Genomic DNA, 72089 nt, shown 5'->3' on the forward strand with positions numbered 1-72089 from the left:
CAATTTGGCTTTTTAAGGGGGTCTCTCCAGGGTAAGAGGAAAAATCTTCAGAAGCTGGGTAAGACTAGTCTGCATGTGACTCCTAGTATGCAAATCATATATATACAGTATAGTCATGTGATCAGAATACAGGGGAATCGTTGCAGCATGTGCACATAGTGACTGCAGACTTTTCTCCTGAGTTTGGATAACCCCTTTAGTTAATCTGATCCCTGCACTTGGCCATTTAATTTGTCTCCTCATTTTTAGGCGCCACTGTCATAAGATTATCAATAGTATTCCCTTTACCTGTCAAGGGTTTTATTGTAAGGGCTGATCAGTATGGAGAATAAAACAATAAGGGCTCATTCAGACATCCGTCTTTTGCGTACGAGTGCTATCCTTGATTTTCACGGATGGCACTCATGCCTGTGATAACCTATGGGGCCATTCACATGTCCGTGATTTTTCAAAGACTGAGAGGTCCGCGGAAAAGCATGAAGACATGTCCGAATTTGCTCTGAGGGTTGGATCAAAATTAGCAATGTGAGTCTAAGGGTCCGGGAAAAAATTAGACTGCACTCGGATAACATCTGAGTGCAGTCCGATCTTGACGGACTGTCACAATTGAGAAGGTGGAGAATATTATTCTTTTTTTATTTCTCTACGTACAAGAAAATCGGATCACACTCTGATCAGAATAATCGGTACATTTTTCTCGCAGATGTCTGATTGAGGCCTATATAGGAGAAAGGGAGGAGGGAGATGCAGCTGCAGCAATAGCAGTATCTTTCACTCCTGTATGTCTGCATGAGATTGCATAGAAAAAAAGGAACTGCATTTAATATAAATCTACATTTTTTTTGTATGGTTTGTTTTTTTGTCTGGTCTCTACAAAGTTCCCTTTTTTCCCAATTTTTCATGCTTTCCCCATATTGAGGTAATACATTGTCAGTGCAGAATGGAGTTAGTGCCCACATGTTCCTATTGTCCTGCTGATCACTGACAATATGAGTGGGTGACGTGAAGCAGGAAAATTCCATAATAAACACAAGAGGAAATGCCACAGAAATATCCTCCAGGTGGGATCTGCACCCACAAGCAAAATAAGTGTGCGCGCTTTAATAATTGTCCCCTTGCAGCTGTCCTGGGATTCCCATAGGACGCTTGTACTGAAATGGCCTCTTGGTTTGCAAGTCCCTATTGTTCCAGCGAGAGAGTGACGTAACACAACATAACAACTCACTGTCCTCAATGACCCAGGAAGTCTGACCCGGCTCGGATGACAGGGTTGTGAGTGACGCCAGCAGCCACGTTACATTGTGTGTTCGTCTCTGGTGCTGCGGTGTAAACAGGGTCCAGGTCTGAAAAGTGTAAAGTGCTACAGATTTATAACAGATATACAAGTCCTGTTTTGGAAAATTTTTGTTTTTGCATTAAAAAGTCAAAAATGTTGGCACTCGCCTTTTGCATGTTGCACTGTGATCATCACTTGAGAAAAAAAAGTGGAAGAAATCTGGGAGTGTTTAGGAATTCATTAAGGTTAAAGCCAGACTTATGAATAGCAACTTTTTAAAAAGGCGCAAAAAGTTTGCAATCCCACTCTAGTAGAGGGTCCAAAATCAGCTGTGTAGAGCTTGCTTCAGGTAGGTCATTACCAAACTTCTTCCCTTACCAGAAAATGTGTTGTTACCTTTCCCACAACTTTTCCAACTCCTGGTCTGGGTGGTAACGCTTTAGTTGACTGGCCCTTTAAATCTCCCATCTCAGTAATGGGAAAATCTGTCTTCACTGAATACAGATTTTAGTCACGAATTGAGAGTGAAAAGACCAATCGAGAAGATAAAAAAGCAGATTTCTCTTAAAAGAAATATATTTCAAAGTTGCTTATGTTTATGAGTATTATTGATTACTCTTTAAGAAAATAGGTCATACTTGGAAAATACACAGAAATATCCCATCACCATTACACACTAAATAGGAAATCACTGGGAAGTGACTTGCCATAATGGACAACAAACTGAGCTGTGCTAACCAGTGTCAGGCAGCTGCTGCCAAGCCAATTAAAATTATGGGATGTATTAAAGGGAATCTGTCAGCAGATTTTTGATATCTAATCTGAGAGCAGCAAGATGTAGGGGCAGAGAGCCTGATTCCGGCGATGTGTCACTTATTGAGCTGCTTGGTGCAGTTTTGATATAATCCATGTTTTATTTGTTGTAGTTGTAGCAGTCAGAATGCTGAGCTGTGTATAACCCCACCCACACCACTGATTGGCAGTTTAACAATATAGACAGAAATCTGCCAATCAGTGGTGGGGGTGGGGTTACACAGATTAGCTGGACTGGCCTGCAGGTAACACCTAGTCTGGCAGTGATAATCCCCTGCTGATAAAACACTGATTATAGTGAAACTACAGCACACAGCCTAATAAGTGACAGATCCCTGGAATCAGTCTCTCTTGCTCTATATTATGCTGCTCTCCGATTAAATACAAAAAACCTGCTGGCAGAATCTCTTTAAAAGAAGCGCTCGTCCCCATCTATCCTAAAAGAGTTTGATAGATTTGGTAAACTAAGAAATTTTAAAGTGAATCCCCAATATTCAGTTACTCAACATCACCCTACCCACAAGGGAGATGAGTCTCCTCAAATCCACTTTCCCCTTCCCTTAGAGCAAACAATGCATTAAGTACTTAGGGATTTGTATCTCAGCTGATGGCCAACAAATATTTGGTTTGCCAGACGCTTCCATATCGCTAATATCTAGGACCGCTTACCCCCTTAGCCGGTAATCCTCAGTTGTCCAACACACCGCATGACCCTGCTTCTATACTACTTTCCTCTCCACAGGGTTTTATACCCTCCGTTAAAGATGTAATTAACCAATCAGGTTTTAAAACTATGGAGACCATCTTGGAGGGTAGGAGGAGAGCACCTGGACATTGGCTGAAATATTTTCAACTTCTTTGCTACATCAAGTCGCTGACTCCTGGATCTGAGCCACCCCACTCTCTTACCTCCTTTGAACAATTTTGCCATTCATCAGAAACGCCAGAACATGCCATATCTCTGATATATAATATAATGGGGTCGGAGAGGCAGAGGAACTCCTGAACTGTATGAGTCAATGGCATAAAGAACTGGGACCTGACATTCCAATCGAAAGGTGGACTAAGTCCTTCATCCTTGCCCACAAGCTGTGTCCTGTAGACTCCATAAACTGAATTTTGACCCAGTGGTATAGGACACCTGTTAACTTCCACATATTATACCCAGAGGTTTCAGATGTCTGCTGGAGATGTTCCGGTACAACTGGGTCAATGTTACAATATTTGGTGGAGACCTCTCTGGAATGATGTATTCTCGCTCTACAATTGCCTTCACAACACCCGGATTGAGCCATCTCCAGAAATAGCTCTACTGACTACTTTTCCAGGAAACTAAAATTAAGAAAGACCTATTGCCATATTTTGTAATAGCCCCCCGACAAATCATTCCTAGACTCTGGAGATCTCCTTCCTCACCAAAAAGGATATATTGGGTGGAGGCGGTGAATGTGCTTCAAGGAGTAGAGGAACTCGGGTCGGATTCGGTGTGGTTTGCTACATGGTATCCCTGGATTCAGTTCAAAGAATCCCAGCATTTTCAGACTTGGCTGACACAGGGTGATTTTACTAATTAGCTATTTAATAAATGTATTTAGATTATCAAGATGTGAAAACTAGTGACATCTCAATCCTTTTCTTCTCTTTCCCTTCTATATATGTTACTTATGCAAGGTTATTGATTGATATGTCTTTTGAACAAAAGGTAAAAGGGGTAAGGTTTCTCCTTGTGGAGAGTGACAAGCCAAACCTGGCATGTCAGAGTGAAGAGACTTATAAGTCAAATATGCTCCTTTGGGAAATTAAATACGCAAATTGTCTCTTCAGAGAGGAAGAGGACAAGAACTCTAGTGTTACCTATTGTAAGCAGCATCCTAAAAGTCAATATTGACTCTTTAAAGCACACCTGTCAGCAGTAAACCACATACACTGTCAGGTGGGCATCATTACACTGATTAAAATGATACCTTAGTTGATGAAATCCATCCTGTTGTTGTTATGTAATCTTTACTTTCAGTTTAGAGATGATATGCTCATGCTTCGGGGCGGCCTGTGGAGGGCGCTCTATCTGGTGCTCTGCTTACATATTCATCTGTATGCTCTTATGACAGCTCACTGTGCCTTCACTGACCTGCCTCCTATTTTACCTAGCCCCGCACTACTAGATGCATTATGTAAAATAGGAGGCAGGTCAGTGAAGGATCAGTGAGCTGTCACAAGAGCATACAGATGAATATGTAAGCAGAGCACCATATAGAGCGCCCCCCACAGGCCGCCCCGAAGCTCGAGCATATCATCTCCAAACTGAAAGCAAAAATTACACAAGAACCACAGGACGGATTTCATCAACCAAGGTATCATTTTAATCAGTGTAATGGCGCCCACCTGACAGTATATGTAGTTTACGGAGCACAATCCTGCTGATAGGTGCGCTTTAATGAGCCTTGCCAAATGACTTAGGATAAAAGCCAAACCAAAATCTTAATTTGCAGAAACGGTGTTTCGGGGTGTTGCCCCTCATCAGTGCAAAGTATGAGATCTGATTTGGCTAAGTGAGAGGCTCTGGACTGGGGCCTAAGGGGTAACGTTTCTCCTTGTGAAAAGTGTCAAGCCAAACCTGGAATGTCAGTGTGAGGAGACTTATACGCCATGTATGTTCCTCTGGGAAATTAAATATGCAAATTGTCTCTTCAGAGAGGAAGAGGACTAGACCTCTAGTGCCACCTATTGGAAGCAGTGAGTCCATATTGACTTTTAGAACTCTCAGTGGCTCTAGAGTTCTAGTCCTCTTCCTCTCTGAAGAGACAATTTGCATGAACAAAATGTAACAATGTTATTAGTACAGACATACCATCATCCTGAATTTGTATTGGGCAGGGGGGTTCCTTGAGCCTTATGTTTGTTATCAGACCTTATTTATTTGTATTGCTACATATGATTAATAAAAATATACTGAACATTAAAAGAAGTTCTGAATTCCTGTTTTGCAGTCGCTGCTACTGGGAACAAGACTGTTTGAGCTCAGAGGACGATGACATGTCCTTCCTGTTTGTGACTATCCTCAGACTTATCAGCAATAGTTTCCCTATAGAAGCAGTACGGTAAGGCATGGGGTAATGTATTCTGTGGGTTTTCCAAGATGCTTCTGAAAATAAAATGTCTTGTAGAAATCCTGCAGAGAAGAAAGCTTTGTTTTCCATTTTCCATGAACCAGGGATTTCAATAAATAAAATACAAGTTATACTGAATTTTTTACTACCGTCTTATACAGTCATGGCTGAAAGTGTTGGCACCCTTGAAATTGGTCCAGAAAATGAAGTATTTCTCCCAGAAAATTATTGCAGTTACACATGTTTTGTTATATATGTTTATTTCCTTTGTGTGTATTGGAACAACACAAAAAAACAGAAAAAAAGGCAATTTGGACATAATTTCACACAAAACCCCCAAAATGGGCCGGACAAAATTGCTGGCACCTTACAAAACTGTGGATAAACAACTTTGTTTCAAGCATGTGATGCTCGTTCAAACTCACCTGTGGCAAGTAACAGGTGTGGGCAATATGAAAATCACACCTGAAACCAGATAAAAATGAGAGAAGTTGACTCAATCTTTGCATTGTGTGTCTGTGTGTGCCACACTAAGCATGGAGAACAGAACGAGGAGAAGAGAACTGTCTGAGGACTTGATATTTTTCAACAATTTTGGTTCTCAACCAAAATAGTTGAAAAGTATCTCAAAGTTACAAGTCCATCTCCAGAGATCTTGATGTTGCTTTGTCCACGGTGCGCAACATAATCAAGAAGTTTACAACCCATGGCACTGTAGCTAATCTCCCTGGATGTGGATGGCAGCAAAAAATTGATGAAAGGTTGCAACGCAGGCTAGACCGGATGGAGGATAAGTAGCCCCAATCAAGTGCCAAAGAAATTCAAGCTGTCCTGCAGGCTCAGGGTGCATCAGTGTTAGCACGAACTATCAGTCGACATTTGAATGAAATGAAACACTATGGCAGGAGACCCAAGAGGACCCCACTGCTGACAGACATAAAAAAGCTAGACTGCAGTTTACCGAAATGTACAAGAGTAAGCCAAAATCCTTCTGGGAAAGCGTCTTGTGGACAGATGAAACCAAGATAGAGCTTTTTGGTAAAGCACATTATTCTACTGTATACCAAAAATGGAATGAGGCCTACAGAGAAAAGAACACAGTACCTACAGTCAAATATGGTGGAGGTTCAAAGATGTTTTGGTGTTGTTTTGCTGTCTCTGGCACTGGGTGCCGTGACTGTGTGCAAGGCATCATGAAATCTGAAGATTACCAAAAGATTTTGGGTGGCAATGTAGTGCCCAGTGTCAGAAAGCTGGGTTTACGTCCTAGTTCATGGGTCTTCCAGCAGGACTGTGACCTCAAACATACTTCAAGAAGCACCCAGAAATGGATGGAAACAAAGAGCTGGAGAGTTGTGAAGTGGCAGCAATGAGTCTGGATCTAAATCTCCTTGAATACCTGTGGAGAGATCTTAAAATTGCTGTAGGGAGAAGGAGCCCATCAAACATGAGAGACCTGGAGCAGTTTGCAAAAGAAGAATCCAAGATTCCAGCTGAGAGGTGTAAGAAGCTGATGGTTATAGGAAGCGATTGATTGCAGTTATTTATTCCAAAGGGTGTGCAGCCAAATATTAAGTTGAGGGGGACAACAATTTTTTCAGGGCCATTTTTGGGGTTTTGTGTGAAATTATGTCCAATTTTCCTTTTTTTCCCGTTTTTTTGTGTTTTCCAATAAACATAAAGGAAATAAACATATATAACAAAACATGTGTAAATGCAATAATTTTCTGGGAGAAATACTTCATTTTCTGGAACAATTTCAAGGGTGCCAACACTTTCAGCCAGGACTGTATATCATTCTGCTCAGCTGCTCATTCTCTGTACAGTCTGGTCCACAGATCGGATTACATGTACAATGTGAATAGGTTTCTATGAATTCCAGCTTTTTTTTCATATATATTTTCAAACAGGTCACATCTCATGTATCAGCCCTGTGTACATACAGGTTGGAGGAAATCACGGTATTGCCAGATATCGGGCCCAGCAGTTAAACTCAAATATGGAGAGTTCTGTCTAAGTATTTTCTTTTCTTTTTAAATAGCAAAATTCCATTTCCATTGTAGCTTTATCAGTAGCCTCAAAATTTGATTCCTCTAATTCCCCCATTTACAGCAAATATTACATCCCACAAGACTCAAGAAATCTCAAGTAAACTCAAAGTATGGGCTGGAGTGGGGAGTTCTGCTTTTTTTTAAATATACAGTACAAACAGCGCCACACTTGGTCATGTCTGGTATTGCAACTTAGTTTCTGTTGAGGCAAAAGTGCAATACCACACACCGGCATGGCACAAATGTGGCGCTGTTTTGGAGGGGAAAAAAAAATAAACATCCTTTTTTGTTTTGATTAAACTTGAGCAACTCATGTTCTAGAAAAAAGCTTTCTGGTTGGATTCTTCTCTGCTGGGACGATGCCGACCATTCAGAAGAATAGGGAAATGAGTAATTAATGACTGATCCAGTTCTGGCTAATACAGTCCCTGGTGAAACGCTTACTCCAACACCCATTTTCTTCACACACTTTTTCAACATTAGTTAAATTAGTTTAAATGCTTGTAAAAAAAAATTATAATAAGAATAAAACAGGAATTTAAAGAAAATTATTATTTTTTTTTTTACCCAGAGCATTTCTGCTCTTTGTAAAAAGAATAACACAAACTTCCAAAGTGTCAAAAAAGTAAACTTTTTAACAATTTGCTATAAACTTTACAAACAGTGTTAAAATGCTGCATATGAACTCATCCCAATAGGGGAGCTAGAAAGGGGTTTCTATATTAGAAAGCAGGGGAGCTCGATAAATATATCCGCCCCACCTCCGTATCTGTTTTTCAAAGTCATGAATTGGGTAAAGTTACAGGTTTTTATGCGCCGGCATTGGCAAACAGGTAACATATTAGTTTAAAATGGGGGGGCCAAAAGTAGAAAAACATGGCTAGTTTCTTCCAAAACAAAAACAGCGCCACATCTGTCTACAGGTTGCATGTGGTATTGCAGCTCCACCCCAGATGAGGTGCAAAACAAGACAACTCATTAAAATGCATGGTGCAAATTTTGGAAGAAAGCAGTCAAGAATTTCTTTGGAGAACAGGGCACAGGACTCATCTAAGAAACATATAAAGATAACTTGAACTTTTTGTGATACAATTTCCCATTTTTTTCCAATTCTTAATGCTAATACATAGTTACCCAAAGTTTTCATACATCATTTTCTGCCATGATAATATGGCTGCAAGAACAAAGAAAAGGAGTATCAGTCCCAGCCGCCAGCCTCAATTGCCGCCATTGGCGGTGGAGCGCGGCGCTCAGCACACGACCCATACAGCTAAACAATATGAAAATTACCAGGCGAGGCATAATGTTCCCGCGGCAGACAGCCCGCCTACGTCTTTGCAACTAAACGAGGGAGCAGAATTAACCTGTCTTTCGAGAGAACAGTGAGTCACACATAGAAGACATAAGGATTGTTTAACCTTACATAGCCTGACTCCATTACATACGGCTGGGGGATTCGGAGCAGCCATGATGAGGAAGGAATGACGACGGCGGCGGCAATAAGGAGGCGAGGAATCAAAACGGTAAATCTGATGGCGATAGTGAATGTGAGGAACCTCTACAACTCTCCATGGATGATCAAGGGGTGCAGGCTGCATAGTCTAATGCTGGCTGCAGAATGAGATAACCGAGAATCCATCAGTGAGCTCCCACTGACAGGGTACGTGCACATTGTCTTTTTTTTTTTTTAGCAAAAAAAGAAAAAAATGTTAAAAAGAATAAAACATATGCCCTGCACTGTCAAAACGATTGGCTGTGCTTATGTTCCTCTGTATGATCTTCCTCTAACTGCTTCGAGAGCCTTTAAGCGGCTATGAGAAGTCTCCTGACCATTCTTTAGGCGACTTCCGCCTGGAACCTGCTCACTAGTAAAAATACAATAGTGTTCAAAATACTAGCAGTCCAATATGACTAACCAGATTAATCAGTGTTTTTGTTATAAATTATATCACCACATGTCAAACAATTTACCAGTTGGTGCAGTAGATTCTAAGAAAACCACCAGACTCCGCATTCATGATCTGCAGGTTTTTGAGTCTGTATATTTGAATAATTCATAGAATCACAGAATGGTAGAGTTGGAAGGGACCTCCTGGGTCATCTGGTCCAACCCCCTGCTCAAAGCAGGATTCACTAGATCATCTCAGACAGATGTCTGTCCAGCCTCTGTTTGAAGACGTCCATTGAAGGGGAACTCACCACCTCTCATGGCAGCCTGTTCCACTCATTAATCACCCTAACTGTCAAAAAGTTTTTTCTAATATCTAATCTGTGTCTCCTCCCATTTAGTTTCATCCCATTGCTTCTAGTCTTTACTTGTGCAAATGAGAATAAAGATGATCCTTCTACAATGTGACAGCCTTTGACATATTTGTAGACAGCTATTAAGTCTCCTCTCAGTCTTCTTTTTTGCAAGCTAAACATTCCCAAATCCTGCAACCGTTCCTCATAGGACATGGTTTGCAGACCAGTCACCATTCTGGTCGCTCTTCTCTGAACTTGCTCCAGTTTGTCTATGTCTTTTTTTAAATGTGGTGCCCAAAACTGTACACAGTATTCCAGATGAGGTCTGACCAAAGAGGAGTAAAGACCGATAATGACTTCACGTGATCTAGACTGTATGCTTCTGTTAATACATCCCAGAATTGTATTTGCCTTTTTTGCTGCTGCATCACACTGTCGACTCCTGTTCAGTCTATGATGTATTAGTATACCCAAGTCTTTTTCACATGTACTGTTGCTTAGCTCTATTCCTCCCATTCTGTATATGCTTTTTTCATTTTTATTGCCCAGATGTAGTACTTTGCATTTTTCCCTGTTAAAAACCATTGTTGGTTGCTGCCCACTGCTCCAGTTTATTTAGGTCTTTTTGAATCCTCTCTCTCTCTTCTCTAGTATTAGCTATCCCTCCTAGCTTTGTGTCATCAGCAAATTTAATCAGTTTACCCTCAATTCCTTCATCTAAATTATTGATAAAGATGTTGATCAATGTAATTAATTAATTGTACGGGGATGTTTTAAAATAATAGCAGTGTGGAGTTCAATTAGTGAGGTCAATCATTCTGTGAAGAAACAGGTGTGAATCAGGTGGCCCTTATTTAAGGGTGAAGCCAGCACAAGTTGTACATGCATTTCTCCTTGAAAGTCTGGGAAATATGGGTCGTTCGAGACATTGTTCAGAAGAACAGTGTACTTTGATTAAAAAGTTGATTGGAGAGGGTAAAACTTATAAAGAAGTGCAGACAATGATAGGCTGCTCAGCTAAAATGATCTCCAATGCTTTAAAATGGAAAGCAAAACCAGAGAGACGGTGGAAGAAAACGTAAGACAACCATTCGAATGGATCGAAGAATAGCCAGAATGGCAAAGGCTCAGGGAATGATCAGCTCCAGGATGATCAGAGACAGTCTCCAGTTACCTGTCAGGACTGTGACAGTTAGAAGACACCTGTGTGAAGATAATCTCTTAGCAAGAAGTCTCCGCAAAGTCCCATGGTTAACAAAAAAAAAGACATGTACTGAAGCAGATACAATTTGCCAAAGAACACATCAACTGGCCTAAAGAGAAATGGAGAAACATTTTGTGGACTGATGAAAGTAAAATTGTTCTTTGGGTCCAAGAGCGGCAAACAGTTCATCAGACGACCCCCAAACACTGCATTCAAGCCACAATACACTCTGAAGACAGTGAAGCATGGTGGTGCAAGCATCATGATATGGGCATGTTCCTCTTAATATGGTGCCGGACCTATTTACCGCATACCTGGGATCATAGACCAGTTTCCATATATTAAAATACTTGAAGAGGTCATGCTGCCTTACGCTGAAGAGGAGATGCCCTTGAAATGGGTGTTTCAACAAGACAACCCTAAACACACCAGTAAACAAGCAAAATCTTGGTTCCAGTCCAACAAAATTGAGGTTATGGAGCGACCAGCCCAATCCCCGGACCTTAATCCGATAGAACACTTATGGGGTGACATTAAAAATGAGGTTTCTGAGGCAAAGCCAACAAATGCCAAAAAATTGTGGGATGAAGTCAAAGCCTCCTGGGCTGGAATAGCTGTTGACAGGTGCCAGGAGTTGGTTGACTCTATGCAACATAGATGTGAAGCAGTTCTAAAAAACTGTGGGTATACAACTAAATATTAGGTTAGTGATTCACACGAATGCTAAATCCTCAAAAAAAAGAAGAGGACATATTGTTTATAAAGACAAATGAAGACACTGCTATTTTTAACAGCCCAATGTTCATTTTTTGTTATTTTCTGTAAAGAAGTTAAAAATGATATACATTTCTCTTCATGTTTTGAATTAGAAAACAGTGTGCAATGTTCCCAATGCTGGAAATAAAAACTAGTGTAAAGATTTTGTGCTTAACTCATGTTTTTGTACACACTGCTATTATTTTGAATACTACTGTATAAAGTTAAAAAAGTAAAAAAAAGCAGCTGCAAAAAAAAAACCAACCAGGATACCAAAGACAATGCTGCAGGAAAAACACTGCCAAGAAGACATTGTAAAAACCTGAAAAAACCTGAAGGTCTGAACAAAAACGTAAGTAGATGTGCATGCAAAATGTAAATGCATGTTCACACAAGGCCATTAAACAGAGAGAAACCAAAGACAAGAAAAATACCCAAATAACTGAAAGTAAATGTATAAATCGCACAGTGCAAAAATAATGATAAATAATAAAGGGTATTTAGTTAACATAATTTTAATCAAAATAATGTGAAAGCCATCCCGCCACTTCACGGCAACCCTTATGGGACTGTCCTAACTCGAATATTAAAAACCTTACCATTTGTCAAGTGACATACATATGGACAAGGGCAGAGAGACTGGATCCCTAGTGTGAGCATAAGACCGGGGCAGAATGAGCGTCTCGGCCCAGACAAAGGGCGGCCACACCCTTTTATATGCACAAAGCATATTGACTGCAAAGAAAAAACCTGAAGGTCTGAACTGAAACGTAAGTAGATGTGCATGCAAAATGTAAATGCATGTTCACACAAGGCCATTAAACAGAGAGAAACCAAAGACAAGAAAAATACCCAAATAACTGAAAGTAAATGTATAAATTGCACAGTGCAAAAATAATGATAAATAATAAAGGGCATTTAGTTGTCTATTTTTCTTGTCTTTGGTTTCTCCAAGAAGACATTGTGTGTGTATGTCAGGAGTACGTGCACACATCGTTTTCTGCTCCGAAATCCTCCTGAAAAAAGCATTGGCGAAACTCAAAACAATGAACACATCTGTATGTAATAACCGCTTGCCTTTCATATGTTCAGGCTTTTGAGCGACTTTTAATCTCTTCAGATTTCTAAAGATGCAAAGTGGTTTAAAGAAGTGACCCGACTATCCCTCAGGCATTTTCTACTATGAAGACATTCCTAATGGGAAGACTACAAAAAAAGCCACATAGACGCTCAGGTGTTTTTGTAATTCTTTGAGACTTTTTCATCTGATATTATGTTAAAAGTTTTATTCACAAATTAATGGATTTCCAAAAAAGTAGGAAATTTGCCCAATGTTCAAAAAAAAAAAAAATCCTAAAAAAAATAAAATGTTAGGTTTCCGCTTGAAAAACTCATTTTTCACCTCCTCCAAAAAGTTTTATTTTTTGAGTCTGCCAAACAACGAGTAGTCAAGTGCAAGCCACCTTAGGAAACATGGCGTTTCTTTGGGGGGGGGGTTTAATTTCCTGAAGCAGTTTTGAAGGTTTTTTTTTCCCCCTGAAATGATTTTTTTGCAGCTTTTGATAGGACAATGCCTAACTTGCAGCAGATCGGGAAACACTTGAGATGTGACAAGCACTTTAGTTTTTCTTTCCAGTCATTTTTCAAAACCTTTAGCAGAAAAAAAAGCCCTTAAAACACTGAACATCTGAACACTGAAGTTCACAATATAATAGGAAGAGTCGTGTTTTGGTTTTTTTTTTTTAGCGATTTTTCAAGTAATTTTTGGAACAGATCTGCTTCAAAAGACTGTGTGCACATACCTTCATCTTCCTTCTCTAAGCTGATAAATGACAACATTCAGCTACTCTTTCATGTGGTCAAAAATCCACCGAGAGCAGCTCAGAAGAAGGAAGATGAGTTATAAAATTTCAGTCAGAAGGAGCTCGCTGACAGATTCTCAGTTAACTCATTCTGCAGCCAGTAATAGATCATGGAATACAGGAGCTATAGAAGGCCAAGACGATGCACACTTTTTAATGAAATCCAAATTGCAAAAATTATTTTTTTGGGCAAAAAAAAAAAAATTGTCCCTGAAGGTGCTCATATCTTTTAAAAGGTAGCCTGTCTGACGCTTTAGGGCCACCAAGCTAAATATATTGTTGGGAAGGGAAATACAAGGCAAAATCAGACATAACTGCCATAAATTGATGTTCTATTACTAAGAAAACAATTTTTTTTAAAAGTGGGCAGTTTTTGGTAATTCCTGGTACAACTCCCAATTTTTTATTTTTAATCCGCCATACGGTTCCGGACATATGAGCCCATCTAGTGCATCCAATGTGCTAATTTTTGTTGACTTTGCCAAGGAGGCGTTGTTTACAGGGTAATTATGCAAAGCAGCCTAAAAACTTGCCCCTCAGAGAATCCTATGAGCAACGCCCCCCCCTTGGTAAAGGCCACCAATATCTGGATATTGGGTGCACTAAATAAAAAGGACCAGAACTCGCTCGAACTGTATGGCTGCTGTTGAACAGATTTCTCGGTGTCGGACCCCTGCGATTCTCACATCAAACAAACAATGGTTGCAAAGCCCCCCTGTAAGAATATAGGAGTGCGAGAATCTGTCACCAAGGGAGATCGAGAGAGGCCCAGAGGTCGAGAGAGAGAGAGATCGAGAGAGGCCCAGAGATCGAGAGAGGCCCAGAGATCGAGAGAGGCCCAGAGATCGAGAGAGGCCCAGAGATCGAGAGAGGCCCAGAGATCGAGAGAGGTAGAGAGAGAGAGGTAGAGAGAGAGAGAGGTAGAGAGAGAGAGAGGTAGAGAGAGAGAGAGGTAGAGAGAGAGAGAGGTAGAGAGAGAGGTCGAGAGAGAGAGAGGTCGAGAGAGAGAGAGGTCGAGAGAGAGAGAGGTCGAGAGAGAGAGAGGTCGAGAGAGAGAGAGGTCGAGAGAGAGAGAGGTCGAGAGAGAGAGAGGTCGAGAGAGAGAGAGGTCGAGAGAGAGAGAGGTCGAGAGAGAGGTCGAGAGAGAGGTCGAGAGAGAGAGGTCGAGAGAGAGAGGTCGAGAGAGAGAGAGGTCGAGAGAGAGAGAGGTCGAGAGAGAGAGAGAGGTCGAGAGAGAGAGAGGTCGAGAGAGAGGGAGGTCGAGAGAGAGGGAGAGGTCGAGAGAGAGGGAGAGGTCGAGAGAGAGAGAGAGGTCGAGAGTGGCCCAGAGGTCGAGAGTGGCCCAGAGGTCGAGAGTGGCCCAGAGGTCGAGAGTGGCCCAGAGGTCGAGAGTGGCCCAGAGGTCGAGAGTGGCCCAGAGGTCGAGAGTGGCCCAGAGGTCGAGAGTGGCCCAGAGGTCGAGAGTGGCCCAGAGGTCGAGAGTGGCCCAGAGGTCGAGAGTGGCCCAGAGGTCGAGAGTGGCCCAGAGGTCGAGAGTGGCCCAGAGGTCGAGAGTGGCCCAGAGGTCGAGAGTGGCCCAGAGGTCGAGAGAGGCCCAGAGGCCGAGAGAGGCCCAGAGGTCGAGAGTGGCCCAGAGGTCGAGAGAGAGAGAGACCCAGAGGTCAAGAGAGATCGAGAGAGGCCCAGAGGTCGAGAGAGAGATCGAGAGAGAGATCGAGAGAGGCCCAGAGGTCGGGGGAGAGATCGAGAGAGGCCCAGAGGTCGAGAGAGGCCCAGAGGTCGAGCGAGAGAACAAGAGAGGCCCAGAGGTCGAGCGAGAGAACGAGAGAGCCCCAGAGGTCGAGCGAGAGAACGAGAGACCCAGAGGTCAAGAGAGAGATCGAGAGAGGCCCAGAGGTCGAGCGAGAGATCGAGAGAGGCCCAGAGGTCGAGCGAGAGAACGAGAGAGGCCCAGAGGTCAAGAGAGAGATCGAGAGACCCAGAGGTCAAGAGAGATCGAGAGACCCAGAGGTCAAGAGAGAGATCGAGAGAGGCCTAGAGGTCGAGCGAGAGAGGCCCAGAGGTCGAGCGAGAGAACGAGAGAGGCCCTGAGGTCGAGCGAGAGAACGAGAGACCCAGAGGTCAAGAGAGAGATCGAGAGAGGCCCAGAGGTCGAGCGAGAGATCGAGAGAGGCCCAGAGGTCGAGCGAGAGAGAGAGATCGAGAGAGGCCCAGAGGTCGAGCGAGAGAGAGAGATCGAGAGAGGCCCAGAGGTCGAGCGAGAGAGAGAGATCGAGAGAGGCCCAGAGGTCGAGCGAGAGAGAGAGATCGAGAGAGGCCCAGAGGTCGAGCGAGAGAGAGAGATCGAGAGAGGCCCAGAGGTCGAGCGAGAGGGAGAGATCGAGAGAGGCCCAGAGGTCGAGCGAGAGAGAGATCGAGAGAGGCCCAGAGGTCGAGCGAGAGAGAGAGATCGAGAGAGGCCCAGAGGTCGAGCGAGAGAGAGAGAGATCGAGAGAGGCCCAGAGGTCGAGCGAGAGATCGAGAGAGGCCCAGAGGTCGAGCGAGAGAGAGAGAGATCGAGAGAGGCCCAGAGGTCGAGCGAGAGATCGAGAGAGGCCCAGAGGTCGAGCGAGAGAGATCGAGAGAGGCCCAGAGGTCGAGCGAGAGAGAGAGATCGAGAGAGGCCCAGAGGTCGAGCGAGAGAGATCGAGAGAGGCCCAGAGGTCAAGAGAGAGATCGAGAGACCCAGAGGTCAAGAGAGAGATCGAGAAAGGCCCAGAGGTCAAGAGAGAGATCGAGAGAGGCCCAGAGGTCAAGCGAGAGATCGAGAAAGGCCCAGAGGTCGAGCGAGAGATCGAGAGGCCCAGAGGTCGAGCGAGAGAGGCCCAGAGAGAGAGAGATCGAGAGAGGCCCAGAGAGAGAGATCGAGAGAGGCCCAGAGGTCGAGCGAGAGATCGAGAGAGGCCCAGAGGTCGAGCGAGAGAGTGAGATCGAGAGAGGCCCAGAGGTCGAGCGAGAGATCGAGAGAGATCGAGAGAGGCCCAGAGGTCAAGCGAGAGAGATCGAGAGAGGCCCAGAGGTCAAGCGAGAGAGATAAAGAGAGGCCCAGAGGTCGAGCGAGAGAGGCCCAGAGGTCGAGCGAGAGATCGAGAGAGGCCCAGAGGTCGAGCGAGAGAGATCGAGAGAGGCCCAGAGGTCGAGCGAGAGAGATCGAGAGTAGCCCAGAGGTCGAGCGAGAGATCGAGAGAGGCCCAGAGGTCGAGCGAGAGATCGAGAGAGGCCCAGAGGTCAAGAGAGAGATCGAGAGACCCAGAGGTCAAGAGAGATCGAGAGACCCAGAGGTCAAGAGAGATCGAGAGACCCAGAGGTCAAGAGAGAGATCGAGAGACCCAGAGGTCAAGAGAGAGATCGAGAGACCCAGAGGTCAAGAGAGAGATCGAGAGACCCAGAGGTCAAGAGAGAGATCGAGAGACCCAGAGGTCAAGAGAGAGATCGAGAGAGGCCCAGAGGTCAAGAGAGAGATCGAGAGAGGCCCAGAGGTCAAGAGAGAGATCGAGAGAGGCCCAGAGGTCAAGAGAGAGATCGAGAGAGGCCCAGAGGTCAAGAGAGAGATCGAGAGAGGCCCAGAGGTCAAGAGAGAGATCGAGAGAGGCCCAGAGGTCGAGCGAGAGAGGCCCAGAGGTCGAGCGAGAGATCGAGAGAGGCCCAGAGGTCGAGCGAGAGAGGCCCAGAGGTCGAGCGAGAGATCGAGAGAGGCCCAGAGGTCGAGCGAGAGAGGCCCAGAGGTCGAGCGATCGAGAGAGGCCCAGAGAGAGAGAGATCGAGAGAGGCCCAGAGAGAGAGAGATCGAGAGAGGCCCAGAGAGAGAGAGATCGAGAGAGGCCCAGAGAGAGAGAGATCGAGAGAGGCCCAGAGGTCGAGCGAGAGATCGAGAGAGGCCCAGAGGTCGAGCGAGAGAGTGAGATCGAGAGAGGCCCAGAGGTCGAGCGAGAGATCGAGAGAGACCCAGAGGTCAAGCGAGAGAGAGAGATCGAGAGAGGCCCAGAGGTCAAGCGAGAGAGAGAGATCGAGAGAGGCCCAGAGGTCAAGCGAGAGATCGAGAGAGGGCCAGAGGTCGAGCGAGAGAGATAAAGAGAGGCCCAGAGGTCGAGCGAGAGAGAGAGATGGAGAGAGGCCCAGAGGTCGAGCGAGAGAGATCGAGAGAGGCCCAGAGGTCGAGCGAGAGAGAGAGAGATCGAGAGAGGCCCAGAGGTCGAGCGAGAGATCGAGAGAGGCCCAGAGGTCGAGCGAGAGAGAGAGATCGAGCGAGAGATCGAGCGAGGCCCAGAGGTCGAGCGAGAGATCGAGAGAGGCCCAGAGGTCGAGCGAGAGAGAGAGATCGAGAGAGGCCCAGAGGTCGAGCGAGAGAGAGAGATCGAGAGAGGCCCAGAGGTCGAGCGAGAGAGAGAGATCGAGCGAGAGATCGAGCGAGAGATCGAGCGAGAGATCGAGCGAGAGATTCAGTTAAAAAAATGCCTTACCCATGCAGAACATCTTATCCATAAAATCCTAATCCGGAGTCTAAGGCTATGCACACACATTTAGTATTTGTAGCAGATTTCTCTGCTGCAAAAAAACTGAGTGTTTGCAGGAAAAACGCTGCATAAAAAAAAAACAAGAAAAAAAAAACATTTTTGCCTGCCTTTTATTCCCATTCATATGAATAGGTGAATAATGCTGCAAAAATGCTGAAAGAATCGACAGGCTGCAGAAGTGAAACGGAAAAAATAAGCAGCGTGTGCACGAGGAATCTTATTCTCTTTGCCAATACTGTAAAATGCTGCATTATTTCAGTGCCAAAAAAAAAAAGCTTCAAAAACACAATTTGTGAATAAGCCCCTAAAGTGTCCTTCCCTTCTGGCCTGCACTGGGATGGTATACATTGGTGTGATTTTTTTTTAGTCTTTTACCTGAATTAACATTCGGTCCTACTTTCTGACGCTTTGTCTCTACGGACAACAGATCATCATGTAATTTTGGGGCAACCTGAGCACTGGCAATGTATTATAAATGTAAGAATAAAGACTCATTGCAATTTTTTTAATTTTTTTTTTATTGAAAATGAAAAAAATAAAAATCAGAACAGCAAAAATACAGCCAGTTATATAAAAAACATTGAAACAAAACCATCGTGGATCATGTGACATTTCTATCGTGGTTTCCCAGAGGGCAGAACACATTTCACTTTCAGTTTTCTTGGAGCTAGTTTTCAACAAAACCTTCATTCAGCATCTTCAGATTGGAAAATCCGGAGAACCGGAGGGAGCGTCACGTCACAGCATCATATTCGCTCATCACGGCAGCTTTTTATTTGACCATTCCTGTATGTGGTGACCTGGAGGGTACCCGAGCTAAAAAGTGCCGTTATATTGGTCAGAGTGTCACTGATCTGCCGATTCTCCAATACATAACCTTAGCGATCAACACTTGGCGCCCAAACAGTCCACGATGCCGCTGCTCTTCAGCCCATCGAAGAAGAAGAAGTTATTATGTGGGGGGTCCCGTTGGGAAAGAGCCTGTGGACGAGAAAAAAAAGGAAACATAGTAAGTGAGCCGCCACGATGCTGGAGGGTCCGCGTCTATATACAAGGTGTGTGCTCAATACCTTGACTACCTCTTGGCCGAGAACACCTCCTACCACCGCACAGACAGGAGCCATTTCCGAAAAACAATAGCTGTGGGAAAAGGAAAAAAACAAAGACAAAATTAAAAGGGCTATAAATCCCCATAAATGTCTGATAGTTGCTGGTCACACCTACCTTTACAGATAAAGAAATAGCCACGTGTCCATGACTATTAACTGCTATGGGAGTCCCAATAAGAACTGAGTGTGATCGGTAGAGTTGAGCAAAGTGGACACTATCAGTAGACCATGGCAGCTGGAGCAGCGCCCTGTGAACCGCCTCCTACCTGCTGCCATCCCGGCTCCTTTTCTAAATAGTACAATCAAATGGCGCCGTGCCCGGTCGATGTAGAGGCGCCTGGGATGGAGGAGGTTCGCAGAGCTCTGGACCTGGCCAGCCACGGTCTACCGACATGGCCACTGGTGGTAAAACGGTCTGCAAATCCATCAATATTACGATTGGCTTTTGCTGTAGATTTTCCTGGTTCTGTGTAGAGTTATGGAAGAGACAAGTCTTAAAGTGACCCCAGAAAGACTGTTACTGCTCCCTCTGGACAGCCTCCATTGACCCTGTGGGAAGCAGGAACTTTTCTTCATGCTACCACCTCCTCACCGATCAGACTGTCACATTTGGATTAAGGCATTATTTTTGAAAAATTTGGTAAAGGTGTACAGAATTGTAAAGTGATGGGTGCAGTTTTCACAATGCATCGAGTATCCACCTTCAGACAATATATGGTTATCAGGGATGAATGGGGTCTCTTATTGGTGAAAACTGCCCCAACAGTGAAAAATCTCACTACCACCAAACGCCCCAATACTGACCCCTTTTTACCTCTCTCCGCTCACAAATAGACATTGGACTTGTCACTATGTTGGGCCCTTGTTCCTGTGGATATTACACGCACGGCTGGACACAATTGCTGCTATTGTAGTTGTGAGTGATGCCGTACGAGCCCCACATGTGGCCTTGTGCTCACAGCTGGGATGATGAGACCTTACATGACGCTGTACGGTATTATTACCATCAGGCGATATTACAGTGTGTAATGCTGCACAGCGGAGCAGGACATTGTTAATATAGAGCTTTCAGAATCAGAACGGAGGAGAAATGATTGCATTGTGTGTTATGATTAGTTGGTTCATTTAATTTCTTGCCGTGTTTAAAGGGGATCGGTCAACATTAACCCATTACATATAATACATCAGGACTGTAAAGGATACTTTTATTGGCAATATTCAAGAAGCAGCAATGGTTTAGAGTAGGGACCAGGAGGAAAAAGTTATTCTGCCTGACTGTGTAGGGGCAGAAAGACCTGCAAGCGAGAGCAGTAAGAAAGTAGTCTCCCTACTACGATCAGTCCTCCTTTATGGCTTTTTAGTGACCCCCACAGAGGGCAGGAATGACATTTTGGTCATTCTATCACCCTATAAACAAATTTTTATTTCTATTTTGTTATTAAAACTTCACGCTATTATACACAATTGCATGAGTATGTACAGGATTGCAAAGTGCTGGGTGACAATGTGACAATGGCTACTTTTGGACAATTTGAAGGGTATGGGCGAATATTATCTTTCTTGGGGGCCTGTCAAAAAAAAATATATATATATATATATTATATATATATATATATATATACATACACACACATTCTATGTATATTAAAATAGAGAATAAAGGTAGATATTATAAAAAAGGAAAAAATATAATAATTATGCAGAAAGAATTTGCACCAAAATGAATCTGCACACAGGCATCCTTCTCCTTTATTGAGGGGCTTTGTGTAGCTGCTCCCGACAGTCTTTTTGGGGTGGTATACAGTAGGTAAATTACCTTGCAAAGTCTTCTTGCAGCAGGTCGGGGTTAACCCCCATAGAGTCCAGCAGGTCGTTGCGGATCTGCAGCAGCACTTCGCAGTCCTCCTGGAAGCGGCCGGGCTGGGGGTCTCTCCCCTTGTCTGTGCGGAACTTCATTATGACTGTAGAGACAGTAAGGACGGGATCACTGTATATCATAAGTGTGGGGCCATTATGTTTTACCTTTTCCTACTGGAATAAAATCAGATTGTAGAGATTTTAGGATCCAGAACGACGGGCCTCCTTCTAATAACTCCGAATTCGCTAATAGGGTATGTGGAAGAGACATTTCTCTAACCAAGAACCCCTTTAGTAGAGTGTCCCAGCCAGTCGCATTCAGCTAGATCAATGTGGACCCCCCCCCCCCCCCCGTGTCCCACCAGGCCGGAAGACTACAGCTAGAAGTTAGAGCGGAGCTGTGCTCTTGTGGCTGAGGGATGTGGCGCTCCTTGTTCTCAAGATCAGAGATCGGACATCCCATTCATCTATCCAGTAGGTTTCTGGCTGGAATCTCCCTTTAAAGGATTCTTCTCACCTCCATAAATGGATAGATGGTAAATACAAGCACTTGTTCAATTTACTGCTTATTAAAACTTATTCAGCCGTTCTTGAGCTGTTAACACTTTTCTTTATGGCCCGTTGCCTAAGCGACCGACCACTGCTGCTGTCTCGCTTGAAAGCACCAGCTGAAGCTGGCCAGGATTAAGATGTAACATCACGGTCCAGGGATCCTGGCCGGCTTCAAAACAGCGCTTACAAGCTCAAAAGAAAACAGGTTGTAAGCACTGCACACATTTTGCGGTCTAGCAGCAGTGGTCGGTCTCCTAAGTAATGGGCTGTCATCAAAAGAAAAATGTTAATATCTCAAAAACGGCTGAAAATTTTAATAACCAGTAAATGGCAAAATTGCTAGTATTTACAAGCACAATCCGAAAATATCCACCTATGAAGATGGAAATGCCCCTTTTAAGGTTTTTGGCCCATTTCATTTCCTAAATCCAGCGAGTAATGAGCCTCATGGGTTGGCATGCTGACTTGATCAGTCCTTTGGACGTATCCATCCTAGACCATTGTCTGGTTAGTGCCTACCCCCTCCTCCCCTGCAGACAGATTCTAAACACCAGCGTCTGACTAATGCAAATTTTACATATTCAGATTGAAAATCGGAGCCGTTTTTAGCAGATGAGAGATGGTGGAGATAAAGCCCCCTCTGACGTGGGAGACCACCGTTTCATTATAGCTGCACGGCCGCTGGATCCAAACACAAGGCAGAAGCGGGGTTTTCTCATGACTGCACTGCCCCCTACTGGTAACAGAAGACGCCAAATCTTGTGATTATTTTCGTGTAATGCAGCTGTATAACGTAACAAAATGTATTAAAAAGGGAAGAAAATTTACACAATTCCAATCATTACTTTAAATTAAGAACTTTTTTTTTTTTTTTTTTTTATAAAAGACAATGTGGTCGTTAGGGAAATCTGAAATCTCATAAATAATCCAGATTTTCATAATGGCCCCACGCAGCACACAAGATGGGCCGGCATCTTCTGTTCTCTGCAGCTCACTTGTCAGCTTCGCTGTACAGACATGGACAGATTGTGCAGAGTCATCACAGAGTATTGTACCGTTAGTGTATGCAGCTCCCCTGTCACACCCGGGTTTCAGGACAAAGGGGCTAAACACAATCAATTTCTAAAGACTATATACGACTAGGATATTTTTTTTGTAAATTGATAGCCATTTAGGCTTTCCGTCAAATATGGCTTCTCTTCCAAACCCTACCCTCCATATGCACGTGTGCATGGCTGATTGAGCCTGCATGTGTCTTCAATGGGGGAAACCAAAGGGTAAAGTGGAATCTGCTCCTGTGGGAAGTATTGGGGTTCCCTGTACCCCTACATAACCCTCCAGAGAGGAGAAGGCTGTGGGACACGTGGCTCTACCTTGTGGACTCAGCAAACACTGATGGCCGTCTGTAACTCATACACACTTTTCTGGGGAGGGTGGGGGGCAAAGTGTATAGTTATGGGGGACACAGATGGCCTCTTTATTTCTGGTATGTAAACTACATTTATATAGCCACACACAGGCAACAATGTCTGTGACCCGATGGATGGGGGTGTAAGGGGCACACAGGATGGTATTGTGGGCGACAGGTCTATACAGGAAAGAAGTGGGGGTCTCCAACACAGCTGCCCTTTTGAAGATAAAAATGGTTATATGTAGAAAAAAATAATCCACTATATTTATTAGAAAAAGTAAAAAATTCATTAAGAAAACGTTCAGGTTTTTTTATGTTTTTGGAGCAGTAACTCTCCAAAAACTCTTGAAAAAAAAACCCTCTTAAAGGAAATCTGTCAGAAGGATCACCCCTCCTCAGCGTCTATATGGACATGGAAAGCTGTATAAAATGATACCATGATATCTGCAATACAATGTTTTATTTCAGAGAAATCCACATTTTACTTAAATGTAAATGAGCTGTTAGGGAGATCTATGTTTGGCCCAGAGATCCTAAGACTCCGCCTCCAGAGCCTATTGTGAATGAAAAGGGGCGTTACCAGTGTGAGACATGTAATGACCCACAGTCTGCTCTCCTGATCTACATGTCTCACACTGATAACTCCTCCTTTCATTTACAATAACTCTGGGGGCAGATTTTCAGAGAGATCTATGTCTGGCCCATAGATCTTAACAGCTCATTTACATATTAAGAAAAACGTTGATTTTTCTGGAAAAAGACAGATGGTAGATATCAAGGTATCATTTTATTCAACTTCCTATGAACATGTCCATATAGACGTCTAAGGAGGGCTGAGCCCACTGACAGATTCCCTTTAAGACTTTCCCTTGTCTATGGAACTAACAGCAACCAGAGGAAAGGTAAACCGATTATTGTTTTTTCCAGGAGTTGGTTTTTTTTTTTTGTTTTTTTTTTTTATTAATTGCAGGAGAAGAGCAGCAGCGTCCCAGGACCATACATCCACCCTCCGCCTTCTGCTCAGGTTTCTCATCCCTCTGGTTTATGCTCGTCTTTACTGTGACCAGGATATTATTCATTGTTCAAGTGAGAATTCAGGACACATGCCCAAAGCAAATAAAGTAATAGAGTCTGCTGGGAGGGAGTGGTGGCATCTGTCTTATCACTTCCCCTAAGGCTGAGACGACAGCAGCGCGAGGGCATCCAAAAATAACAGCAGCTTCTCCGGCTCATCTTCCACAAAGGGCAGGTCCCGACCCTCCGAGCACGTGCCATCCCCACCTCGCACGCTGCACATCCATCCTGCAAAAACAACGCAGGCGACGTCTGCCTGCAGAGGCGAGGGCAGGCAGCGGGCATGCACAGTGCCAGGCAGCATGGCACCATCCTTCTAGAATGAAGCTTGTCTGGTTCAGAACTCTGCTCACTGTCAGTTCTTCCCATTCTACAGACGCTAATCCCCATCCATTGACTTCTATGGGGTGTTCCAGCACTTGTTCTATGGATGTATCTGAACATCCGGAGCAGCAGGGACTCAGCACCTGGCACTTATCTGGACATCTCTTAAAGTGCCCACTTTGCAGCATCTTTTCTTCTATCTCTGCAATGCCTCGGTTATTCCTCCTGGAAATGTATTAGGAGAATAGGAGCTGGTCATTCGGTCATGTCTCTACACGCTTCCTCACTATCCAATCAGAACTACGGGTATAGGGACTCAGCCTGCCCACAATGAGAATGGGATCACCCAGCTAATTTATTCATGCATTTCCAGGAGGAATAACAGAGTGATGCAAGAACGCAAAGAGGAGCTGACAGTTAAAGGGGTATTCACATCTCCAAGATCTTATCCTAATATGTAGAAGGTGTAATAGTAATATTAGCAAATACCTCCAATTAGAAATGTAATATATTTCTTCTGATTCACTGTTTCTTTTCCCACGTGGAGGGCATTGCAGTAGCTTAGGTATCTCCATGGTTACGACCACTAGCAACTAACTGTCACTACATGAGAGGTCGTATCCATGGAGACTTAAGCTGCTGCAATGCCCTGCACATGAGGTAAGTGACGTAGCTAATCAGAAGAACTATACTACATTTCTAATTGGAGGAATTTGCTAATATTAATACACCTACTACATATTGGGATAGGATCTTGGAGATGGGAATACCCCATTAAGTCTGCTCTAAGGGTTCTTTACAAATCGGACGAACATCCCCATAAACTAGGAGAGATGTGCGGCCGACAACAATCCAAAGATGCACTCAGCTGAGGAATGAGCTTGTCGGCTGATCACTGCCATGTGTACGCTGACCAATGATCGGCCTTGCTGCTTGCAGGATGAAGGCTCTGCATGACTTGGTGTAATATTCAGAACGTGGCTCGGAAAAGGCTGGAAAAAACAGAAATAGGCCAAATATTCACATACATTTGGAGAGTGACCCCCCACAATCAATGGAATAAGGTCCCGAGCCCCCAGTACCTCCTGACTGCACGACCGAGGCAAAACCAAGCTCGGATGCAGCAGCCGCTGAGCATGAGCCCCACGTCTATGGAGCGGCACTGCGCGTGCTCAACCTCTGCTCCATCCCATCTCCTGCGGTAATATGGTTAGGATCGTGGGGGGTCCTTTATGAATAAAGCCCTTTACAAAAAAAAAAGCTGCCGGTGAAGCTGTAAGAGTAGCAGTTACATAGACCTGTCAAATCTGTTGTACTTTCCTAGAATCGCTGGTACTCCCTCGTCCTGCCTGGGCTTGCTGGGCGACAAAAAGGCCCCAAGGAATCCATTAATATAGACACCAGTGGACCACAGGGGATGGGTGTGAAATAGTACTCAAACCTGAACCTGGAATTACCCTGTAAGAGGTTGCGGAGCGAGCAGGGCTGAGGCTCGGAGGAATGTACATCCAGCCCGGACCCCTCCTGCAGGTCACAGCGCAGGAAACCCAGAATAGCGGAGCAGGTGCACGCCACGCCCGGGACAGCAGAGCACAAGGACGCCCTTCAGCTCCGTTTCGGAGTCCAGTTGCCACGTGGGGGTGGAGTGGGCCTGGCAGACGGCGGCAGGAAGGAAGTCTTATGAGCATGGACAAACATGACGAGAGAAAGAAAATACCCTTGTATGTCAGAGCTTCAGGAATCACAAAGCGCAGCTCTGCCATGTGCCCGTCCTATAGAGATGGTAGGAGAAGGCCCCGCAGATGCCCCGCGCCGACACCACATCACCGCAGCTCATCTGGGGAGTGCGGGATTTCATTTAACGTGGGAACCTATGGGTGACGCTACAGTATACAGCAGATGTATACGTCATACATCCGTGAGGACGCACCCACTGGCTTATATGGGATATCAGGGTCTGTTCTGACATTTGCGTTGGGTGGAGGGGGGGAACCTGTTAAAAGTCACATGAGGACCACCAGGCTTGTGCCACCATAAGTGTACGGGCTGTCCTCATTTATTACTTTCCATAAAAGCTTTGAAGCGCAGACGCCAAAAGTATCCATAGACCCCACATTTGGCACTCGCCAAGAGCCCCGTTACAGAGTATGCTGGGCTGGTATGAAGACATGATTGTTTTCCCATAATTTACTACATAGTCCCATATATCATGCAACCTATACACTATATGGGGAAAAGTACATGCCCCCTTCATGTTACACCTATATGATCTTTTATGGCCTCGTCTACACCGATAAAACACTGATATGGAGTTGGCCCCTCTCCAGCTATAACAGACCCCGCTCTTCTGGGATGGCTTCCTACAAGATTTTGTAGTAATCTATGAGACTTTTTGCCCCATCATCCAGAAGAGCATTTGTGAGGTCAGACCCAGATGTTGGGGAGAGGCCGGGGTCACAATCTTTGTTCTAGTTCATCCTCGTGGTGTTGGATGGGTTGAGGTCCGGACTCTGTGCGGCCGCTCATGTTCTCCCCCCTCCATGTCTGTATTGAGTTGTGCACTGGGCACAGTCATGGGGGGCAGAGAAGGGTCTTCCCTAAACTGCTCCCACAAAGCTGGAAGCTACAATTGTCCACAATGTCTTGTGCTAAAGGTTTAAGATTACCCTTCACTGGAGCTAAGGGGAAGAAGCCAATCTCTGAAAAACATCCCCATAGTATTATTATTCCTCCTCCACCAAACTGTACAGCAGGTTCAATGCAGTCAGGGGGTAATGTTCTCCTGGAATCACCAAACCCAGACTCCTCCATCAGACGCCAGGTAGAGAAGTGTGATCCGTCACTGCACAGGACATGTTTCCTCCAGAGTCCAGTGGTGTCGGCTCTACACCACTCCATCCGATGCTCGGCATTGTGCTTGGTGATGTAAGGCTGCATCCAGCTGCTCGGCCATGAAGCTCCCGGCGGGGATGCAGTGTTTGTGCTGATGTTCATACCAGAGGAGGTCTGGACTCTGCAGTTACTGAGTCATCCCGCTAAATTTACGTGGTAATTATTAACCCCTTAACCAGTTCAACACTGAGACATTTTGCCCCTCCCCGACCAGGCACATTTTTGGGGGATTTTTTGTACATGCGCTTTTAACGGCTTTAACTTTTTTTTTTCCCTCATTCAGATATTTAAATACTTTTTGCCTCTTCCTACTATTGTTCTTGCAATTTTTTTCTTACCCCATTAACCATGCAGTAGTACTAGATTAACAAAAAAAGGGTATTTTTGTGTCACTGAATCCCGAAGGCGGGCGTCCAATGGACTGACACAGGGAGTTTCCTTCACTTATAAAACATTTTAAATGCCATGATGGCTGCCGGCATCGATGGAGACTCTGCCCCCAGCAGTTGCGGCTGGAGCCATCTCTTGGTCAATAGTCAGTGCTCACAAGCTCATTGTGGCTAGTAAAGCCGTCATGGTGCGGGAAACAGCAGCAACTCAGGGTGGGTATAGCCGTCATTAAGGGGTTAAGAGATGTACTCCAATACTTTTCATCCATATAGTTTATCAGAACGTAAAAAAACTCACCCAAAGTGTAATCTGACTCTAGCAAGTAGTCAAAGCCCCATGAACACTACTCTATACTTTCCAGATGATAGGTGCACCCAATGTGCCGCGGTCTTGGCAATAACTCCATTTGGCATAAAAGTGCTGTGACCACCTCTAATCTGACCAAGAAAAACCTTAATTTGCAAACTGAGTCCTAGTCAGTTTTGCAGGATGAAAAATGTAGTATTAGATAGCAGCCATTAAATGCATGGACATCCACCACACTGAGGACCGCTCGCTCTACGTTTGGGACCTTCTACTGACTCAAAAAGCTTGAACCCCCTAAAAAAAAAAAAACATTATAAAAAAACAAGTTTTACTTCTAGAAACTCGGTATCACCTAGTTTTTACCTTGCAGGAGGAAATAGTCGGCAGGCGTCTTCTTCAGCGCAGCTTTGGCTTTCTCGCTGTTCCAGTCGATTTCCAGAGCGTCCTTCAACCGGCAGAACTCTACTTTCTGACAAGGACAAAAAGAAAAAAAAAACAAGCTGAGAAGTTTTTGAGTCGCGCTGGGAATGTTTTCTCGGGAAAACTTTAGCTGACTGTCATTTTTAAGCAGAGGCCTCCCCTCCCCTTCGTGCCCCCCTCTCAGCTCTTTAAAACATTTAGACAGCCAGAGGAACATTGATTGGGGCCGCTGCAATGTCACTGGTGGATAATGAGACTGAGCGTTCCTGCGGCTGAGGACATCGTGCTCTACTTTCTCTTATACTTTGTTTTTTTTTGCAAACTTTATACAGTTACAATTATTTTTTGACAACTGTGACAGATTTTTGGGGTCTGAAGCTGGACACCGGCATGATGATCAATATTAATGTGATTAAAAAGGGGGGCTATGGACAATCCCTTTTTATTAGAAGGGTCTTCGGACTATAAATTGATCACGGGGTGTCTTCTTGGTAAGACACTAGAGATCAGCGGCAATCAGGCAGCAAGTGTTCGTTATCCCTGCAGCGCCTCCGCGGGGAAAGTGAAGCACTGCACCGTTTTTAATCTAAGCTAACCATGTGATGCGTGGCTGGTCCTCCACAACTGGTCGTTGTGTGGCCACCGATCTCAGGATCGGTGGGGGTCCCAGCACTCAGACCCTCATCTCGTACAAGACCTCTGTGGGAAAACCCCGATAGCTGCATAAATCAGCAGAATTATCTGTGCATCTTTCACAGAAGAAAAAAAAAATCCAAGTCACTTTTTCAGTTCAATTCAACTTTCCTTTCATATTTGACGAGCTCCTCTCGACCCGCGCTGACATAATCCCCCCAGATACAACAAAGCCGCCTCTGTTCCCCGCCCGGCTCGGCCCCCAGGTGGATTGACCTTTTGACTTGAAACCTGTTGGTTTAATAGTGAGGATCGGGGCCGTCTGAGCGTCTTAGGAGTGCGCACGTCGTAAAACAACAGGTCTACTAGAAGCTAAATGAAGCCCCATTGTGGATGACAGTAGCCCGGAGGAGAACTCGTCCAGACTTCACCGGCCCGGTGACACTGAATCCGCCTCACTGGGAAAGGTGAATCTGTGTCAGCGGTAATGACGATCCCAAGATGAAGGTCAAGATTACCAATGAATGAAGCTTTTTTTTTTTTACCAGGAGACGGGGGGGGACATAATTATCGCTATACTGTCTCATTAAGCTATGAAATGACAACACAATTAACTACATTATTTTTGCAAACTAAATTATAATTTTTTTTTTTTTTTACAAGTTAAAGGGATTGTCCTCTACTAAGTTTCATTCTACAGAAGGTCCCATGATTGTCTTAAAATTATATATAAAAACAATAAAAGTTAAACAAAATAAATCACACTGGACCCCCGATGTACCTCTGCAGATCCCCGGCGGTCTACTCGCTTCCACTCCAGGCAGGGAACTTCACATGACTGCTGCAGCCAATCAAGGACCACTGATTGCCTGCAGTGGTCAACTTCCAAACTCAGAAGGGAGCGCTAAGATTTATTTCTGGCTTTGATGGAATGGTAAAGCGTCACCAATCAGTGGGTGCCGATTGGCTGCTGCAGCAATCATGTGATGCAATGAAGCAAGCAGACTGGCGGGGGGGACACAGGCAGGAGTGGAGAGGGTCACCGAGGGTACAAAAGGGGAGTTTGGGATGTTTATATTAAAGTACCATTGTATATTTTTTTATTTCAACTCCACAGTTTGTATCTATAACTGCAGTAAAATACTGAGCGGTCGCTGTCATCTGCTGTTCCTGATGCCGCTCCGTTGTGATCTGCCGGATCATTCCAGCGTTTGATGGTTGGACCAGAAGTCACTTCTCAATGTACCGTAAGTCATAGAGAGACAGCACGTTAATCTCATAGACTTACACTGAGCTTGTGACTGTTACCCTTGACTTCCGGTCAGGGGCTGCAGTTACAGTTATATGAAAAAGTTTGGGCACCCCTATTAATCTTAAGCTTAATGTTTTTTAAAAATTGGTGTTTTTGCAACAGCTATTTCAGTTTGATATATGTAATAACTGTTGGACACAGTAATGTTTCTGCCTTGAAATGAGGTTTATTGTACTAACAGAAAATGTGCAATCTGCATTCAAACAAAATTTGACAGGTGCATAAGTATGGGCACCCTTATCATTTTCTTGTTTTAAATACTCCTACCTACTTTTTACTGACGTACTTTTTTTGGTTTTGTAACCTCATTGAGCTTTGAACTTCATAGCCAGGTGTATGCAATCATGAGCAAAGCTACTTAAAGTGGCCACTTGCAAGTTGTTCTCCTGTTTGAATCTCCTCTGAAGAGTGGCATCATGGGCTCCTCAAAACAACTGTCAAATGATCTGAAAACAAAGATTATTCAACATAGTTGTTCAGGGGAAGGATACAAAAAGCTGTCTCAGAAATATAACCTGTCAGTTTCCACTGTGAGGAACATAGTAAGGAAATGGAAGAACACAGGGACAGTTCTTGTTAAGGCCAGAAGTGGCAGGCCAAGAAAAACATCAGAAAGGCAGAGAAGAAGAATGGTGAGATCAGTCAAGGACAATCCTCAGACCACCTCCAGAGAGCTGCAGCATCAACTTGCTGCAGATGGTGTCACTGTGCATCGGTCAACTATACAACGCACTTTGCACAAGGAGAAGCTGTATGGGAGAGTGATGCGAAAGAAGCCGTTTCTGCAAGCACGCCACAAACAGAGTTGGCTGAGGTATGCAAAAGCACATTTGGAGAAGCCAATTTCTTTTTGGAAGAAGGTCCTGTGGACTGATGAAACCAAGATGGAGTTGTTTGGTCATACAAAAAGGCGTTATGCATGGCGGCAAAAAAACACAGCATTCCAAGAAAAACACTTGCTACCCACAGTAAAATTTAGTGGAGGTTCCATCATGCTTTGGGGCTGTGTGGCCAATGCCGGCACCGGGAATCTTGTTAAAGTTGAGGGACGCATGGATTCCACTCAGTATCAGCAGATTCTTGACAATAATGTTCAAGAATCAGTGATAAAGTTGAAGTTACTCAGGGGATGGATCTTTCAGAAAGACAATGATCCAAAACACCGCTCCAAATCTACTCAGGCATTCATGCAGAGGAACAATTACAATGTTCTGGAATGGCCATCCCAGTCCCCAGACCTGAATATCATTGAACATCTGTGGGATCATTTGAAGAGGGCTGTCCATGCTCGGCGACCATCAAACTTAACTGAACTGGAATTGTTTTGTAAAGAGGAATGGTCAAAAATACCTTCATCCAGGATCCAGGAACTCATTAAAAGCTACAGGAAGCGACTAGAGGCTGTTATTTTTGCAAAAGGAGGATCTACTAAATATTAATGTCACTTTTCTGGTGAGGTGCCCATACTTATGCACCTGTCGAATTTTGTTTGAATGCAGATTGCACATTTTCTGTTAGTACAATAAACCTCATTTCAAGGCAGAAACATTACTGTGTCCAACAGTTATTACATATATCAAACTGAAATAGCTGTTGCAAGAACACCAATTTTTAAAAAACATTAAGCTTAAGATTAATAGGGGTGCCCAAACTTTTTCAAATAACTGTACAAGATGGTGGAATGGGGCCGGAGCAGCACTGGGAAGAGCAGAAGACGGCGGCTGGTAAGTATAATACTAAGGGCAGGGAACAGACAGTGATACCACTCCGGTGGTGAAATAAAAAAAATACGCTGGGGTGGTGCTTTAAGACCGCCATTGGCCCTTTTACAGAATAACATTTTATTAGTGGTGAACCCCTTGTCGGTCATTCTTCTTAAAGGGGCATTTAGGCTACAAGCGAGGAATCGCTTCCAGCATCACATTTGCATTTTTCTGCAGACTATGTTGTATATTTGCTTCTGATTTTTCACCGTCAATTTCAAAGTGTGAAATATAGATATATTCTGCTGCAGATTTCTCACATAGAAACCCACAGCAAATACAATGTCTTCGGTGCAGACACTTCTTCAACTGTCCTTCATCTGAACATGGCTTGCAGAAGTCCATGCGCCTGCTGCAAAATCACATCAAGATGTAGGATAAGGAATTTCAATCGCTAAAATTTCTGCAACAAATCGGCCGCATCTGAATATTCCCATAAGGTCGCCCTGATTTTTTTTCTCCTAATTTTAAACAGGCATTTTAAAAAAAAATGGTAAAAGATGGAAACTCTTGGCATTTTTAAGTGCACTATTAATAACTTATTCATTTTGTTACATTAATAATATTTATTGATTATATTTGTCATGTTTTCAAGACTAGAGAACCCAATTGTGAAATAATATAGCAAAAAAAATAAATAAATAAATTGTAATACCAGAGCTGCGTGTCATACAAAGATTGTAAAAAGACAATTCCCCACCTCTCCATCCCCCCCAAAAAAAACCCACCATATAAAATATAAATCCAGTGTTAAAGGGGTTCTCAGGACTATATTAATTTGTTACTATGGGTATAAGAACTAACAGATAGGTGGTTACTACCTACCTGCCTGTTCTGCCCTGGCGCCGATCTCTGCCGGCACAGAGCGGTCACACGCGGCTCCTGCCGGCGACTCTGCGACTTCCACTACAGAACAGTGGCTTCTCTTCTGTTTCTGGGGCGTGACTGCTGCAGTTATGCTGATTGATAGCTGGCTCCCCACTGCCTAACTGCGGGGAGCCAGCAGTCAATGAGCATGACGTCTGCAATCAAGCCCCCGTTGACAGCAGCCTGGAAGAAGAAGAGCTGCTGAATTCTGCCAGTGACTGCTCTGAGCCGGCACCGGGTAGGACAGGCAGGGAGAGTTAGCAGATATCTGCCTGTTCATTTTTTAACTCATGGTAAAAATAAATAATTTAGTCCTGGACAACCCCTTTAAGAGCCTGATCAGAAAAAGGGTTAGGTCTGATACTGCAGCACTGGTGAAGTGAAAACTACTGATAGTTGTGCTGCCGATATGCAAAATAAGATTGGTGGGGTCCAGTTCCCAGCACGGTCACCAAACAGTTATCTGACGGAGCCAACGAGAGCTACGTCCCCTTTATTGTCCACCCTTTTGGTGCCCGGAATATAGTGGGAATGGAAAGTATTCAGACCCCTTTAAATTGTTCACTCTTTGTTTCATTGCAGCCATTTGGTAAATTCTAAAAAGTTCATTTTTTTTCTCATTAAAGTACACTGTGCACCCCATCGTGACTGAAAAAAAAACAGAAATGTAGAAATTTTTGCAAGTTTATTAAAAAAGATAAACTGAAATATCACATGGTCATAAGTATTCAGACCCTTTGCTCAGTATTGAGTAGAAGCAGCCTTTTGAGCTAGTACAGCCATGAGTCTTCTTGGGAATGATGCAACAAGTTTTCCACACCTGGATTTGGGGATCCTCAGCCATTCTTCCTTGCAGATCCTCTCCAGTTCCGTCAGGTTGGATGGTGAACATTGGTGGACAGCCATTTTCAGGTCTCTCCAGAAATGCTCAATTGGGTTTAGGTCAGGGCTCTGGCTGGGCTAGTCAAGAATGGTCACAGAGTTGTTCTGAAGTCACTCCTTTGTTATTTTAGCTGTGTGCTTAGGGTCATTGTCTTGTTGGAAGGTGAACCTTCAGTCAAATCTGAGGTCCAGAGCACTCTGGAAGAGGTTTTCATCCAGGATATCTCTGTACTTGGCCGCATTCATGTTTCCTTCAATTGCAACCAGTCGTCCTGTCCCTGCAGCTGAAAAACACTCCCATAGCATTATGCTGCCACCACCATGTTTCACTGTTGGGATTGTATTAGGCAGCTGATGAGCAGTGCCTGGTTTTCTCCACACATACCGCTTAGAATTATCAACAAAAAGTTCTATCTTCGTCTCATCAGACCAGAGAATCTTATTTCTCATAGTCTGGGAGTCTTTCATATGTTTTTTTTTTAGCAAACTATGTGGGCTTTCATATGTCTTGCACTGAGGATAGGCTTCCGTCGGACCACTCTGCCATAAAGGCCAGACTGGTGGAGGGCTGCAGTGATAGTTGACTTTGTGGAACTTTCTCCCATCTCCCTACTGCATCTCTGGAGCTCAGCCACAGTGATCTTGGGGTTCTTCTTTACCTCTCTCACCAAGGCTCTTCTCCCACGATTGCTCAGTTTGGCTGGACGGCCAGGTCTAGGAAGACTTCTGGTGGTCCCAAACTTCTTCCATTTAAGGATTATGGAGGCCACTGTGCTCTTAGGAACCTTGAGTAAAGAAGACATTCTTTTGTACCCTTGGCCAGATCTGTGCCTTGCCACAATTCTGTCTCTGAGCTCCTTGGGCAGTTCTTTTGCGCTCATGATTCTCATTTGCTCTGACATGCACTGTGAGCTGTGAGGTCTTATATAGACAGGTGTGTGCTTTTCCAAATTAAGTCCTATCAGTTTAATTAAACACAGCTGGACTCCAATGAAGGAGTAGAACCATCTCAAGGAGGATCACAAGGAAATGGACAGCATGTGACTTAAATATGAGTATCTGAGCAAAGGGTCTGAATACTTATGACCATGTGATATTTCAGTTTTTCTTTAATAAATTTGCAAAAATTTCTACATTTCTGTTTTTTTCGGTCAAGATGGGGTGCAGAGTGTACTTTAATGGGAAAAAAATGAACTTTTTAGAATTTACCAAATGGCTGCAATGAAACAAAGAGTGAAAATTTTAAAGGGGTCTGAATACTTTCCGTACCCACTGTAACTACTGCTGGGGCCTTATCTCCTTGAGAACAAAGGATTGAGCATGTTGAAATACAATATGTCCCATCCTATCCCTTTTCATATCTACAACCAGGAGCGCGTCAGGGGACACCTGCATGCAGAAGGTGGTCCCACCGAAATCAGTGGGTTTGGTGAGATTCATCTGATATGTATGGCCACATTTAGCCTTTTATTATTGACCAGATAAGATCCCGAGCGGCCATCCTCACTTGCATGTAAACATCTGATTGGCATTAGTAAGTAAATAGTATTAATTATCTTGGCTATAAAATAAGAAAAAAAAATTCCATTACAAGCTCCATCAACAGCAACAAACTTATTTTCTATAGAGCACAGAAAAGCAAAAAATAAATGAAAAAGACTAATGTATAAACTGTAGATTTGCCAACTACACAATGAAAAGTTTGTGGGTTCTGATTCTTAAAGCCGATCTCCGCGCACTTACTCGTCCTCTAATATATTACTAGCGTGTAATAAGCATTACGTTACCGCCAGTCCTGAGCCTCTAAATTTAATAATGATGTCACCCCTGAAAATCCCCAAGATGGACTCCCAGCAATAACACAGGTGAGTGTGCGGCGCTCCACGAGACTGTCAGTCTTTTCAAGCGCGCGAGCATCCAGGGAGTTACGGCCCCGCTGAGACAAGCAGCTAAATTGCAAAATGTTCTGCCGCCATTGTATTCTTGCAGGCGGCGCGTTCACTCATCGGTGGGGAATAAAACACACATCCCCCAAGCGTTTCTCTAATTTAAATATGTCACTTTGTGAAATCTGTCAAGTAAAAATGAGCTCCCGTTTGCAACACATAAGCATTCGGCAGCACCTAAGGCGTCCTAATTGATGTCGGAGAGGAAGAAATTAATGAGGGGGGCGGCTCTGTCCTTAGCTGCGGAGGAGATTACATAATCGTACCACCAGATAAAACTTTCAAGGAGTCTACAGAAGAAGCCGACGGCCTCTCCTGGTGACCGCAGACCCCACTATCAGTCATCTGTGAGCAGGTCGGGCCGCCAAGGAATTTTGCCTTCGGGTTTCTCAAGTCCTCATTCACTGACCACAATACCGTTCCGCTCATTAGAGAAAATCAATACAAATACTAGAACCTTAACCCCTTAACGTTACGGTGGTTAGCCATTTTTTTTTGTTGGGAGGGCAGGAAGGGGTGATTTACCATAGATGGAGAGAAGGTGAGAACTTAAGGAGCAGGTGGAAAAGATTTTACAAAATGCAAAATAAAAAAAAGACTTGTGGAGCAAATTATAAATCGGCAAAATATCAATCATGTCGCAGGTTTCCCCCCTAAGATCAATGTTCACGTACAGATCTCCGGCCTCTCTCCCCACTGGCCGCCTGTCAGTGATGGACTGGCGACTTAAGTGACCTGCTCCCCCAAAATGGCGTGCAGGCGCTGTAATTCCCAGAGGCAGCACATGCGCAGATCCATCCTCCACCTTCCCCCCAGATCTCACGCAGGCGCTGTAATTTCCAGAGGCAGCACATGCGCAGATCCATCCTCCACCTTCGCCTGAGATCTCACGCAGGCGCTGTAATTTCCAGAGGCAACGCATAAGCAGATCCATCCTCCACCTTCCCCCGAGATCTCAAGCAGGCGCCGTAATTCCCTGATGCGATGCATGAGCAGATCCATCCTCCACCTTCCCCTGAGATCTCACGCAAGCTCTAATTCCCAGAGGCTATGCATGCGCAGATTCATCCTCCACCTTCCCCCAAAATCTCGCGCAGGTGCTTTAATTGCCAGAGGCAGCACATGCGCAGATCCATCCTCCACCTTCCCCCCAGATCTCACGCAGGCGCTGTAATTTCCAGAGGCAGCACATGCGCAGATCCATCCTCCACCTTCGCCTGAGATCTCACGCAGGCGCTGTAATTCCCAGAGGCAACGCATAAGCAGATCCATCCTCCACCTTCCCCCGAGATCTCAAGCAGGCGCCGTAATTCCCTGAGGCGATGCATGAGCAGATCCATCCTCCACCTTCCCCTGAGATCTCACGCAAGCTCTAATTCCCAGAGGCTATGCATGCGCAGATTCATCCTCCACCTTCCCCCAAAATCTCGCGCAGGTGCTTTAATTGCCAGAGGCAGCACATGCGCAGATCCATCCTCCACCTTCCCCCCAGATCTCACGCAGGCGCTGTAATTTCCAGAGGCAGCACATGCGCAGATCCATCCTCCACCTTCACCTGAGATCTCACGCAGGCGCTGCAATTCCCAGAGGCAGCACATGCGCAGATCCATCCTCCACCTTCGCCTGAGATCTCACACAAGCTCTGTAATTCCCAGAGGCAGCACATGCGCAGATCCATCCTCCACCTTCCCCCGAGATCTCACGCAGGCGCTGTAATTCCCAGAGGCGATGCATGCGCAGATCCATCCTCCACCTTCGCCTGAGATCTCACGCAGGCGCTGTAATTCCCAGAGGCAACGCATAAGCAGATCCATCCTCCACCTTCCCCCGAGATCTCAAGCAGGCGCCGTAATTCCCTGATGCGATGCATGAGCAGATCCATCCTCCACCTTCCCCCGAGATCTCACGCAGGCGCTGTAATTCCCAGAGGCAGCACATGCGCAGATCCATCCTCCACCTTCCCCCGAGATCTCACGCAGGCGCTGTAATTCCCAGAGGCAACGCATGCGCAGATCCATCCTCCACCTTCCCCCGAGATCTCAAGCAGGCGCTGTAATTCCCAGAGGCGATGCATGCGCAGATCCATCCTCCACCTTCCCCTGAGATCTCACGCAAGCTCTAATTCCCAGAGGCTATGCATGCGCAGATTCATCCTCCACCTTCCCCCAAAATCTCGCGCAGGTGCTTTAATTGCCAGAGGCAGCACATGCGCAGATCCATCCTCCACCTTCCCCCCAGATCTCACGCAGGCGCTGTAATTTCCAGAGGCAGCACATGCGCAGATCCATCCTCCACCTTCGCCTGAGATCTCACGCAGGCGCTGTAATTCCCAGAGGCAACGCATGCGCGGATCCATCCTCCACCTTCCCCCGAGATCTCAAGCAGGCGCTGTAATTCCCAGAGGCTATGCATGCGCAGATTCATCCTCCACCTTCCCCCAAAATCTCGCGCAGGCGCTGTAATTCCCAGAGGCAGCACATGCTCAGATCCATCCTCCACCTTCCCGTGAGATCTCACGCAGCCACTGTAATTCCCAGAGGCAGCACATGCGCAGATCCATCCTCCACCTTCCCCTGAGATCTCACGCAAGCTCTAATTCCCAGAGGCTATGCATGCGCAGATTCATCCTCCACCTTCCCCTGAGATCTGACGCAGGCACTGTAATTCCCAGAGGCAGCACATGCGGAGATCCATCCTCCACCTTCCCCTGAGATCTCACGCAGGCGCTGTAATTGCCAGAGGCAGCACATGCGCAGATCCATACTCCAGCTCCCCCCCAAGATCTCACACAAGCTCTGTAATTCCCAGAGGCGATGCATGCGCAATCGATCCTCCACCTTCCCCCGAGATCTCGCGCAGGCGCTTTAATTGCCAGAGGCAGCACATGCTCAGATCCATCCTCCACCTTCCCCCGAAATCTCGCACAGGCGCTTTAATTGCCAGAGGCAGCACATGTGCAGATGCATCCTCCACCTTACCCCAAGATCTCGCGCAGGCACTGTAATTCCCAGAGGCAGCACATGCGCAGATCTATACTCCACCTTTCCCCGAGATCTCGCGCAGGCGCTGTAATTCCCAGAGGCAGCACATGCTGAGATCCATACTCCACCTTCCCCTGAGATGTCGCACAGGCGTTGTAATTCCCAGAGGCAGCACATACGCAGATCCATACTCCAGCTCTCACAAAGTCATCGGCACCTTAGAACGCATGCCCTGGCCCAAGGAATGAAGGCTCTTGTGCGAGATCTTGGGGTGAGCAAGTGACAGAGAAGAGACTTGTCAGTCACTGACAAGAGGCCGGCAGTGGGCAGGGAAAGAGGGCGAGAGGCCGGAGTGCTGTAAGTGCATGCCAAGCTCCCTACACTTGCGGCTCATTTGCACAAAAATTAAACAAACATACGGGTTTCTAAAAAATGGAAATATGGACTTCTAAAACAAATGTATGGGCGGCATCAACATTTCAGAGACTTTACATAGATGATGTTAGTTTGGGGGTCTAAAAACTGGCTGACAGGTTCTCCTTTAATAATACAATGTGATTTTACATGTGGTTTACATAAAAGTCTACAGGGAAAATGCAGCGTCTAAACTCACAGTGGGCACGAGCCTTCATTAAAGCTCATTCAGTTTCATTGAACTCTTAAAGGCAGCAGATTTTCTATACAAAAAAATGCAGCTTTGGAAATAAGTCCTTAAAGGGGTTCATCTCCTTTCAGAAAATCTTCATTTGTTCTAACAAACTACCTTTTAGGCCGAGTCTCTGCCGCTGCTCCTGGTATGGTCTGCCATAACATCACATCGACAGCCAATCGGCAGCCAATCAGTGAGCTCAGCGGCTTAGGCTGTGTAGATGGAACGCCCCCTTTAGAGCCGCTGAGCTCACTGACTGGCATCCGTGCTGTCGAGGCAATGTCAGCGGGCACCGGGAGCCGCGCCAGAGACTCATCGCTGGACCTGGGGACAGTAAATAAAGAGCAGTTGATTATTTTATAACAAACTGTAGCCGGGGAACAAAGATTTTCCGAAACCCCTATAATGAGAAGTGCTGATTGATGCATTTTTAAAGACCAATTTTTTAAGCAGGAAAAAAAGCCACTCGTTACAATAACGGCTAAAAATCTTCACACATTGCATATTGTCTTTGTGTTTACTTGACCTACAGGGAAGTTTTTTTTATAAAAAAAATACATTACAGCATGTGAATTCTTTCAGCTTTTTTACTGTATTCTTTTCCCTCATTGATATCAATAAAATTGAAGCTATAAAAAAGCACATTTTAATGCAGAATTGTCAGTGATTTTAGGGAGATTGTCATATTATTATAAGGAGGGGGTACACAGCAAACACTAGTGTGAACATAACCCCATCCTAATGGAAAAGGAAAGCTACAAAAATCCTCTTGTATTACAAAGTTGACAAGTAGCAAATCGGCTTGTGTGCTCCCTGCAGCGCCCCTACAGGTTATATTAAGTATTACACATCAATAGGCTGTCTATCTAATGCAGGAATAGACAGGCTCAACTAAACCACTATTCTCTCTCAAAGAGGACCCTGATTAGAAGACCCCCCACTCCTCCATTAAAATACATTTATCTAATAGAATACATTAAAATTGGTTTTCTGAACAGAAGAATGATCATAAAGCCAACCAGATCCACAACAATCATCATCATCATCACATCTATGGGCGGAACAACCGGAAGGTATGCTAGAGGGGCTTCATAAAAGAAAGAAGGAGCCACCTGGACAATGTGAGGTGGGCCGGCTCTGGCACTTCTTACCTTTTTGATCATTGTGCTTTCCGCAGCATCGATCTTAGGCTTTTTAGCTTCTGGGCCGTCTTCAGAGTCCTGATTAGGTTTTGTAACTTTCATCTTCTCCCTGAAATATTAGGATTTTTTGTTTTAGGCTCCATATCATTTGGGAGGTTTTAGAAAATCAAAATTAAACGTTTCTAACCAAATAAATTACAACCCCAGTTACAAAAAAGTTTTGTAAAATGTAGAGAAAACAAAAATACAATGACTAAGAAATCTATTATCACTATCTCTTAGTCACAGCAGAACACTGAACAGTTCAGAAGGTGAACGATGGACATTTTTCCATTTCAGCTGAAAAAATTAACATATATAGAAAGTGATAGCAGCAACAAGTCTCAAAAGTTCCCCCGAGGCCGTGTCCATCCTTGTGGAGCCTCTACTCTGCTTTTTCACAACAGTCTGAAAACATCTGAGTAGTAAGGAGACAATTGCTGGGGTTTTGGGAGAGGAACATTGTTCGGTTCTGGTCGGATGTTGGATTCTCGCTGCTCCACAATTCGGGGTCTTTGCCAAATTTGTTTCATAATGCGCCAAGGTTTTTCAGTTTGTGAAAGGTCCAGACTGAAGGCGGCCGGTTGATCACCTGAACTCCTCTTCTGCAGAGCTTTACTGCTGTGATGGTTGCTGTATGTGGTTTACCGTTGTCTTGCTGAAATATGCGAGTCCTTCCCTGAATGAGACATTGTCTGGTTGCGCATATTGTTCTAACACCTCTATATAGAGCTCCGCATCGATGGCGCCTTTCATATGTAATCTACCCATGCCATAGGTCCCCTCTCTTCGATAACAAGCCGGACGGTCCCATCTCCTCGATAACAAGCCGGACGGTCCCCTCTCTTCAATAACAAGCCGGACGGTCCCCTCTCCTTGATAACAAGCTGGACGGTCCCATCTCCTCGATAACAAGCTGGACGGTCCCATCTCCTCGATAACAAGCTGGATGGTCCCATCTCCTCGATGTCAAACTCAACGGTCTCGCTCCTTGATAACAAGCAGGATGGTCCCTCTCATCTTGAGTCCGCAGGACATGACATCTGTGCTTTCCATACACAATTTCATACTTTGATTCATCCAACCACAGAACAATTTTCCATTCTGCCTCTGTCTATTATAAATGAGCTTTTCGCCTAGAGAAGACTGCAGAGTTTCTGGATTGTGTTGAAATACGGATTCTTCTTTGCATGATACAGGTTTAATTTTCATTTGTGGATTACACAGGGAACTGGCTTCCCCAACAATGATTCCTGGAAGCATTCCTGAGCCCACGCAGTGATTCGCCTGTGTTTAATGCAGAGCAGCCTGAGGGCCTGAGAATCACGAGCATCTAATACTGACAGACGGCGTTTTCCCTTGTGCACATGGATTTCCCCAGAATCTCTGAATCTTTTTAGATTATGTACTGTAGATGTGGGATATCCATAGTAATCACAATTTTAACATTTTAAATCGGTTCACAATTTTTAGACGCAGTAGTTCACAGATTGGTGACCTCTGACCATCTTTGCTCAGAGAGACTCTGCCTCTCTAACATGCTCTTTCTATACACAGTTGTGTGACTTAGTTGAGAATTCATCCTCCAGCGGTTTTTCATTACTTTTCCAGCTTCTTGTTAACCCTATCCCAAAGTTTTTGACATGTGTTGCTGCCACCAATTTCTAAATTACTTCATTTTTTCAAATGAAATGGAAAATTGTCCAACGTTCACCTTCTGATCTGTGGGAATTGGGAATAAAATATGGCGACGAGAGATTTTCTAAATTGTTGCATTCATGTTTCTTTACATTTTACTCAGCATCCCAACATTTTTGTAGTTGGGGATCATACATGACCGTATCTTCAGCTGTGATCATATACTGTGTCCCGCTTATTGGAAGCACAGCATGAAGACAGTGCAAATACTCCATAGGCTATGGCATGTACCTAGGATAGATACACAATTGGGTAACCCTTTCCTATCCGTACAATATACTGCTGTCCCTTCCCTGCTGTGCTGGGTGGCTCCAAGGATGGGTAGATGCATTAGTGACATGGAGGTATCTAGCTGTATAAGGCCATAACTCTTACACGGCCGCTATTCAGCTTGGTATAGCATTGATAATCCTTTCACTTGAAGGTGATAAGTGGCTCGATGCCGAATATCATAAGAGCGGAAATAGAAAACCTCTAATGTAGACTGTCCAATCCTGCACCCATAGCCGCAGACATGGAGCGAGGGTCTGGCAGCCTCCCCTACACGTCACAGACCACATGCACCCCCCGAAAGAAATCAACTCCGGGGTCACGAAGCCGGGAATACATCATTGGGACCTTATTGGTGTCAGGGGAAGGTAAGAACAGGACACCGACCATCACATCATGGGACCCGGCACGCCGGGGGTTTATGTTCACAGACACAAGATATCAGGTGCTTCACCCACTAAAATATTTAGGGAGTTGAAGGAGTTTAACCCCTTAAGATCGTGGCTAGTTTTGGACTGAAAAAGTTCATTCTAACCATTAGAAGTGATCACCTATTCCCAGAATTGATGATGGCTTGCAGAGGGGTGTGAGGGTCCATCCACTGGGACCCCTTACCAATCCTAAAGAATGGGATAGGAAGTGTCCAGTGGAAAAGGAGCAGACGCTACATTAATTCTTTACGGGACTGTCCAGAGAGGGCTGCGCTTCGCTTTTTCCAGCGGTCCCATAGAGAATAAATGCCACCTCCCATTCTCTGGATTGGTGGGGGGTCCTGCCGCTCTGACCCTTCCCGATCTACAAATTATTGATCCTTTTAATAATGTGAATAGCACTTTAAGCATACCTTCTTTGGTTTATTTTAGTCTTTCCTGGTACGGATTTTTGCAGGCTTTTTTTTTATTTATTTATTTTACTTTTTGAGAAAAAGTAATAAAAGAAAAAAATATTTAAAAAAAACCTGACTTTTTTATATAAACTAATTGTGGACTTGTGAGCTCTTCCTCCTTATCTTGCATTGGAATATCTATGGCGGCAGAGTGTTTGCCCACCCTTTGCTGCAAGGTGGAAGCCGTCAGAGATTAACTCCAACCTCTCAGGGAGTGATTGTGAGATCACATAAATCAGGTGCTTTTACTTCAGTACCAGCAGAAAGTATATAAAACCCCCCAGAAAACAAAAACATGGCGGCTGTTTTCTCGTAAAAACAGCTCCACTCTTGTCCACTGACTGTGTCTGGTATGGCACCACTGACTCATTCAGGTGAGCAAGGTTGAAAACAAGGACTGGCTGCAGTACCAGTCACAGCCCGTTGACAACAGTGGAGCCATTTCTGCAATAAAGAGAGCTTTTAAACAGCATGGATTAATTATTTATCTCCATCAATGCAATTGGAATAATACAGGGCAGTGGTTGAGCATGCTCACTACTGCTCCATCTACACAAGTGACTCAGATCTCAGACCTCATGAGGCTGGTGTACCTACTGTGAAAATCAATGTCAGAATGGCTGTATAATCCTTTCTGAAAGTTTTAACTAATTCTCCACCAACCCCAGTGTGATTGACAGTTCCTCAGTGTCCCTCCTCCCTGCTGAGATCTCACACTGCTCAGTACAAGCTGCTGCTGTCAGTCCTGCTGGGTGACTGGAAACTGACTCCACTTGGACTTGAGCTCTCCCACACTTTAGCTGGACTCAATATCCTCATTTTAATATTAGGATTATACACCTATGCTGACATTGATTTTCACAGTAAGTACACCAGTCTCATTAGGTCTAAGACATACATTTAATGGTGTATGTGGTTTTTATTGCAAATTCTGTTCACAGATCTGCATTGGGGGCAAGAAAATGTCAGTCTAGCCCTGTACATTACAAAGTGGGAATATTAAAGAAAAGCGACAATAAGGTTTCAGAAAATATACCTTCTTGAAGCCTTCACTGCGGAGCCGGCTGTCAGTCAGTGCCGGAGCGAGGTTACAGCCGCCGCTCACTGTGTACTGAGGGGTGAAGCCACACCGACCGCGCCTCTATGACTGAAAGCCCAAGGCAGCTGCATTGATTTAGATACACTATTAACCCAATATCTGCAAGGCAATAATGTTTAGGAACATGATTGGTTCCCTTTGGTGAACTTTGAAACATGATCAGGGCAAAGCCAAGCCAAAACTCATCTACATACAGAACCCAAGAAGAAAAAAAAATTTAACTCAGAAAGGGGGAGCCATGCTGTATGAACAAAGTACAAGAATACAGCAAAACCAAAGAAATGAGCCGGACTATAAGTTGGTGTACGTGCCAAGTGTAAGAGCACATTCTCACTGTCGCCATTGCACAGACAAAACCCAAGTAAAAAGAAACAAAACACAATGAGCACACTCTTACACTATGCACGTATACCAGTTTATAGTCTGGCTCATTTCTTTGTAAAAAGTGCAAAAAAATTACAGCAAAACCAAAGAAATGAGCTGGACTATAAACTGGTATACGTGCATAGTGTAAGAGTGTGCTCATTGTGTTTTGTTTCTTTTTACTTGGGTTTTGTCTGTGCAATGGCGACAGTGAGAATGTGCTTACACTTTGCACGTATACCAGTATATTGTCCGGCTCATTTCTTTGGTTTTGCTGTAATATTTTGTACTTTGTACAAAGAAATGAGCCGGACTATAAGCTGGTATACGTGCAAAGTGTAAGAGCACGTTCACACTGTGTGCTCATTGTGTTTTGTCTGTGAAAAGGCCACCGTGTGAACGTGCTTACACTTTGCACGTACACCAACTCATAGTCCGGCTCATTTCTTTGGTTTCTCATCTATAGTTTGGCTGGTGGAGCGAGGCATCTCCTTTGGTGGGGGGTGATCGCCTGAAATATTGTTCCCGGCAGGAGAAGAAAAAATAAATTGAAACATATAAATGGAAGTAGCCAATCATCGAGTGACTTGCTGTATGCGCAATCGGCACTCTTTGCGCACATTTTTATCAGCACCTTTAGGAAGGGGGACAGGCCGAACTTACTCAACAAACTCATGTGCTCCAAGGTCAGCAAACGTGTATCCATGATAGCCAAAAGCATCCCCCATGAAGAACTTGATGCCTTTTTCGTGGCAGATCTGGTTCACCTTCACTAGTAGGTCCCGGGAGCAGCAGGTCAGACAAACCTAGAAGCAGAAACCAGACAATGGATGTGATACATATATATTATACACATATATGATACGGCGTTATCTACTGCAATCCGCCGCGGGACATTGTTACATCAAGATGCAAAAGTCTAGATAACAAGTCTTCTGCTATTCGGGCAAACACAAGCTGTGACCCCCGGCCCCCTGAGCCGCTTCCTGTTGTTGATCTTTATTTCCTCCTAGACACAAAAATCTGGCGCTAGACTGAAATAGGGAGCGGGGGGCTTTATTACCGAGAAAGGCGTCCCTGTCAACACTTGTACAGTATGGGCTCGGAAAATGGTGCTTCCTCCCATAACAATGAGCGCCCACCATTGTTCTCTCCGTACAGAGAGACCGCACGTGCGCAGAATTAGGATTTTCCTCACACTTCAGAATAAGCTTTTCGTTGCTTCTAGTAAGGAGCCGACATGTGCAACCCTATAATAGATTAGGAAGTCACATTTACAGCAATGCCAAGAGCAAACCTGAGAGCAGGACGGGATAGATCCCAGAAGATGAATAGTCAGTGCAGCAAGAAACCGGCCTAATGCTAAGCCATCTATGACCTGTACTCAGTACTGTCAATATATACACATGCGGTCATGGCCGAAAGTCTCGGCACCCTTGAAACTGTTCCAGAAAATGAAGTATTTCTCCCATAACATTGTCACAATTACACACGTTTTGCTGTACACATGTTTATTTCCTTTGTGTGTATTGGAACAACATAAATAAAAAAGGAAAAAAGGCAAATTGGAGACAATTTCACACAAATCCCCAAAAAATGGGCCGGACAAAATTGTTGTCCCCCTCAACTTAATATTCGGTTGCACAGCCTTTGGAATAAATAACTGCAATCAATCACTTCCTATAACCATCAACAAGCTTCTTACACGTCTCACCTGGAGTTTCGGACCACTCTTCTTCAGCAAACTGCTCCAGGTCTCTCATATGTGAAGGCGCCTTATCCCAACAGCAATTATAAGATCTCTCCATAGGTGATCAATGGGATTTAGATCCGGAGTCATTGCTGCCACTTCAGAACTCTTCAGCACTTTGTTTGCATCCATTTCTGGGGGCTTCTTGGAGTATGTTTGGGGTCATTGTCCTGCTGGAAGACCATGACCTAGGAAGCAAACCCAGCTTTCTTACACTGGGCACAACATTGCGACCCAAAATCCGTTGGTAATCTTCACATTTCATGATGCCTTGCACACAGTCAAGGCACCCAGTGGCAGAGGCAGAAAAACAACCTCCACTATATTTGACTGTTGGTACTGTGTTCTTTTCTATGTAGGCCTCATTCTGTTTTTGGTAAACAGTAGAATGATGTGCTTTACCAAGAAGCTCCATCTTGTTATCATCTGTCCACCAGACTCTTTCCCAGAAGGATTTTGGTTTACTCCCATACATTTTGGCAAACTACAGTCTAGCTTTTTTATGTCGTTGTGTCAGCAGTGGGGTCCTCCTGGGTCTCCTGACATAGCGTTTCATTTCATTCAAATATTGACGGATAGTTCGCGCTGACACTGATGCACCCTGAGCCTGCAGGACAGCTTGAATTTCTTTGGACCTTGATTGGGGCTGCTTATCCACCATCCGGACTATACTGTGTGGCAACCTTTCATCACTTTCTCTGCCGTCCACATCCAGGGAGATAAGCTACAGTACCATGGGTTGTAAACTTCTTGATTATGTTGCGCACCGTGGACAAAGGAACATCAAGATCTCTGGAGACTGACTTGTAACATTGAGATACTTTTCAACTATTTTGGTTCTCAAGTCCTCAGACAGTTCTCTTCTCTTTCTGTTCTCCATGCTTAGCGTTGCACACACAGACACACAATACAAAGATTGAGTCAACTTCTCCCCTATTTATCCGGTTTCAGGTGTGATTTTCATATTGCCCACACCTGTTACTTGCCAGAGATGAGTTTTAACAAGCATCACATGCTTGAAACAAAGTTGCTTACCCACAATTTTGGAAAGGTGCCAACAATTTTGCCCAATCCATTTTGAGGTCATGTTTGAAATTATGTTCAATTTGCCTTTTTTAAGTTGTTTCAATACACACAAAGGAAATAAACGTGTGTATAACAAAACATGAGTCAATTCAATTCCTGCTCACTGTGGCTGAATCTAGTGACAGGATCCCTGTAAAATGCTGCTCTATGTACCGCGGCGGATCCATAATCCTAGTAGGAAAATGGGAGAAAAAATGTGCTGTTCTAAGTGCAGAAAAAATACAGCAGAAACATAGGTGTATGAGTGCGGTATATTCATAAGGAAAGCGTTCCTTCTGCTCTCTGGCCGGTGACTGACAGGAGTCAGAAACCATCTTTCCATTGTATTCTTTCAGTGCACCTAGCGGCCAAATGGTGCAACACTTTCTTTGCCATTTTGGCTACTAGGAGGCCCCTACAGTGGTGATATAAGACCCTTACATAGAGCAGCACATTTAGATGACAGATGGCAGCAGTGGAGGATTTTATGCACGGTATATATAACACTCACTGTATCAAAATCCTTAAAGAAGTCCTCTTCCTTCTCTTCAATCTTGTCCTTATTGACGACGACTTCTACCATGGGATTGAGGTTCTGCGCCCGCTCCAGAGAAGCTTCTGCTCTGTTACGACCCAGGGATCCAGTGGGGATCAGGAACTGAGCGTGAGAATCCTCCGACGACACCTGAAATCACAGCCTGCGGTCAATCTACTGGTGAACGGATCCGGAGCGCCGAGTGCCCACCAGGACCATTAACCCACCAATAACAAGGACTGGTCACATTACCTTACGGCTTGTCAATGTGCAATTAACCCCTTCCCGCTGCAGACCGTGTTCGCCTTCCTGATAGAGCCCCATTTTCCACATCGGTCACTATAAGTGGTAATAATATAAGAGTCTACCGGACCCAGAGATTGTTTTTTTCGTGATATATTGTCCTTTATGTTAGTGCTAAATTGAGGTTGATCCGTTTTGCGTTCATTTAATATGGGAAATGTGCAGAAAAACCTAGAATAATTAGCAATATACAAACTTTTAATTTACATTAGTACCACCGTGCAAAAAGGTTGGTAAAAAAAAAATTTCCCGTACGTCTACTTTACACCGCCATCATTTTTTTTTTTTAATGTCCTTTCATTTTGGAAGGATATTCGAGGGGTGGGACGTTTGGCATCAATTCTTGAGTTTTTAAAGTTGAGTTTTTAGGAACAAATTCAGTTTTGGTGTGACTTTAAAGAGGCTATATATATCAGAGCCACCCCCCATAAATTACCCCATTTTACAAACTGCACCCCTAAAAAGTATTCAAAGCCTCAAAGAGTTTGCAATTCCTGTGCGGCACCAAAAGGGTTAGTAATGAAATTTTTTTTTCCTCTACTAAATTGTTGCTTGAGCCCCAAATTTTTCATTTTAACAAAGAGCAATAAGACCAAAAAAAACCCCACATATTATTTTGACTCCATATGTGGTCAAAGTTCTGTGGGGACTATTTTACCATACCAAAATAGCTCAAAAAAAGTGACCCACAATTTGGAAATTACACCACTCAGCAGCTTCATCTTAGGGTGTAGTAAGCATTTTTAAACCACAGGTGTTTCAAAGAAATTTTTAAGATTGGCTGTAAAAATTAAAAATCTCTCTAAAATGCTGTTTTAGCCCCAAATTTAGCATTTTCACAAGAAGTAATAGGGGAAAAAAGGCCCCCCCCAACAGTGTTTTATGCAACTTCCCCTGAATGTGTTAATACCCCATAGATCATCCTAAATTACAGTTTGGGCTCAGCAAGAACGCCACGCAGATTTTGCAGAAATAGGGAACCTAGTGGCAATTGCAGAGCCCCCAACGTATCAGAATAGTGGACACTCCCCGGAGGGGACGCTGCACCCCCTCAAGGAATTCATGGTATAGAAAAAAATAAAAAAATAAGCTTCAATGAAAAGTTAAGGGAATTTTTGCCTACAGGACTCGTACAACATCCTAGGAGAGCAGGAAGCCACAAGGAATGTAACGCTTCCTTTCCTGCCCTATTTTGGGTCTGCTACTGGGAGGGTACCATTAATAAAAGTATTTCTGAGAATTGCTGATCAGGCAATTCCATAATATTTTTATGTACTAGCAAACGGGGGCGACTCTTGTGGTCTACAACGAATACTACTGAAAAGCTAAGAGGGCCCCCTTGTGGCAGATATAAAGAACACGCTATGTCCAGAACTTGGCCAGTGACACCCGATGTTAGCACTGCGGCGCTGCACAAAGCTACTGAGAAACAAACAAATCATTTTGAGTAAGGAAATAAAAATAGTGTGTTTGCATAAGTTTGAACACCCTCTTATAATTCAAAACTAATCAATCACATTTACCCTCCTGTTACATAGTAGTCAATACACCGCCGCCATCACTCTCAGTTGACTCTGGTTAACCCCATATAAAAGTTTCACTGTTCTGACATTTTCTTAGCTGCATTTTACAGAAAAATGCCATGGTCTGTAAACAGCTTACAACACAGCAAAGGGATCTCATTGCTAAACGTTATCAGTCAAGTGAAGGATACAAAAAAAATGTTTTCCAAGTCATTACATATACCATGGAGCACTGTGAAGACGGTCATTAAGAAGAGGCTTGAATTTGGCACCATTTTTTGTACCGCAAAAATTGATGAAAAGAAATAAAAGAAAATTGGCCCAGGAGGCTGCCAAGAGACCTACAGCAACATTAAAGGAGCTGCAGGAATTTCTGGCAAGTACTGGTTGGTAGAATCTCCCATATTCTTCATATGATTATTATTAACCTCTTAATAGCCTATGACACATTAGTACGCTATAGGTTATTACCCCCGGTTCAGAGCGGGCTCCGGCGCGGAGCCCGCACTGAACCGGGCACATGTCGGCTGACTCTTACAGCTGACATGTGCCCACAACAGCCGCGGGTGGAATCGCGATCCACCCGTGGCTGTTAACCAGTTAAACGCTGCTGTCAACCTCTGACAGCGTCATTTAACAGAGCCGCGCCAGAAGTGCGGCCTTAGCCCCGCCCATCGGTGATCCCGTCACGTGATCGCAGGTCACCGATGGGTCGGCAGCAGACCCCTGTGGTTGTCATGTCTCGCTAGCTATGAGCGCCACCTAGTGGTCGGCGCTCATAGCACAGGAGCATTTCTCCTGCATAGAGGGGGATCTGCTCGTCGCCTGTATACAGTAGAAACGATCAGCAAACTGCAGCTTCTAGTCTCCCCTATGGAGACTATTGAAGCAAGCAGAAAGTGTAAAAAAAAATGGTTTTAAAAATATAAAAAATATATAAAAGTTTAAATCACCCCCCTGTCGCCCCATTCAAAATAAAATTAAAAAAAATTCCCACATACACATATTTGGTATCGCCGAGTTCAGAATCGCCCGATCTATCAATATAAAAAAAGAATTAAAATAGCGCTATTTTTAAGTAAATATGGGATTTTTTTTTTCACCACTTAAATAAAAAATAACCAATACATGTTGGGTGTCTACAAACTCGTAATGACCTGGAGAATAAGAATGACAGGTTAGTTTTAGCATTCAGTGAACGTGGTAGAAAAAACAGCGATGGCTTTTAAAAGTACAACTCGACCTGCAAAAAATAAGCCCTCATATTGACCGAAAAATAAAAAGGCTATGGCAAGAAGGGGAGCCAAAAACGAAAACGCAAAAACCCAAGGTCCTTAAGGGGTTAAAAAAAAAAAAAAGATTATTATGTCCGGCCTGTGGAGTTATGGTGTCAAGATGAAAAAGCATCAAAAACCGGCTATGTTTTGCCAATAACTACATGAAGTCTGCCACAAGCATGTGGGAAAATGTGTTATTGTCTGTTGAGACCAAGGTTTAACTTTTTGGCCATAACTTCAAAAGGTAAGTTTGTTGCAAAGTCAACACTGAGCATCACCAAAAGAACACCATACCCACAGTGATGCATGGTGGAGGCAGCTTTATGCTTTGGGGCTATTTTTCAGCAGTTGAAACTGGGAATTTAGTCAAGGTGGAGGGAATTATGAACAGTTCCTAATATCAGTCAATTTAGCATCAAAACCTTCAGTGGTCTGCAAAAAAGCTAAAGATGAATTTCATCTTTCAGCACGACAACAACCCTAAGCATACCTCCAAATCAACAAAAAATGGCTTCACCAGAAGTAGGTCAGTTTTGAAATGGCCCAGCCAGAGCCCAGACGTGAATCCAATAGAAAATCTGTGGGTGACCTGAAGAGGGCGCTGTGCACAGGAGATGCCCTCACGATCTGATAGATTTGCAGCTACTGCAAGGAAGAGTGGGCAAAGATTGCCAATTCTAGATGTGCCGTGCTGATAGACTCCGATCCAAAAAGACTGAATCCTGTCATACATTCAAAGGGCTCCTCAACAAAGTATTAGATTAAATCAAAGTATTAGATTTAAGGGTGTGCAAATTAATGCAACTACTTTAATTTACCCCTTTTTTCTTTTCATTTTTAACCTAAAAAGATTTCAGTTTATTTTTCAATATATTTGAACAGATTATGAGGGACATTAAAGGTGGGAAAAATTCTGATATGATTCCTTTTGGGATATTTTTTACATGACAAAACCTTGGCATATTAACAGGGGTGTGTAGACTTTTTACATCCACTGTATAAGGATGGACAGATTACCTACATGTGAAATAAGCAGAGATTTGGATGGGAGCAACATCTTCCTACACAAAAGGAAGAATTCACCGAAAATGGTGTTTCAGTCTAGATCAAAATCTTACTAAGAGGTGCATGAATCTTAATACTTCGGAGTTGTTGGCAATTTTCTTTTTCACTTTTTTTTTCCCCACCAATACAGTCTTACCCACTCCTCCCACACCCTCCAAAAAAAAGAGAAAAAAAACACAGCATTTTCACCATTGCCCTTTGGGTTTTTGTTTGGTTCTTATGACGTTCACTTTGGGGGAAAACCAAAAAGTTGACTTTTCACTACTGATCTGTGCGGCTATGGTGATACATATGTTTTTTTTTTACATTTTCATGGTTTACTACTACTTAAAAAATACAAAAAAAACCACACAACACTTTTTTGGTCTATACAGTTGTACGAGGGCTTGTTTTCTGTGGAATGAGTTATAGTTTTAATCACTATCATTTTGGGAACATACAAACTACTGATTTATTTTTACTACATATCTTTGGAAGTGAAATGACCAAAAAAACTGCAATTCCGCAGTTTACATTTTTTCCCCATTTTGGTGCTCCCCAGATAGAATACTTCAGCAGTTCAGACAATTCCATACGTGGCAATACAAAGCATGATAATTATTTTTTTCGATTTTATGTGTTTTTGGAAAAGGAGTATACACACACATTTTTTATTTTTTTTTTTATAAATTATTTCGAATTGTTTTTTTTTTTTTTACATTTTTTATTAGTCCTCCTGGAGGACTTTAACCTACTATTGTTTCATTGCTTACACAATACATTACAGTGCCATCGCATTGCAGTGAAATTGACAATCTGGTATGAAGCCCGCTACAGCCTGGGCATCATAGATGTACCAACATGTTGGGCTCCCAGCCACTATAAGATCACGGGGGCCGCGCAATCACATCGCCGGCGGCAGAGACACGGTATGATACAGGTAGTGCACACATCCGTCACACGTGCACCCTAGAGGTCGTCAAGGGGTTACAAAACTTGGTGCATTTTTTGCCTGTTAGAAACCAAAATCTACGCCAGCTTTATGATAGATTTCTGTATAATGTGGGACAATTTCTACAGCACTTTTCAGCCAGTGTCAAAGATGGTGGAAAAAAAATCTTTGACTGATGCCACGAGGGGAGAAGATCTGGTAAAAGGGTTTATTTTCCAGAAGCTACCTGATCTTATAAAGGGTAGGGGAATATTAGGAAGTCTCTGTATAAATCACCCACCTCCTTATGGTCCATCATGGTCAGTCCCTTCACTCCTGCCAAGATGAGATTCTTAGCCACTTCAGCGCCCAGTCCTCCAAGCCCGACCAGGAGGACCTTAGATGTCCTAAGTCTGCGGAGAAGAAAAAAAGGGCGATTAGTAAGAGGAATCCAGACATCAAACACAGGATATTCCACTAATAAATGTGACTGCACTGACTGAACCGGTCAGGATGATTTCACTAATCCATCTAGTAGTATTGGCTGAATAGGTCCTAGCACTACAGAAATGACTCCTGCCCTGCAGTGACCCGACGAACCAGCGCTAAAACACACAGCTTTGAAGACAACGTCAAAATTAGAGTGTGAACAGAACCTTAACTAAAACGTGGTTTTTATCTTGAGAAAGGCGCCGAGACGCTTTGGTGAATAAAAACACCATAGTGATCAAAGTCTTCAATCTAATGGTCCCACGGCCCTGAGCCCACCTGGTGGTCACATACATCGTCCACTGGTCCTGGGGACATTTTTTTAAATTGCCAATTTGGTAGAAATGATAACAGACAGATTTAGGCTGCGGCTACACAATCTGGAGGCTGCGAGCTGCCGATATACGAGAAAGCTTTTATCTCTGCAGCAGTGGAGGAGCGCAGGGGCAATGAATCTGCTGGCCAGAGGAAGAGCAGCGCTTCCAACCTCTACTGGGAAAAAGCTTGTAAGCACTGCCCATGTTCAGCCACCGCTGCTAGACCACAGAGGTGGTCAGTACTCTAGGCAACTAGCTGTTAATAATAAAATCCCTCCATACTTGGGGACAAAGTGGATTTCTAATGTCAAGCAAATTGTAATGTTGCTTGTGTTTACCCATAAAAGAACATTACACTGAACACTGAGGGTCCGATCACTGAACCCAAAAATGAAGGGGACATTTTAGAATTTTTTCTCTGCACTCGGTCACCAGGCAGGAGATACAGAAGAAAAAATGGAAGACGTCACAGCGCTGGTTTAATTCCGAGAATGGCAGGGGGTCCCAAAGGTCGGCCCCGATTGACCCCAGAAATCTGCCATCTTTTATTAAAATGGGAATATGGCAGCGAAGAACATCTGAAGTCTTAGTAAGAAGCAGAGGAGGCGATGATGTAAGTTATAGTGCACATTCACACCTGCCCATAGCTGGAGCCTCGAAGTAAGTCAGGCACTTCTTAGTTTAAAGAGGCTTTCCCAAAATCCCAAATTACCCCCTTATCCTTGTGTTGGGGGAAAACCTGCTGATCACTCAGAATGCAACTGCTGGGAACCACATTAAGGCCAAGGCCCGCTATCAGTATTTGGTCAGTATTTTTTCTCAGGAGTGGGTGATAAATGCAGAATTGGTGACTTGTTTCTATTATATCTTTTCTCTGATTGTTCCTCACCCGGTTTTGGCTCCCACTCCTGAGAAAATATACTGACCAAATACGGATAGTAGGGCCGTGGCCTAAAGCCGAGATCTGGAATCCCAGAACTGGACTAGACAGCAACATCTGGGATTAGCAGAGATGCTCATGGTCAACCATTGACATTGGGACTAGAGGGGGTCTCAACAGTCGGACCCCTCGCGATCAGAACGTTATCCTCTATCTCATGGATTGGGAATAAGGCTGTGTGCCCACGATGCGCTTTTGGTGCGTATTTGCAGCGCGTAAACGCTCCAGAAACGCATTGCATACCTTATCCCATGACTTCCTATGACATTCTGCAAGTTCTGTGCACATGGTCAGGATTTTTTCTGCGCAGATTTTACTCGCAGAAAAAATAGGGACATGACCAATTCTTGTGAGTTTCTGCATGCTGATTTGCCTATATAATGCATTGGAAAGACACATGGCAAATACTCATGTAAAAACCGCAAGTGTTTTTCTGCCAAGGAGATGCAGAACTGCTCAGGAAAATTTCTGCATCGTGGCACTTAGCGGAAACCCCTTTTATGACTGGCATATGTAATGCAAACCTTAAAGGGGTTGTCCGGCCTCTATGTGACTGCAGACTTGTGCACCCATCAGACACACTGTCCGCTGTGAGGATTGTCTGCCGGCGGGCGGTCACGTGACCGCTAGTATATGATTTGCATACTGCCGATCACATGTAGACTAGACGTTGCACAATTCACTTGCATAGCGCGAGGCTGTGCACGTCTAGTCGGCACATCACAACCTTGGGGTCACGTGCGGCTGCTGATTGGCTGCAGGCCTCACATCATCGCGGGAAGTGTGTATGTTACTTTTATTTTATAAAAGAGGTGTACTTTATTTAAATAGGTGGGGTCAAAAAAGTGGAGATCCCCTTTAAAAAAAAAACACCAAGAAAACTAGATCACCCTGACAGCCAATCAGAGCACAGCTTTCATTTTGCATCCTGCTTGTGAAAGATGAAAGCTGCGTTGTGATTGGTTGCTATGGGCAACAAAGACCGTTTCTCTTTTAGACAGTTTACACAGTATCGGAGCCCAGGCTCCTCACCAGTTAGCACATGTACAACCCTGACGATCGGTTACCGCTGCAGCCCATCACACAAAGCGCAGAATGCGCACCCATGTGTCTACTATACAACCCAGTATGAAGATTTAAGTCACCTCCTCTGAGCCTCCAGCCCCCAGAGGCGGATCTGCCGGTCATACTGCGCGGCCTCCTCCTCACTGATCACCGCCTCCTCCTTTTCCACCATCTTTTCCCGGTCCGCACACACCGAATGAATGGACGACCAAAAGAAGGGGCGGAGTTAGTTACGTCACTACCCGCCGGTCGGACCACGTGACCTAACCCTAGCGCCAGCCTTTTCCTCTCTGTGTCATGTGACTCGTTGCCGCGTTCTGATTGGGCTCCAGAGCGATCGGTCTGTGTATAGGGTTATTGTGTTGCTGACCAATCTGCTGAAAAGCTCGGACTTAAAGGGGAGCTCCACTTTTTTTCTAACGTAGAAAACACTTGTAATATTTACCAGTAAAAAAGCGTCTTCGTTACTTATCCGTTAGTTCAAGTCTTAGCATCAGGTTCCTGACTGCGCCCTCTGGCGGCAGCGCTGGGTACTGCATGCAATATGCAAACCTGGAATTTCCAAATTATTTATCCATAAATAATGTGGGAACTAGTTAGAAATGCTGATCACGCGCCGAGGTTTTATTTATTTCCGGAGATTTTTTTTTTTTACCTTTTTTAAATTTCATTAGTTACGCACCTAACTTTTGTTTTTGTGCTGTAGTTTTTTCCTCCCCTTCTCCCAAGAGGCATACTTTTTTTTTCCATAGCCAAGGACTTGTTTCTTTTGCAGGACATGTTATAGGTTTGGATGACACCGTTCAATCTACCCTATAATGTACTGGAAATGGGGGGAAAATCCAAACTTGAAGAAATGGTAAAAAAAACCAACAATTCCACCATTATTTTTTTTTTGTTTTTACGGTGTTCATTGTGCATTAAAAATTCCATAGTAACACGGTTTCCCAGGTCAAGACGGTTCCAGCAATACCAAACTTGCATACTTATACATAAATATATTTAGGCCACGTTCACACGTTCAGTATTGGGTCAGTATTTTACATCAGTATTTGTAAGCTAAAACCAGGAGTGGAACAATCAGAGGAAAAGTATAATAGAAACACGTCACCACTTCTGTATCTATCACCCACTCCTGGTTTTAGCTTACAAATACTGATGTAAAATACTGACCCAATACTGAACGTGTGGACGTCCAGAATTCAGACATCTGTGAAACCCGGAGGTGCATCACAGTCCATATATATATACAGTACAGACCAAAAGTTTGGACACACCTCATTTAAAGATTTTTCTGCATTTTCATGACTTTGAAAATTGTACATTCACACTGAAGGCATCAAAACTATGAATTAACACATGTGGAATTATATACTTAACAAAAAAGTGTGAAACAACTGAAAATATGTCTTATATTCTAGGTTCTTCAAAGTAGCCACCTTTTGCTTTGATGACTGCTTTGCACACTCTTGGCATTCTCTTCATGAGCTTCAAGAGGTAGTCACCAGAAATGGTTTTCACTTCGCAGGTGTGCCCTGTCAGGTTTAATAAGTGGGATTTCTTGCCTTATAAATGGGGTTGGGACCATCAGTTGTGTTGTGCAGAAGTCTGGTGGATACACAGCTGATAGTCCTACTGAATAGACTGTTAGAATTTGTATTATGGCAAGAAAAAAGCAGCTAAGTAAAGAAAAACGAGTGGCCATCATTACTTTAAGAAATGAAGGTCAGTCAGTCCGAAAAATTGGTAAAACTTTGAAAGTGTCCCCAAGTGCAGTTACAAAAACCATCAAGCGCTACAAAGAAACTGGCTCACATGAGGACCGCCCCAGGAAAGGAAGACCAAGAGTCACCTCTGCTTCTGAGGATAAGTTTATCCGAGTCACCAGCCTCAGAAATCGCAGGTTAACAGCAGCTCAGATTAGAGACCAGGTCAATGCCACACAGAGTTCTAGCAGCAGACACATCTCTACAACAACTGTTAAGAGGAGACTTTGTGCAGCAGGTCTTCATGGTAAAATAGCTGCTAGGAAACCACTGCTAAGGACAGGCAACAAGCAGAAGAGACTTGTTTAGGATAAAGAACACAAGGAATGGACATTAGACCAGTGGAAATCTGTGCTTTGGTCTGATGAGTGCAAATTTGAGATCTTTGGTTCCAACCACCGTGTCTTTGTGCGACGCAGAAAAGGTGAACGGATGGACTCTACATGCCTGGTTCCCACCGTGAAGCATGGAGGAGGAGGTGTGATGGTGTGGGGGTGCTTTGCTGGTGACACTGTTGGGGATTTATTCAAAATTGAAGGAATACTGAACCAGCATGGCTACCACAGCATCTTGCAGTGGCATGCTATTCCATCCGGTTTGCGTTTAGTTGGACCATCATTTATTTTTCAACAGGACAATGACCCCAAACTCACCTCCAGGCTGTGTAAGGGCTATTTGACCAAGAAGGAGAGTGATGGGGGGCTACGCCAGATGACCTGGCCTCCACAGTCACCAGACCTGAACCCAATCGAGATGGTTTGGGGTGAGCTGGACCGCAGAGTGAAGGCAAAAGGGCCAACAAGTGCTAAGCATCTCTGGGAACTCCTTCAAGATTGTTGGAAGACCATTTCCGGTGACTACCTCTTGAAGCTCATCAAGAGAATGCCAAGAGTGTGCAAAGCAGTCATCAAAGCAAAAGGTGGCTACTTTGAAGAACCTAGAATATAAGACATATTTTCAGTTGTTTCACACTTTTTTGTTAAGTATATAATTCCACATGTGTTAATTCATAGTTTTGATGCCTTCAGTGTGAATGTACAATTTTCATAGTCATAAAAATACAGAAAAATCTTTAAATGAGGTGTGTCCAAACTTTTGGTCTGTACTGTATATATATATACAGTATATATATATATATATATATATATATATAAAATGATGGCACGTAAGGGGTTAGTGAAGTATTCTGGTTCTAGCAGAATACAAGGTTATAAGAAAGTTTATACAATTCTGTTCTTTCTGTATCAATTCCCCACAGTTGTTAAGATCTCTGCTTTCTGTCATTGAAACAAGATCATTCATAGTTTGGATAGTAATATCTTGGGCATGTGATGGAAGCACAGGAGCACCCGAGCCCTAATCACATGACTAGGAGAGGTTTTATCCACTGAAAGTAAAGAGTTAAAATTCTTATTCATTGACATCTGTTGAAAAGAAAGTGACAGCAAGAAAGTTTTATTATCTGATCCCTATGATGCTGTTAGTTTGGGGTATTGGCCCCATCCTAACGAGTGACATACATGTACATCGGGTGTAGAGCCCGCTCCATCCACGTCAGGGGTCGGCTGTGCTATACAGCCAGCACCTGCCTCTAACATTATGTGCACACAAGAGCTTTTGAGGTTTTTAAAAAACACAAGTTTTTCAAGTACAAACTGTTATTTTTTTGTTTATTCTTGGAGATTTTCTGTTCCTGATGCCTTTTGAAGAATTTTGGAAGAGTTTTTATGGGGGGTTTTGAAGCCTTTTGATGTGGCGGTGCCTATTTTGGAGCAGTTCCCTTCACGTTTTGCTTATGTGACCTGCACATTTTTCTTTTTCAAAACCTCTTCAGAAACAAAAATAGCTAAAAAAAAAACTCTCCTCGTATGAGCAGCAAAGTGGATGGAATATTTTTTTAGCAGGATTTTGTAGAGTATCCATTTTAAAAAAAAATCTGCATGAACAAAGCCTCACAGCACTGACCGGAGCTTGCATAAAAAGCTATTTAACCACTTATATGCCACCGTCAGGCTCTGACAGCAGCATTTAAAGGGGTTTTCTGGTTTCAGAAAACCTCTGTTCCAGGGTGCAGTTTAAAGAAAAAAAAAATGAATGTGCTTTACTTACCCTCCCTAGGTCCAGTGCTGTGTCACTGCCGCTGCTCCAGGTGTCTGTTACTGTCTGTAGTGCAGATGTCATGTCGACAACCCTGCAGCCAATCAGTGAACTCAGCGTCTCTGCCCATGTTGACAGCACGAGCCATGAGCTCACTGATTGACTGCAACATTGTCGACATGATACCAGAGACTTAGACAATAACAGACGCTGGGAGCATCGGCGGAGTCAGCCCTGGACCCGGGGAGAGCGAGTAAAGCACATATGACGCCTCATTCTTGAAAGAGCCCTTTTAGTTTACCCTGGGTGATGGGGGACTCGGAGCCGGGTCCTGTGATGGAGAGATGGGGTGCAGCCGTGGCCCGGACCCGACCCGTGCTCAGGGTCGTCACATGAAAAGGAAGATGTTGAGGGCTCGTCCGGGTTGAATGGCTGATTTAACGACTACGCCACCTGTGGCACCTGGTGAAGGCCACCAGCGCCGCTACAGTCCGCTGAGGCATGGTGTCATGGCGGCCAAAGTTCTCATTACTCCCCACAGGCGGAGCAAGGCCTCAGGGCACACAGACAGGATGGAGGGGGTAGTAGTAGAGGAGTACAGGCTCCGCGTCGTGTGGTGTGGCGCAGAATGAACAGTCCGGAGGCCATAGGTGTGAACTTCCAAGGCTTTACTCACTTAGAGATGACAGCGGGAAGGCGACTCCCTGCTCCCCGGGGAGTCCTGCGGCCACCAGGGACGGGGGTCCGACTACCTCCGAGGAAGTCCAGCATTCAGTCGGGACCCTACACCAGAGTGTTCCTGAACTACAGACCTCATCCTTTCCTGTCTGTGCGTGTGTAGATAGGCCGGGTCTCCCTCTGAGCTCCTCTCAGAACAAGGGCACAGGTAGCAGCTCCGCTCAGTCCGATGCCCGGTGGGATCCTCAGGGCCTACCGGGCTTTCCCGACCAGGACTTAGAGTGGCAATGTCGGGTGTCGGGGGCCGGTACCCCTCTTGCAGCCGGAATCCCTCTGAATAGATCAGGTAGGCGAGGACAGGTGGCGTACACCGCTCCGTCTGCATCCTCCCCGGGATCCATTTGCTGTGGAGCCACACTCTACAGCTCCAGGTCTTCTTGCTCATGGTCCTCGACCGGGCTGAGATATTCCTTATCTCCCGCCTGCCCACCATCCCAAGGCCTAGGGACTAGCGCCGTGTCTCCATCCCCTGCAGGCCCACACAGGATCCACTTTCAGGGTAGGAGATCACGTTCTGACACCAGTCAGGGTACAGCCATAGTACAGCCGAGTACTGTCAGAGAGCTGTCAAGAACAGTCAGAGAACCCAGAGCCAAGATGGCTTTCTATTAAATATGAAATTTAAAGTGTAACTAACTTGTAAGTCCTCCACCCACACCCACTAACTGGTTCCTACCACTTTGTGTTCCCCAGTCTCCCTGTAACCAGGGGAGCAGCACCTAGTGCATACTAGCTCCCTCTGGTGGAGAAATGTGGTGTTGGATGCAAAGGTTGGGTCTCGACTATCACACTGTCCTTACCTCAGAGGAGGAACACCACACTCCATTAGAGAAGTGCAGCATTCCTGTGGCGGTCGAACCCTCAGGGGCGCCACACACACATTTTTTAAAATAAACTGCAGCCGCAGGACAGGGATTCTTCCAGAACTGGAAAACACCTTTAGGGCTTGTTCTCATCTAAGTATAATTCAGACAAGTGCAACCCGATAAAAAATCGGATTGCACTCTGACTAATATTAATCAATGTTTATGTGTTCATCTGCGAGTTTTTTTTCCAGCTCGAATCAGACTGAGAAAAAAAATCGCCAATGCATGTCAATGAGTGCAAGAAAAAAATAGCACTGCGCATGGATCATGCGAGTTCCATCTGATTTTTACGCACCAATCTCAGGAAACCCGACATTTCATCAGTCGAGTACAGTAAAGTCACAGCGTGAACCAGCAGGATAGATAGATGTCAGTGAGCTATATAATCAGTGTTTTGCATGTGTAGTTTACTATACTTGTATTTAGCTGATAAATAAATTTCAAAAATGACGTGGAGTCCCCCCTTATTTTTAATAACAAGCAAAGGTTAAGCAGACAGCTGCAGGCTGATATTAGTAGGCTAGGAAGGGCACATGGATATTGGCCCCTTCCCAGCCTAATACCACCAGATTAGGCTTGCATGTAACACGTTAGATATTTATTATTATTATTATTAAATATTTATATAGCGCCATTAGGTTCCATGGCGCTTTACAAGTGTAGGGGAGACAGGGACACGAACATGAAGCATCAGACGAGGCACACTCGTACAGTAGGGCAGGGGGGCCTGTCCACGAGGGCTCACAGTCTATAGGGGGTGGGTGGGGAGACAGGAGGAAGGGGGAGAGGAGAGGGTGAGATGGTGTAGTGGATGGGTCTCAGCGTGGGCTGTAGGCCTGAAGGAAGATGTGGGTCTTTAGGTTTTTCTTGAAGGTTCCCAGGGTGGAGGAGTGTCGGATGTGATGGGGGAGACAGTTCCAGAGTATGGCGGATGCACGAGAGAAGTCTTGTAGGCGGTTGTGGGAGGAGGAAATGAGAGGGGAGAAGAGGAGAAGTTCTTGAGAGGAGCGAAGATCGCGTGGGGGAACATATCTGGAAACCAGGTCGGAGATGTAGGGGGGGGACAGGTTGTGTATGGCCTTGCATGTTAGGGTTAGGGTTTTGAACCGTGATCTCAGGGTAATGGGGAGCCAGTGAAGGGCTTGGCAGAGGGGGGAGGCGGGGGTGAAACGTGAAGATAGGTGGATGAGTCGGGCAGCGGAGTTGAGGATGGTGCGGAGAGGTGCGAGGGAGGAAGCGGGGAGGCCAGTGAGCAGGGGGTTGCAGTAGTCGAGACGGGAGATGATGAGGGCGTGGATGAGTGTTTTTGCCGAGTCCTGGTCGAGGAACGAGCGGATTCGGGCAATGTTCCTCAGTTGGAGTCGGCAGGCGGTGGCGAGGGCTTCGATGTGGGGCTTGAAGGAGAGGGCGGAGTCGAGTATTACCCCGAGGCACTTGGCGTGGGAGGCGGGTGAGAGGGTGCAGTCGTTGATTGTGATGGATAGGTTGTGGAGCTGGGGAGAGTGGTTAGGGGGGAAGACTATTATCTCGGTCTTGTCCATGTTGAGTTTGAGGAAACGGGCGGAGAAGAAGGATGAGATGGCGGATAGGCATTGGGGAATTTTGGATAGTAAGGCGGAGATGTCGGGGCCAGAGAGGTAGAGCTGGGTGTCGTCGGCGTAGAGGTAGTATTGGAGGCCGTGGGATTCGATGAGTTTCCCCAGGCCGAGGGTGTATATGGAGAAGAGTAGTGGTCCCAGGACTGAGCCTTGGGGAACTCCAACAGAAAGGGGGTGGGGCGAGGATGAGGTGTGGGAGTGGGTGACGCTGAAGGTCCGGTCCGTTAGGTAGGAGGAGATCCATGAGAGGGCTAGGTCGGTGATGCCAAGGGATTCTAGGATGTGGAGTAGGAGGGGGTGGTCGACTGTGTCGAAGGCGGCGGAGAGGTCGAGGAGGAGGAGGACGGAGTAGTGTCGCTTACTCTTGGCGGTCAGTAGGTCGTTGGTGACTTTAGTTAGGGCTGTTTCGGTGGAGTGGTGGGGTCGGAAACCGGATTGAAGGCGGTCGAAGAGGGAGAAGGAGGAGAAGTGGGAGGACAGCTCGGCGTGTACGTGCTGTTCAAGTAATTTTGAGGCAAAAGGGAGGAGAGATATCGGGCGGTAGTTGGAGACTATTGCAGGGTCAAGGGAGGGTTTTTTGACGATGGGTGTGATTGTGGCATGCTTGAAGGATGATGGGATTGCCGGATTTAAGTGATAGGTTGAAGAGATGGGTTAGGGTGGGGATGAGGACAGTGGTGAGGTTAGGGATGAGGTGGGATGGTAGGGGGTCGAGGGCGCAGGTGGTGAGGTGTGAGTGAGCTAGCAGAGAGGAGGTCTTCTGTCATGGGGGAGAAACTGCATTTGGGTGAGGGGGGTTGGGCGGTGGGGGTGGGGGGCCGAGCGGCTTGTAGATCGAAACTTTGTCAATCTTGTCCTTGAAGGTGGCGAAGTCGTTGGCTGAGATGAGGGGCGAGGGGGAGTGCAGGGGGACGGAGTAGGGAGTTGAAGGTACTGAAAAGTTGCTTGGGGTTGCGGGATAGGGCGGTTATTAGGGAAGAGAAGTAGTCTTGTTTTGCATTTGTGAGAGCAGTCTTGAAGGCGGTGAAGGACTGTTTGAACAGGGTGAGGTGTTCAGCGGAGTGGGATTTCTTCCATTTCCGTTCAGCCACTCTGGACGTCTGCCGAAGTTTTTTCGTGTGGGGCGTTAGCCATGGTTGTCTGTGTGCACGGGTTGTGATGTATGAGAGCGGGGCAGCTTGGTCGAGGGCTGTGGTGAGTGTGGTGTTCTAGAGGGTGGCGGCGGCGTTGGCATCTTGGGAAGAAGATAGGCCGGAGAGAGGGAGGAGGGACTCGGAGAGTGAGTGGAAGTCGAGTTTGAGGTTTCTGCGGGGATGGGGGAGTGTGCGGGGAGGGGCGATCAGAGGGGGGGGGGAGAGAGGAGAAGGTCAGTAGGTTGTGGTCAGATAGGGGGAGAGGTGAGTTTTCGAGGTCAGCGAGGAAGCACAGGCGGGTGAAGACAAGGTCCAGTGTGTGACCGTCGGTGTGTGTGGCGGATGTGGTCCATTGGGAGAGACCGAGGGAGGAGGTTAGGGATAGGAGTCTAGAGGCGGCGGCGCAGGGGGTGTCGACGGGGATGTTGAAGTCGCCCATGATGATGGTGAGGATGTCAGAGGAGAGGAGGTGGAGGAGCCAGGTTGTGAAGTGGTCGAGGAAGGAGGAGGGTGATCCTGGGGGACGGTAGATGACTGCCAGTTGGAGGTTGCAAGGGGAGAAGATGCGCACGGAGTGTGCCTCGAAGGAGGGGAGGGGGGCGGCATAATCGGGATGAAGGAGCATGTGTTGGCCAGGAGTAGGCCGACGCCTCCACCGCAGGTGTTGTTGGGGCGGGGGGTGTGGGAAAGAGTAAGTCCGCCGTAGGAGAGGGCGGCCGGGGAGGTTGTGTCAGAGGGGGTGAGCCAGGTTTCCGTGATGCCGAGGAAGGAGAGTTTTTTGAAGATGAAGAGGTCGTGGATGTATGGTAGTTTGTTGCAGACCGAGCGGGCGTTCCAGAGGGTGCCCGGGAGGGAGACTGGGGAAGCAGGGGCAGGAGGGATGGGTCTGAGGTTGCTGAGGTTACGGGGGTTGGTTATATGTCGTGGGAGTGGGGGGGTGGTATGATGGGATGGGCCAGGATTGGGGGAGATGTAGCCCGCAATTAGGAGGAGCAGGGCGAGGGTGAGAAGGTGCGGGCAGGAGAGCTTGCGTGGTGGGCGTGTTTGTTTGGAGATGGAGCGTTGAAAGTGGAGGAATAGTTCAGAGGAGAGGGTGAGGTGGGTAGGTAGGATGGAGGGAGAGATGAGCATTTCATTGCTGGGAGGAGTGATGAGTGGGAGTAGAAGGAAATGGAGAAGGATGGGAGTGAGGGTGAGAAGAAGTGGGAACATTGCGAGGGTGAGTAGTAGGCGAGAGGTGATAGGACAGGTGGCCACATGTGGGGTGATGTTGGGGGATAGGGTGCGGTCCGGGGTGGGGAGCAGTTCAGGGATGAGTTGCAGTCCAGGGGAGAGGTACAAACAGCTGGGGTAGAGATGAGGGTGGAGCAGCCAGTGGGAGATGCAGCAGCCGTGGACGAGGTGATGGAGCCTGGATGAGAGGGTGCGGCTGGGGGTAGGATGGTACGGCGGGGATGGGATGGTGCAGTGGGGATGAGATGAAGCAGCCGGAGATGAGGTGATGAAGCAGTGATGAGATGAAGCCACCAGAGATGGGGTGATGCAGTAGGGATGAGATGATGCAGTCAGAGATAAGGTGATGGAGCCGGGGTGAGGAGATGCAGCCGAGATGAGAGGAGGCAGCCGAGGATGAAGTGAAGCAGCCGATGATGGGGTGATGCAGCTGAGGATGGGATTATGCAGCCGAGGATGGGATGATGCAGCCGAAGATGGGATGATGCAGCCGAGGATGGGATGATGCAGCCGAGGATGGGATGATGCAGCCGAGGATGGGATGATGCAGGTGATGCAGCCGAGGATAGGATGATACAGCCGGGAGAAGGATGGTGCAGCCAGGGGCTCAGTAGCGTCTGGCAGGGTCAGGGGCAGGCAGCAGGGTGGGAGGCAGGATGAGAGGCAGCAAGCAGGGTCAGAGGTAGCCAGAGGGGGTTCGTTGCGGCCAGGGGGCCGGGTGCGGTGGGGAGTTCGGTGCGATGAAGTTGAGGGCCCAGTTCATCCAGGGGCACGTTGCAGGTGAGGGCCTGAACCTGCGGATGGGCCAGGTGTAGCTGATGGCCCAGCGCGGTTGGGGACACGGTGCGGACCGGGCTAGCACAAGCAGGTGCAGTCAGGGGCCAGGTGTAGCTGGGGCCCAGTAAAGCCTGGGGTACGGTGCAGTCAGGGCCGGCGTGGACAGGGGCGGTCAGGTGTGGCTGAGGGCCCGCTGCAGCCTGGGGTACGGGCTAGACGGTCACCGTGGTGTGGGCAGCTGTGGGGCACCGGGTCGGGGCGGGCCAGAGTGGGGGTCCGGTGTACAGTTATTAGGCTGGGAGCTGCAGTGGGCTCCATGCTAGGCCGGGGCCGATGGAGGTAGAGAGATGGGGCAGCCGAGCGCTGCTGTGATCATCATCCCATATTTCCGCTTTCCCCATCGAGCTACAGAAGACCAAGTTTAGGGTTCTGTAAGTTCTCCTGTTTATTTTCATACTGTTTGCATATCTGTAGGTCACTTTTTATTTTTTTATACCTTTTATTATAAGCACTGTACCTTTTCTATTAAATCTTAAAACTTTAATAAGCCTGAATCTTGTATGCGCTAAAGAACACATAACCCTAGGAAGGGTGTGATTGTGTTGATTGTCTGAGTCTTAGCTGAGGGGACCCATCGGCCCCAAATCCGGTGGGTGGTGGCAGCGTGTGTGAAGCGGGGTGCGCAGTCTGAGTCGGGGTGTGATTGATGTTCCCTTCAGCATAGGACAGAGGTCGAGTGCTGGATTGAGTGAGAGGAGAGAGATTAACCCTTGCAGGCGCAACCCCAAGTCACCGTGCTGAGGAGCGGGTACGTCACATATTTATAGGCTGAGTGTAATACGTGCCACCATTTTGAGCAGACTACGAACTAATCCAACAGGTTCGGTGAGCCGCGCACACACACATTACCTTCCTCTAGCAAAACTTTTTTCTAACTATAACGCCCAGAACGCTTTGCGTCCTGACGTCATCCCAACTCCACCCTCCTACTCCAATCGCTTTTTCGCTCCGCCCTACAGCGCTCTCTCTATTGGTTCCCTTCCGATTCTGACCAATCACGATGCTCTCCTCGCTCACTTGTCCGGAAATAACCGAAGCGTGCGTCACGTTCGGAAAGCGGCCTCGGTTGGCTTTTGTGACGTCACTAGCGGAGCCACCTCCCTCCTCCCCAGTCCTCCGCGGTCGCCATCTTGAGTCCGTCTTCTTCTCTGCGCCACGATACACGGATTCACCTTCTCCCGGCGAACTTGCAGACCCTTCCAAACCCCCCCATCTGTGCCCCCGTCCCCGCCCCTCATATCAACACCACCTCACCCGAGGCCAAAGTCTATAGAGGGGCCGCAGTGAGCCCACCTGGCCGCCGTGTTACAGTGCAAAGCACACGTGGATTCATGTGATGTGACATAAGTCTAATGGTGTATAATGGCCGTGGAGGGCACCAGTGTCCATGAATCCTCCTCCCCAACATCAAACCATGAAAGTGAACACAACCTCCTCTTCCTCCCCGCCGAAAGGTCGAGTAACGTGCCAGTGTGTGTGTAGAGTAAGCCTTGTGTCCGCAGGTGTGGGGGGCTGGGCTGGGGGCTGCCAGCAGGTAATCTGTGCCATTATGTCATGTCTGTGTCCTTCCCGACACCTCTATAGTCAATGTCTATCAGTATAACCTGTCATGTCTTGGGGGGGCTGAGGACACCCCCTTTAAGTTATCCCCACCCCTCCCCAATGGCTGTAATTTTACGTTATTCTACTGTCGTGAAGGGGTTAAGTCTTGTATCTCTTGTCAATGTTGTACTGGTGCAAAAAATAATGCTGTAAATGATCTGCGGGAGGCGCTATACATGGGCCGTCTTGAGTGGCGGGATCTATTTCTCTTCACAGGGTCCGCGTCCTGTCCGAGCCGCAAAGACTCGTCAGTTTCGGTTGGAGACTTTGGTCGCATTTTATAGAGGTCGAGATCTGGCAGAAGTTGGCCACGAGCTTTATGACGTGCCACCAAAGTCGCCGCCTGGTGACCCCCTTCACCCCTCCCGGGCTTTGCAGGGGTTCTCTATTGTTACTGATTGTGACCAGCCATTGCGAGGCAGGAGAAGCCCTTTAAATGTTACTTTCTCTGATGTGTTTTCAATATCCTTCCCAGTCGTGGGGTCTCCTGACCTGACCACCTTATATATGGCTGTGAGGCGAGTCGGCTCAGATCAGGGGACCTATGATGGGTGATAATGGCCGTCCTGGACTGTGAGACTAAAGATGAATAATTGGATTTGTGCAGAGGCGACTGGACCCCGGACCAGGGCAGCATGAATAGAATTGCTTATTTGTCCAACCTCTTATCCTCCTGACCATCTATATTTGTATATGTGTTCCCCATGGGGAAGAGGGGAGTGAGCTGCTGCAAGAAGCTCCTACTCTGAGAGCAGAAGGATCAGGCTGTTAAATTCAGCATGCCCCATCCTTCTGTCCAGCAGTCAGGAGAGGCCCCCCGCACACATTAGATGGTTGGGCGACCTAAGTGTAATATGTTCAGGGTCGTTAAAGAGTAACTGTTGGTTTAATTTTTATTTCAGAAATCAATAATCCACATTAAGATAAGAAACTTTGTAATAGATAGTATCAGATAAATCTGCTTCATTCCGTTCCTGGACTGATCTGTCATTCACAAAATTCTCAGTTCAAAGTATTTACTTTAATGTGATAGGAGATGGCAGTTACTGGTAAGATTCTGTGGGGAGGGAGGAGTTAGAAGCAGAGCTCCTCCCCATCCATCTACATAGAACCTTATCAGCACCAACTGCCATCTCCTATCTCAGTAATGTAACGATCTGTTTTACTGAACATGGATTTTACTCCTGAATTGAGAATGAACGTTCCGTTCAGGAGGAGAAATAAGCAGATATATGACAAAGTATTGAGTTATGAAATAAAAATAAAAGCGAGGGTTACTCGTTAAAGTCAAATCTGTGGACTGCATGGTATAAAGAAAAAGCTGATTGAAATTATATATAGGATTGTATAAAAAAGATTTAATATAACTTGTATTTTATTCATTGAAATCCCTGGTGTTTGTATGTAGGAGTCCAGTTGGCGGACCTACTAGTGATTGATAGTTGTAGGACTCCAGTGGGCGGACCTACTAGTGATTGATAGTTGTAGGACTCCAGTGGGCAGACCTACTAGTGATTGACAGTTGGAGTCCAGTGGGCGGTCCTACTAGTGATTGATAGTCGTGGGAGTCCAGTGGGTGATCCTACTAGTGATTGATAGTTGTGGGAGTCCAGTGGGCGGTCCTACTAGTGATTGACAGTTGTGGGAGTCCAGTCGGCGGTCCTACTAGTGATTGATAGTCGTGGGAGTCCAGTGGGTGATCCTACTAGTGATTGACAGTTGTGGGAGTCCAGTGGGCGGTCCTACTAGTGAGTGACAGTTGTGGGAGTCCAGTGGGCGGTCCTACTAGTGAGTGACAGTTGTAAGAGTCCAGTGGGCGTGCCTACTTGTTATTGACAGCTTTGCCTGCACAGTGATAACAAAGAAAGCTGTCAATCACTAGTAGCACTGTCAACTGGACTCCTACTGCTGTCAATAACTAGTAGGACTGCCCACTGGACTCCTACAGCTGTCAATCACTAGTAGCACTGTCCACTGGACTCCTACTGCTGTCAATCACTAGTAGGACTGCCCACTGGACTCCTACAGCTGTCAATCACTAGTAGCACCGCCCACTGGACTCATATCAACACCATGTATTTCAAAGAGTAAAATGCAAGTTTTGCTGAAACTTTTCCAACACAAATGTGTTATGAGTTTGCTCAGCTCTATCACCTGCAGATCAGAGACCATTTAATCGTGTCAGGTTCCCTTTCTCTTCCTCGTGTGGCAGTGATGTGTTCGGCAGTCGTTATTGCTCGGCTGTATACTCGTGGTGTATACGTTGCATTATCTGGTAGATATGTAACCCTCTACCGTCCTGATTCCTTGCTGGCGGAGGAGTCTGTGGCGGGGATGACTCCTGGATGGCTTACATGCTCTTGGCACGCTCAGACCCCTATGTGGCCATATGTGCTTGCCCTTTACATAGAGCAGCAGGTGATTTCTAGCTCTAAAATAGCTGCAGATCATTACCTGGATTGTCAGTGCCCACCATGGTAATGGCACTGGTATTATGTGCCCGGGGGTCACCCATTTACGGTAATGATCCTTGGAGAAGCAGTTGGCAGCATTGCTAGAAATGGCCCGTGTGGCTCAGGCTGTGGCCACCTCACCTGTAACTATTGCTGTTAATAATTGAATTTGCTTCCTAGGTTTATCTGTTCCTGGGAAAGCTGGATGAGAACTTATATGGCTGCCTTCACAGCCCCTTCTCCAGCTTTTCCAGGTTAGCCTGGTTTGTTGAGCTGTGGGGGGGGGCTGGTTTGCAGCGTTGTTGCTGTTTAGGTTTGTGTTGGTGGCTTTTGCTTGGCTCAATTCACCCTTGGGGGCCTCAGGAGCAGCGAGCGAGCTTGCTATGTGATGTAACAGCAGTGCAATGCTGAGGGCCTGGTGTAAGAGAACAGGAGGGCTTTGTCATCGGAGGCGGCCAGGCCGCTGCAGCAAGGAATGGGAATAATCAGGAGGGTGTCATGTTTGTAGGGGCGTCCATCTGGTGTTGTGAAGGTTGGATCCTGGACTGGACATGGCTCTGGGCTTTAGGACTGAGCTGGAAAAGAGACGGGATGGGTCGGTTTCTCCCATATTGGTGCCTGGCATTTGCGACCTGCCCAGCAGTTATCTAATATGTATGGGGGCCTTCCGACTTGCCCTCAACAGAGAAGGACCCGGCCTGCTGAATTTCAGCTTCCGATCCTTATGTTTGGTGCGGAGATGAGCTGTGACTGTGACTCTTTCATAGAGAGCACAAGAACGGCTCAGTGCTCCTGTGTATGGGGTTCGGGGGGATGGTTGTCGGCTCAGCGATCATTAGACTGACAGCTATCTCCTGTATGGCAGTCATGTTAGAGATTAAAGGATTTGTCCAGTTAAAACAAGTAACTTGCTAATGGGCGGAGGTCCGACCACTGGGACCTGCACCGATCGGTAGATTGGGGATTCTTTATCCCAGGTGGGGTGTTAGAGACGGAGCGACAAGTCGGACGCCCACCCAGCGCCCCATTCTTTCTCTATGGGGCTTCCAGAAAAAGCAGAGGGCCGCCCCATAGGGACTAAATGGAGCAGTGGTCAGGCGTGCACACTAACAAACGGTCCCCTGATTGTTGCAGGTCCCAGTGGTCAGAGCTCACCAATTAAAAAGTTATCTCCTACAGAAATGTTACTTCTCTTTATTTCTTATCTGTGAGACAAGCTGCAGTCATGCCCTGTGATCTCTTATCTATCAGCCCCTAGAAAACAAACAGTGGATGTGAGGGAGTCCGGGATATGGGGTCAGCCGCCTTATTTGTCTTGGCATTGACTTGTTTATTAAAAGTGAGTGAAAGTTGAGAAAGTTTAGAGTCTGTGCATGGCAGCGGTTTACCTTGGCTCCTCCGTCATGTCATCCATATCACCAGCGTAGATGTATCGTAGAGTAGCCTGGATAGTTCACCTTAAAGGGGTGTTCTCAAGTTTGGAAGCTATCCTCCATTCATAGCATAGGGGGCAACTTCCCGAAAATCAATCAGTCCTGAGAATCGAGGCTGAATGGTCGATCATACCAACTTTCACTACATTCATTCTCTATGGGGTTGCCGGAGATAGCCGAGCCCAGAGTTTGGCTGGTCTTCGGCACTACCATGATCGAGCACCGCTCCATTTTTTGAGTTCTTTTTAGAGCGCTGGTACTCTTGAATCAGTGGAGGGTCCCAGTTGTCAGACCACCAGCGATCAGGAAGCTATCCCCTATCTCACAGGTGTTAACTTCCAACCTTGGTACACCCCTTTAATC

At 45.7% G+C, this 72089-nt stretch overlaps 2 protein-coding genes across 2 annotated transcripts in view; one reads left to right on the top strand and one right to left on the bottom strand.

The window, feature by feature from the left end:
- Positions 1-18408: 18408 nt before the first annotated feature.
- On the bottom strand, positions 18409-56240 carry SAE1 (SUMO1 activating enzyme subunit 1). The gene is made up of 9 exons (XM_073641436.1): positions 56051-56240; positions 53461-53572; positions 48058-48231; positions 45395-45537; positions 40386-40485; positions 28145-28250; positions 20792-20936; positions 18937-19006; positions 18409-18847 (listed from the first exon to the last, which is right to left on the bottom strand). The coding sequence occupies exons 1-9, from the start codon at positions 56140-56142 to the stop codon at positions 18752-18754; spliced, it is 1038 nt and encodes a 345-aa protein (XP_073497537.1). The 5' UTR covers positions 56143-56240; the 3' UTR covers positions 18409-18751.
- Positions 56241-67310: 11070 nt separating this feature from the next.
- ZC3H4 (zinc finger CCCH-type containing 4) overlaps positions 67311-72089 on the top strand; it is a 24107-nt gene continuing 19328 nt past the window's right edge. Inside the window, exon 1 of the mRNA XM_073641439.1 lies at positions 67311-67692. Coding sequence (XP_073497540.1) covers positions 67601-67692 — 92 coding nt within the window. The 5' untranslated portion in view covers positions 67311-67600. The remainder of the gene's footprint in view (positions 67693-72089) is intronic.

Source organism: Phyllobates terribilis, unplaced genomic scaffold (assembly GCF_046119375.1).
Source record: "Phyllobates terribilis strain yellow unplaced genomic scaffold, ASM4611937v1 Scaffold_7__3_contigs__length_470593459, whole genome shotgun sequence".
NCBI lineage: Eukaryota > Metazoa > Chordata > Amphibia > Anura > Dendrobatidae > Phyllobates > Phyllobates terribilis.

What these genes read in the sequence shown, in the direction of transcription:
- SAE1 (XM_073641436.1), bottom strand. Translation starts at nt 56,142, where the DNA reads ATGGTGGAAAAGGAGGAGGCGGTGATCAGTGAGGAGGAGGCCGCGCAG. An exon ending in GGGCTGGAGGCTCAGAGGAG is followed by an intron (nt 53,573 to 56,050) that starts GTGACTTAAATC and finishes TCTTCTCCGCAG; the next exon opens with ACTTAGGACATCTAAGGTCC. An exon ending in TCTTTAAGGATTTTGATACA is followed by an intron (nt 45,538 to 48,057) that starts GTGAGTGTTATA and finishes TTCTGCTTCTAG; the next exon opens with GTTTGTCTGACCTGCTGCTC.